A 72,089-nucleotide genomic window follows, 5' to 3' on the forward strand; every position below is an offset into this window, starting at 1 on the left:
GCAGTCCACTGGGTATGGAAAAGAAAGCTAAGTGTAAAACTTAAAGGAAGATTTAGGGAATGGAAGAGTAAGCATCCTTAAATGCAGTAAGAGGACAAGTAATTTTATAAATAAGCCCTTTCTAAAACCAACCAGGAGGTCAATGCTAGGTGGAAAACTGAAGGCTAGGTTGGACTGAGAAAATGTGGTGGGAAATACAGACTGCAGGACTCTATGAAGTCAAAGATCAGGTTAGGGCCAGTGAGCACAGAATTTGGACAGGAAGTTGTAGTTAGAGTAGGTTACCAAAGGTTAAGTTCAAGTAGCTCTGAATTGAAATAGCTAAGTTGTAGCCCTCAGAGTGGTTGAAATAAACTTGATAAAATCAAGAATCATAGGGTTGGAATATTGAGTAAGAGTAGCTACGTACATATGTTAGAAGACACCAACATAGCTGGCACTTTTAGGGTGTAGTTTTGTTTGCAAAAATACACTTGAAATGGCGGAGTGGGGGTAGGGACTTGAGGTAGGTGATCTGTTTCTCATTGGCCTGGGTGCCCGTGTTAAAAGTGGGTAACAAAATCTGTCACTCTGGAAAGGGTGAGGGTAGTTATGGAGGATAAAGAAAAGATGCGAGCAGTCAGCACTGGCACTGAGCAAAGGAAAAGCTTGAGAGAAACTCAGTGGCAGGGTGATTGGAAACAACTTGTAATAGAGGTAGGGACATCTAATTTTGAGCTGTTTGTGGTGGGGCATGCAAGATGACATACCTCCTCTACCTCCCTTGCTTCTTAAAAAAAAAAAAATCACAGCTCAGCTGAGCTTACTATTTTCACAAATGCCTTGTGAGTGAATGTTCAGCTATTATTTATGGCCGTGACTTCTTGCCCACCAAAATGTGATCCTTAGTGATGTGTCATTGTCGGGCACAGGCAAGAGGAGAGATTGATTCGTTCACTTTCCCTTTGCCACGGCAAGGGACAGCATTCCAAATGGTATCTTGGTCCTGCTGGGTCCCAGTGAGATGGGAAGCCAACCCCCCATGCTACCTACAATAGACATGTTGACTAATTAACAAGTTGTCCTAAACCCATTTTGGAGAATGTTCATATTGCAGTATTAATTGTATATACTTCCAATATCCAATCAATGGCTCTCCTGTCAATTTTATTTCAAACATCTTGACTTCCTCTCCAAACTATAGTTGTTTGGCATAACCTTCCTTCCTACCTACATTACCCCAATAATGTCCCAATTCATCAACAAACGTCTTACCTTCCTTTTAATCCATTCTCTAAACTGTAGCTAATTTTTCAAAAATACAAATCCGATTACATGACTGCCAAGCTTTTCAATCTATGGATTTAATTTCAGGGATGATGACAAGCCAAACTATTTACAAGGCCCCATATAATCTGCTCTCCCTAGCCTCTCATTACTCTGTCGTGAACTACAGCCACTCAGTTCTAAATACACCATGACCTCTTGTCTGTATGCTTTCGCCAGTTCTGTTCCCACTGGAGTACACAGCTTTCTTGGCTTAGGCTTGTTCTGAACCCCAGACGAAGAACCTCTCTGGTACAAATCATACAGAACCCTGTATTTCCCCTATTACAACGTTGTTTCATAGTACTTATGCAGTGTGTCTTCCCCAATATCAATCACATAGTACTGAAGAGTAGGAGGTACCAAGGGAAGGAGGAAAAAAAGGTAATCAGCTTTGCCTTGGATCCATTTACAGAAATGGAAGCATGGTAACAGATAAATCTTGGCTGCAGAACATGTGAGCAGGGCTACAGGTCAGCAGCGGGGCCTCTTATCTGGGCAGCGGCACATGGCCGTCTGCTTAAGGCCTGACTGTACTTTTTTTTTTTTTTTTTTTTTTTATTTATTTATTTGAGAGAGAGAATGAGACAGAGAGAGAGCATGAGATGGGGGAGGGTCAGAGGGAGAAGCAGACTCCCCGCCGAGCAGGGAGCCCGATGCGGGACTCGATCCCGGGACTCCAGGATCATGACCTGAGCCGAAGGCAGTCGCTTAACCAACTGAGCCACCCAGGCGCCCCAGGCCTGACTGTACTTTAGAGGGCAATCGATGCTGAAACAAATTTCTCAATCTTTTAAATGTAAATTTTAAGGACTGAATGATTTTCAAGGTTATTTTGGACTTAAACTGTGAGCCAACCAACCTCATTAGTATTTCAATAATCATGTAAAAAGAAAAGAAACTTTTTTTTTTTATGTCTCTGTCAGTTCTCCCAAGTGGTACTGAGATGGTCAAGAAGCTTGACAGACTAGTCGCTCAATGGTCTGCTTTTAGTTTTGTGGTAGTTCTTCTGTCACATGCCTACCATCATCAGTCTTTAAAATCCCATGTGTGGGTATCAAGATTCATACAGAAGCATTTTATTGTCTCCATACATCAACTAATCCTAGAAAAATAGCAAAAATCTGCTATAGTCAGCTTAAGTTTAATAATGGCTTTCAAAGTCCAAATATATAGTTTTGGAATTATACAAAATAGCACTATTTGGCAGGACTTCACATATTATAGCTAAACAGGAAATTACCTGTACTGGGAAACAAGTCAATTGACTACTCTCTTGCAGAGAATATGAGCAATTTTGAAAACCTACATTTTAAGAATTCAAGAAAAATGTACTAGTTGCGCGTGGCTACTGCGCCTCCATCTTTCACACAGTGCGCCGATCCCAAAGCACTCCAACTGCTTCATACTCCCCTGTACAGCAGCAGCCCCTTTGCACTTTTCTGCCAAGTGTGCAGAAAACATTTTATAACCAGAGAAAAACAGTATGTTAAGGGATTTAAGACCATCCATTTCCATCAGAGGAGGTTATACAATAGAAACCTATTTCCACTAAATCATGAGTTGTACTTAATGATTAAGAAAATAGGTTTATTAGAAGTAGTACTTAAGATAAATGGACACAAGAATGTCTGAAGTTTTGTCTGTTGGTTATAGCTGCTAGAAAGAAATCTCTGAAACAGTGGTTCTTAATTGGGGGCAATTTTGCATTAACCTCCTACCACCGACCTCCACTGGGGACATTTGGCAACATCTGAAGACAATTTTGGTTGTTAAAACTGGGGTTGGTGATGGTACTACTGGTAGTATCTAAGTGGAGAGAGGTAAGGGAATATCTTAACATGCACAGGGCAGCCCTCATGACACAGAATTATCTAGTCCAAAATATCAACTGTGCCAAGGGTTAAGAAATCCTGATCTAAAGATGTATTTTTCCACTGAAGTCTGAATTCTGCAGGAAAGCATGGATTTTTATATCTAGAATAAGGAGCCAGGAGTTTTTTCCAGCCCTTTTAGGAAAGCCTTAGTTCATAGACAATAATGATTCCAAACAAAATACACATTTGTGTGTCTTCTAAAAATACACTAGGATTATAGTAAGCTACTACCATCATAGTAAGGTAGCTACCCTTACCTAAGGAAGTTCCTAAGTTGCATTTATACTAAAAGTGAAATGTCTGTGGAACAAGTAAAATACCTTTTCAGAGTAACAGGGTTAGTACAGGCTATTATAAACATGAGGTTATTATGGTACATTACCCAGTTCTGGAGTATAATTCTTTAGATTTATGTGTGTGGGGGAGAGAGAGAGCATTCTAGAAAAAAATCACTCAATGTGCATCAACCATTAGTTACTGATAATGGCTAAATACACACGAATTCCAATATTTCCTAATCTGGAAAATTTTCAGTTCACAGAATGTAAGCTTTTTCTCCAAGACCTAAGTAAAACAATTTGCCAAAATCATCACTGATAATCATTTAAGATCAGAATTAAAAGGTATGAAGAGGTCAGGATATTAAGATTCCCACTACTAAAAATTTTATTCTGAAACCTGACACGCATTGACATCACAGGGTCTAACAAAAGTAAAATTACTTGCAATATTCCCTCCAGTAGTTTTAATTCCCTCCAGCTGGTTTTTATGATATCCAAAGAAAAACAGATCACAATTTGAATTTAGAACTAACTTTCTAAGAGCACAAACACGTTGCTGATAAATCTTGCCCTAACTTGCAGTAGAGGTATTCACAAAAATCGTATTTTTCTAGTAATAGGAAAAGCAGTAATTTCACTGTGTATCTCTTTCTTAAGAAAATGGCCTTATGCCACCAAATACTTGTGTTCCATTTTTACAACCAAAGGTATCAAAGGAGTTTTATATTTAATTAACTGGAAAAGTCAGTTAAAACCAGAATATTCTTTTTCCAAACAGTAATATGAAGTGTTACTATATTGTCCATTTTCCACTCTACAAAGGATTAAATAAGATTTTAAAAAGATATGAATCTGGGGTGGCAGTGATTTGAAAAATAAGATTCAATTTAAGATACAGCTAGAATCCAAAATTTGCTAAAAATTTAAAGCTCCTTAACATCAAAACATTTACTAACCATAATATATGTAGAGAATGGCAGTTAATTCTAACAATTTAAATTTTCGGTAAAATTTAATGTGGGCAGAAAATGTTACTTCAACTTTTTAATTGTGAAGTATTGCCATATACTTGGTCATGTGGCTAAATAAAGTTTACATGGCTTATTAACTGTTTCAATGACCAGGGATTTTGAACATTATTAATGAACTTCGATCATGCCTATGTAATTGTATTATTTGCTGTCCAAGAGTGAGCTATAAAATATCAAAACATCCCTTAGAACTGGTTAAATTAGATATGCCCCTATTATTCACCATTTGGTTAATTATGGTTACATAAATTTTTTGGTAAATATTCAAACATTTGATGAAGTCATCATACTCCTACCTTTTAAGCATTCTAATTCCCAATGGTTAGGAAGCTTTAGACCTCACTAACGTGAAGACCTGACCACACTTTTAAGAATTATCATTCAGTGCTATTGATTTTATATGTAAATTTTTACATTAGGCCTTGCCATACCAAATTTCCTTTCCGCTTTAGTTTCATAAAATAACCTCAAAATGCAACTCCCCATATTGAACTTTAGAACTACCTGGCTTTTTTTTTTTTTTTCTTAATAGTTGATGTGTCCTCAGGAAAATCAGCAAACAGTTTTTCTATGAACTTGTAGCTCTCCTGAGAAACCTACATACGGAGAACTGCTAAGCAGAACTTCCTAATAATATGTAAGACTGGTAAGAGTAGTGTGAGTGGCAGACTATGACTGGACTCCACATCTTGCAACCACCATTCTAGTATTGACCTGACCACTACAAGTACACAGTTAATCAATCAGTAGGACTCAGCGTTTAAAATCTGCGTTTTCTTCTCCGTTACCTAATTTTGTCATGTACATAAATATATATATATGTAAATATATATATATTTTAAAAAGCACTAAAATCATATCTACTACTAGAAAAAAGTGTGATCTATTTTTGTATTAAAAGATAGACTTTCAGCTATGTTAGAAAAATTAGCCATCTTCCAAGACTTAAAAAACCATGCCCTCTTGGAAGTTAAAAAAAAAAAATCCAATACATGAAAAGTATTTGGATTTAACTTTAGACAATTAACTAAGACATTCACACAACATATGCATGTCAGTCTCCTATATGGTCCTAGAGCCTGCAGTATTTTAATTTATTGTGAAACCATGTAACCAAATACTTAAATATATCCACAACATCTATACCACGGTAATGCATAGTACATAATATACTGACATCTCAAAATAAATTTCTATTACAGTTTTATGCAAATTATGGTATAAGATTATCACCTGCCACATTTTTGAAATGGCACCAACTTCATGTAACGTTCTATATTAATGTACTAAAATCCTTACTGGTAATGATGTCTTATGCATTATCATCTGAACATTTGAAATCAAGCTGTTAATCTAATAACCACAGTATGTTATCAATTAAAATCACTGCATATTCAGATGTTAAAGCAGGAAGTTATACAGCAGGAAAAGTATTTCTAATTCACAGTTTCAAAAATAAAGGGTGCAGTTTTCAAATATGATTGCTTAAATTGGTCAATTTAACAACTGCCTCCTTCAATACATGTAAACTATGTTTGCACAGCATTAGGAGATGTCTTTTATTTCAGAAATTAGTTCTTACTGTTACAGGAGCACCACAAATTTGAAGGAAGAGGCTACAGTGTGAAATGAGCTCACTAAAGGGTATGTTAAATAAAATTTTAACTACAATATAAGGTACTGCAAAGCTTTGTTTCCCCCCAGCACAGACCCCTTAATGAGGAAAAGTAGCCAACACTTACCAAATACAATATGTAAATTAGCTCTACAAGAAGGGAGGGGGGAATCTAACCCAACCAAAAGAAAATACTATATTAGCTAACAAACCTGTGATAGTCAGCTTCAGAATTTTCCTAAAAATAAAATTCAAAAGCATACACAGTATTTGTATCCTTCGATAAGGAATGCAGGGATCCAAAGGGAATGAAAGAAACATCTGGTTTTAAAAATTTCTAAGTGGAAACACACACACACAAATGGGTAACTGAGAAAAACTGAGTACTTAAATATTCAAATTTTAAATGTGTAAGAAAATTTATAATAGAAAAAGTGGCAAATTGTTATTGTGACTTGATTTGCTGAAAACATCTGCAAATTCACACTGGCATTAAGAAAACCAAAGTTTCAAAAATTTACTCCTCTCTCTCTCTCTCTCCAGATATGTTTTCTGTGCAAAAATAAATATCTGAAAATTGCACTAATACAATAATACTTATTTTAACTTTTGTTATTATGAATAATCTGCACATGCTGCTTTACAGACAATACATATTTGTAAACTTGCTCATGCAAAATTAGTGTGCGCAACAGGGATATCATTAATCCCCATACTTAAAAAATGATACCTTATCTTTTTAAACTGCCAAACCCTTTGAAATGTAACAAATCTTACACAGATATTGTCTGCCAGCTAAAAATCAATTTATGTTGCTGAAACAAAAAGTTATACAAGAAAAACATGGTTTTCATCTTGCAGAATTTTTGATTTTTAAAAGAAAATTTATAAAAGAAAGAAATTCATGGTCACAAAATTTTAACATTTTAATCCTAAACATTACAGGGCAAATAGATACTGGACCCTATCTCCATAAATCCTCACTTTTAGTTTCCATTTTTTAAATGTTGCCCTAACCACTAAGACATTAGTGGTTTTACAACCTCTGGAGATTGTGGAAATACATGTTTCTGAAAGAAATGCTACAAAAACAACAATGGAAGAAAGCCAAACTGTCTCCGTGAAGGAAAAAAAAAAAAATATGGAACATTTTGAAGCCTTAAATACTTCTCTTTCCATGTTTTCTGATTAACCTGTCAATTCAGTGCATCATATGGTCAATATAATGGTCCCCATGTTGAACAAACACCTAACTAGTGTCCATTGATTCCAAGTTAGTAGATGATGAATCTTTTTGGATACTTTCAAAGATGGCCGCCAGCTCAGGGTTAGAACTGATCTGTGACTGGAATTCACTCATCAGTGGACTCTTCTCTGCTTCTGGAATGGTTAGCAGCGCTGCTACTGCTCTCATGGCAGATCGCTTTAGTTCATCTTGCTTTTCAAACTCCTGCTTTACTGAGTTTGCCTTCACCTGTAACATTGAGTAAATTTATACTGTGTGTTACAAAGACCACTCTTGAACAAAATTTAAGCACGTAGAAATTTCTGGTAAATAAAGCAAAGCTATTGTTTTATACATCCAAAAGGTACATTCTACTCTGAACAGTTATTTTTAAACATTTTAGCAGTAACTGTTCTTCCTTTGAGGAAACATTTTATACCAACCCCCTCATAAAACAGAAAATCTGGAGCCATCATGGTTGAAACAAAGAATGGGACCCAGAGCCTTATCTTACCTGGTCATCAAGTCCTACTCCAGCCCCCAAGAACTACTCCTCTAGCTACCCTGTTTAGTCCTTATTCTTTAAGAACATCATGTACTGACCTCTCTGTGCCTTAATATGTATAATCATTTTTACATGAAAAGTCCTGTTTCACCTTCTGAATCGAAAAATAATTCGGACTTTCATTTTCAAGGTCCATTTTAAAAGTCATCATGCTCATAGAAAGCTTTCTCTGACTCCCTCCCCTACCCACCTCCACCAGAATTCATCATTTCCTCTTTTGTGTTCCTATCACACTTTATCCTGTATCAGCACTTCATCATATGTATCATATTATTATAACATTAAATAAAAGCTTTTAGGAATAGCATTTAACAGTGCTAGTAAGTTTTTTTGTTTTTGTTTTTTGCTAGTAAGTTTTCTAATAGGTTAACTTTTAAAACCAACTGCTACATAGGGTACTAGCATGGTTAAATTTGGAAAACTGGAGTACAGAATCAACTAGGAATCGTGAATATACCAAGTCTGGCCTGAGGTGATGTCAATCACTGATTACCTTAGTTGTACAGGTGGCACGTAACGGCTCAACAAGTCGGTCCAACCTCTGCAGTACTGCACTTGGACAAAGGGTGGAGAGTCTCACCAACATTAAAAATGTTAGCATCTATTAGAAAACAAAAAATTTAGACTTTGCATGATTTTCTAAAGACAGTATTCCAAATTCTGACAAAGTTCTTAAGAGGAATGACTACTTTCAAACCTTAGCTGAGGAATATTAGTTACAAGCATTAGACAGACCTAACCTATAACGTGGTCCTAGAGTACAGAACAGTGGTTCTCAACCTTGGCTGCACATTAGCACTGCAGAGCTTTAGAAATATGCCCAATTCCTCAGCCCCTTTCCCAGAGATTTTTACCTAACCTGTCAGGATAGGGCCATAGATACAGTAAAAAGCTTGTATGCACCAGAATGGAAAATCACTGAACAAGAAAATAACTGAACTAGGAGAAAATCTTCAAAATAAGTTTCTACTGTCTTAGCAGGTATCAAAAAGACTGGTTATTCAGATTAATCCAGTAACCCATAGTCTTTTTTTTCTCTTTAGACTATAAACTGTAGAATGAAACAGGAAGATTCTATTACTTCTTTTGGGGATTTGTTCATTGAATTCTGAGAGGGTCAGGTTACTACCACATACGGAAACAGAAGTTGGGATTCTGATAGTATGCTCAATTACTGTTCAGCTGCCACTTTTGCTCTGCTTGACTAAAGGAAGGCCCCGAAGAGCAGAATAGACACAATGCACTTTTTTTTTTTAAATCACCCTTTTATAGTTCATATTTAAAACAGATGTGAGCAAATAAAACAAAGAGCAATTATGAGTAAAGTTCATGCTCTAAACCTAAAAAGCAGTGTGATTTCTCTCTAGTTGCTTCTACAGATTGCTTTCTATAGAAAACAGTCCTTTTGTGTTATCCTTTAACAAAACTCTTGATATTAAGCCTATAATATCATATTAGAAAGTAAAAATCCCTCATTCCAATACATAAAATGGTTATCATGTAGAACAGCTCTAAAGACAGTCCAAAGAATTAGCTAAGACAATGACGGAAGACTACTATCCAATATTAAGACACGACAAAAATATCATACTCTAAACAGCAAAATCTGTCTGGACTCTTAAGTAAGGGAAAGCTGTAGAAACTATGCACTAAAGCAAGCTGGCACAGGGAATTTCTTAGAATTTTCCATCCATAACGTAGACTTGACTTCCTCCTCCAATGAGGTTTCTGGATTTTTCCTGTATGTCAACTGATGTTACATTGCATCACTATTACTTTTGCATATTATAGTTTATAACACACTTACTAAAATCATGACAAGCAAACCAGTTTTTCTTAATAAGCAAGAGTAAATTACAAGGGTGAAAGTGACTATAGGAAAGTCTTCTTCTAAAACAATCTATAAATAGGCACAAACATCTTACCTTAATATCGTAATGGTCCTTCAAACCATCTTCAACATGATTCAGAAATTCAAAGATATCTAGTCTATCAAGACAACTGTCTAAAAGTGTGTACATACACTCAAAAGCTGCCTTTCTAATATCCAGTCCATCATCAACTGTATGCTTAAATGGACCCATTTCTACCTGTTGAAACAAAACAGAATGTGTGGATATACTTAAAAATAAAAGACAAGCTTAGATAAACAGTAATGTAACTAACTTACCTCTCTTATAAGCTCCTTTCTAACTTTTGTTTCATTATAAAGATGTGGCAGAACAGTATCTAGAAGATCCCTTATTAACGATGGTTTATTATGTGCTGCTGAATTGAATGTGACCAAGGCTACTCTTCTTACATTCAAATCTGGGTCTTCCAATGTTTTTAGGAAATCACCTGAAAATTTTAAGAGAAGCAACATATACTCATGGTAGGCTTAAAATAAAATACATATGTTTTTTCTATATGGGTAAGTTTATTGTTGATATTATTTCTTCAATGCAGGTCACGGAAGAATATGATGATATAATAAGTGAACCTTAGAGCTGCTTTTAGCAACAGGTAAACTACTGATTAAACATAATTACATTCAGACATGATAACTGACTCTTATAAATAAGCATTCTGTAACACAGAGGGCATGGAATGAGAGAGCCCAAAAAGTTCCCTAATTACTTCTACTGATGTATTTTAAAAAGGTAGGTTGCACAGAGAAGTGATGGAGCCAGCAGCTACAAAAATAACATAAATGATTCTACTCAGAGTTCAAAATTAGTATTTTCACTAAAAGCAACAAAAACAGAAAAACACTGAGTTCAAAATAAGATAAATAGGATGAGGACTAGATCCATTACTTGATAAACTGATTACTACTAACAAGTATACAATTTATCAGATGATAAAAGAGAAATAAAACATTTCTATCTTTAATAAGAATATATAAATTGGTAAGAGGGTTAAAAATACAAAAGGAGGTAACTGAAACCTAATATAGGACAAAAAGCAGAAATAAGTCTGGTCTTGCCAATGTGGGGAAGAAATTATAGTGCAAAGATGTTTGGAGTCACACAGATGGTGATCCAAATCACTTCATTTGCCGATTGTATGACTTTTGGCAAGTTACTTTAGGCAAGAGCCTCAGTTTCTCAGTTTACAAAATGAGAATTATAAACCTTTAGGCTACATGAGTAGAATAAATTGCATGTATACTGCTGAATAGTGTCTGGGACATTGCTGGTATTCACATGGAGTTATTGTTCATCATTATGTAATCACAACCTTACAGTCAGCAATGTTTTGGAATACATAAGGGAAAAAAAGAGGTGCTAAGACTTGAATGTATCACAACAGCAATTTGAAAAAAGGGGAAGGAAGTAATACTAATATTTTAGACACCATATACTGGTAAATTCAAGTCTGACCACCCAGGAAATTTCGGATTACAAAAAGCGTTCAGGAGGTACCTTGGAATCAAAAAGAATTTAAATATACCAGACTAAACCTTCTTACCCCTCTGTTTGCTTACAATTACTAACACAGTGAATTAGAATAAAGTATTTGCTTTCAGAAAAGCATCTAAAATACTGCTATTACTATGGACAAATGGTGACATGCACTAGGATTACCTGTCCCCAACTCTTTGGTTTAGTTATTAACAATTTTTAAAAGGCTTCCTAGGTGGTTCTGATGTTCATATAGTCACAAATAATACTAAACTAGATCATAGTTCAATGAGAATGACCATCATCTGCTTTAACTATACCAATGATACACAATGGTTGACTTGTCAACCTGGAAATATGTCTCTAGAGATGTGGCACAGGACTCTTCTCCTTTGTCCTATCTTGTACGACACAAAAAATGTCAAATATATCAAAGCGGGGTGCCTGGGTGGCACAGTCAGTTGGGCAGCCGACTCTCTAGTTTCGGCTTGGGTTGTGATCCTCAGGGCTGTGGGGTTGAGCCCTATGTCGGGCTATGTGCTCAGGGCAGAGTCTGCTTGGGATTCCCTCTCCTTCTGCCCCTCCCGCTCATGCTGGCTTGCTCTCTAAATAAATAAGTCAAACCAAAAACAGATGAGGAGAACAAAAGGCAAGAATCCTCCAATTCAGACCTTATGTCTAGGTCCCAACAATAGCATCCATTTATCCCTATGTCTCTCTTATTCTGAACTGATAATCCATTTTTGTAATTCTTTTAAATTGTTTTTTTTCCTTTCTGGCCTACTGCAGAATGACACAAAACTACAAAGCTTCTTTGTCATATATCCTTCTATCCTCTCTGCAGCTCTGTCTTCAAGAAAACACCAAACTAAGCTCTGAAGGTCTTTAGTATTACCAACTCTAGGAAAACTGATGATGAAAACAACACAGGGAAGTTGTAAAATCAATAAAATAATCCTAAAAGCTAAATCTTGTCCTTGTCGATGTAGAGACAGCCCTAGTCTCGCCTGGCTATCTCTTAGTTCTACTTTTTTTTTTATTCTTAGATTGTCTCCACAGATCTCCTTGGGAGCTGGAGGGCTTATAAGAACAGAAAATTGGGGCTATAACAGATCAAGCAAGATTAATTTATATCTGGTCAGATAGACCAAATATGTAGACAACTCTGAAGCCATCCCAGTGTATTTATTTGCAAAATTATCTGATAACTTCAAACTAAAGGATGATATAAGTATGTAAGGTCACACACTGTCAATTATCTTTTTAATGAAACAATTACCAGACCCTTACAAGCATTTTATTTTAGTTCCTTGGTAATATTTTTAGTTACTGAAATTATTAATCAGTATGTTTATCTGTTTCCACTTACCTATGCAGTTCTTTAACAGGGGATCAATAGGCTGTGGATGATCAGAAATAGTAAACTTCACAGCTGTAACCACTGAGCTTCGGGCATATGATGAGCCTAATTAAAAAGAAATTTTAAGTCTATTGGTATGTAAATTCACTAAAATCCATGGATATCTTTATCATTTTCAAACCACTTCAACTGACACCAGTATCCTCAACTCCTTAAAATTCTCTTTGGTCAGGAGTACCACTCATTGCTCTCAGGGCAGGCAAAGTTTACTCATAAAACATAATCCCATTAGATTTCAAAAGAAATAGTATCTTCTGGGAAGGAGAAGACCTGGGAGAGCAACAGTGGAGAATCTAGCCCTCAGAAAAGGGAAGTGTTTAAACCCATAAATAGTTTACAAGACCTTCAAGTGTTTTCTTAAAAAAGCAGTTTCTAAAGAAAGCAATGGCTATTATTACCCACTACTTGGTCTAAAGGAGTTGACACTGGTAAATGTGAAAACAAAAGTCTTCTAGGATCCTTCATTTGAACTAAGTTCACTAATATTAGTACTGTAATTAGTACTACCAAGTTCCTTAGTATGTATTAATTCAAGAGACATTTGTCTTTTCCACATTTTAAAATAAAAGAGTTAACATTAAAATATAATGAACAATAGGAACTACAATAGATTTAACCATGATCTTATTACTCTATCCTTTTTAAACAACAAAATGTCCTTTGAATATAGCTCCGTATTGCAACACAAGGCAACAGGTTCTACATGTAACACAATACAAAAAGGCTTTAGCTTCTGCATTAGGCATCTTTCAAGGTTACCAACTGCTAATAATTTTTTTTTTTTTTTTTTAAATAAGAAAATCTAGGTACCCACCTGATATCAAATACCCCTTAAGCCGTGGAAGGAGAGTTTCTGGATCAATTAGAGTGAGTTTTCCTAGACATTCAGCAACAACATTTCTGGTTCCTTCTTCTGCACACTCACAGTGCTTTAGCAGTAAGGCCCAGATGTTTTCAACATATGGTTTAAGGCCCACTACTGATGCAGAGCTAATAATTTCCTTCAAGGAATGAAGCAGAAGATACTGCCTTTTGGGTTGACTGGTTATTTCTTGTAAGACAAATGGTAGATACTCAGGAAGGTTGCCCACACTAATGCTGCCTAAAGCATAGGAGGCGGCTGATTTAACTTCTTCACTAGGAGATGAGAAGGCTTCTAATATTACAGATTTTAGTTCCAGCTGCCCACTTAAGTCAATATGATGCCCAACTTCTCCGAGAGAAAGCAGAGCTAAGAGACGAATGGAATCTGTAGACCTTGAGTTCTTGACATCTTGAATAAACTGACCTACTACAGCTGGTCCTTCTTTAGGGCATGCTCGAGTAAGGGCAGCTACACATTTGGCAATAGAATAGTAAGACTGCTTGTGAGTAAGAGCGGTGCTCTGAGAATAAACTGGACCAGTCAGCATGCGCAACAAATCCATGTATCCTAGATTATTTGTTCCAGTGACAACCAGAGCTTGGAAAAAGTCTAGCATGGCGCTAAGAGCTCCCCCCTGTAATAAAGGTGATCTCACAAGTCCAATAAGTTCATTGAGAATGGATCCACTTATCTTTGAAAGGGAGGAGGGATACACTTTTGCCAGTGTGGTAAGGAAACTGATAGCCATCTGTGAAACATGCATATCACTTTCACTGATAAGAGGTGGGAGCTCATCTAGAACTGCATCAATCATGGCAGCTGTCAAGCTGTCACTATAGTTTTTAATTAGAATATCTAGGGCAGAAAGGGTACCCAGTTTCAAAGCTCTCTGGTTTTTCCTGAGAAATGAAGCAAGGATAGGAACCCCTTCTCCCAGGACAGGCCTCAAATCTATCTTCAAAGGCGACCCAGCAATCAGTGTCAACGCCTTCACTGTAGTTAAGCGGGTAATTTCATTCTTTAGTCTCTCCAAGAAAATCTGAAGTGTATTAGGCAAATCAGAACCCAAATTGTCTCCAAGGTTGCAAATAATTTGTCCCATACAAGAAATAGCCCTTTCCTTGACCTCCTGATCAATGTCAGCTGCTTTCAACCTCTTAATGGTACAGGTAAATAGATCTTTGATATAAGGAGTTGCATCAAACGAGGAAGGCTGATCTAAAGGACGAATTACTTTGACAAGCTGCTGGGTAACAAGAAGTGCTTCAGATGTAATCTTGTAAAATGGGTCTCCAACACAAGCCACCACCGGAGGGACCAAAGCCTGAACGTGAGGATGGAAGACTTGAGGAGAGTGGTTACAGAGGATTACATATAGACACGACAAAGCATCAATCTTCAAATTTGATGAGCTTGATTTATCATTCAGTGAGAAAATGATTCCTAAAAAGCCAACAAAAAAAGTCCAATAATTTTTATGTATTTCTAAGAAAGAAAAAATTAAAAACTAATCCCTAAAATTTTATTAAAGTTTCTACTTAATCATACTATATCTCTATAGTAGAAATTCCACAATCTATGATAAATATTAGAGCCAAAAATTTTAAGCTAAGATTTTAACCTTTTTACTTGAAAATTTCTAACTTTAGGTGTTCAAGATGGTTCTATGTGCAAATTAAGTTGTCACAAATTACCTTTTTGAAGGAAACAACTGTTTAAGCTTATCGAAGACTTAATAAAGTCTATAGTAAGTCCCCAAAGTGATTTACTATTTCTTTCATACCTGGCACAAGTACAGGAATGTGTTGCGTTAGGGCCCCAGGTAGTACATTTACCAGTTCAGTTAACATGTTAAAACAACACTGTCGGGTCTTCACACTTTTTTCTTTCATCTGTTTGTGCAGAGCTTTAACAATGTTGGGAACCTGTAATTATCACACACACATTAGCTGGTTCAGCTAGTGGTATTTCCTCAGTACACTTAACACAAATTATCAGGGATGGGAAGAGAGGGAAGAATTTAACAAGATTGTTAGACACAAATTTTGTCGCACTCTATTTGCTTTATACTGATAATAGAGACTATACTTTCAGGGATCATTTCTACAGTTTGTATCATTAGCTTTCTACAGAGCAAGAAAGTCTTCCTTGATTAATTTTAATTATGAAATGCACAAGACTAAATAGAAATCAAACCAAATAAATTTTCAAACAAAATTTTAGGAACATAATTTATAAATGGCTTTTTGAACAAAAATAGCACAGATCTGCATTAAAAGAAAAGGGACAAATTACGGAAAAGAAACCATTAAATGGGTCTTTGACTTTGGGTCTTCTCACAATGAAATAGACCTCACTTCAAAATGTAGCTACAAGCAGCAAGGTTATGATTCAAAGACATCTGCTTCTAAACTTTCTAACGTTTTGTTAGTTGGTAAAACCTAAACAAAGTATTTACTCATCTTACAGATATGAGGATACATACAGACACATGCCATATCGAACAGTGATCTGAATGCTAGAGACAAAAGAAAACCACCTAGTTCATTACATCATCAGAATGTCCCATGTTTTTATCTGACTTCTATACACTTTTTCTCATTTCCTTCTACAATTAATCTTCAGTGTTCACCTTTAAGTTCACCATGATTTTTTTGTTAATTTGTACTACTTAAAAGCAAGACAGATATGTACATCCCCCCTGGGTTATGTGTTCAGTACCTCTCAACATCTGTTTTTGTAATTTATAAAAATGAACAAATATGTATGCCATTGGGCTGCTGTAGGGATTATATATAAGACAGAAAAATGCCTAGCATGCATTAAATATTCAGTAAGTAGGAGCTATATAGTTCTAATCTTTAGAATCTTAGAAAAGATGTCCTGCAGTGAAAAATATCTATGCCAGCTGTTATTAGTAAAATAATATGGACTAGGCACCAGACTGTTTACATAAATCACCTCATTTCTCACTACCGTGGGTAGACCATTCTAAGTAAATAAACTGTTATTACGAATGAGAAAAGTGAGGTTTAATAAAATGACTAACTTGTCCAGGATCACACAGCTAAATGAGGAGTGAAACGAGGTATGAACACAAGTAGTGTGACTCCATAGCTCTAAGATTTCTCTGTTAATATCAAAGATAATTTTACTGAACCTTAAAATTATTTTAATATTATCTAGTAAAATCAAGAATACCTCAAATCAGAATAAACTATTTACAAGTAACATAATATGAATATACATAAACTACTACATAAACATATCCCAGAAGTATGCTTTTCTGAAGATGTTCTGGGACTCAGATTTCCATATAAAAACACAATTTTAAAATTTCATATTTACAAGTATGACTTTCAACCATACTTTTAAACTGACCTGACTCTGAAGCATTGTTAAAGGTGTTTCTCCCTGCTCCATTGCATCAGGGTCACATAGCCAACTTTGTACAGGACGAGTTTGCTTCAAAAGAGAAAGGTATGCATGAAAAACATCTGCCTTTACATTCTCTTCACGCTCTTTAAATCTGGATATCAGTGCAGGAGAGACAGTCTTGTAGAATTCTGGAAGCATTTCATGCCTTGTGCTAACTACAGCATCCAAACACTTAGCAGCTGCACGTCTCACTTTCCAACTCATGTCATCGTCGTCACTGTATTCATCATCGCTCCCTAAAGAGAAGTTTTAATGTTAACAGGCTATTAATCGTAAGAAAAGTTTATCATTTAATACAGAAAGTGAACTGATACTCAAACCCAGTTTTATAACTTTTCACTAACACACAGCAATAGAGAAGTTTTATTTTTTCTTTTTTTAATAGAGAAGATTTAAAAGATTAAGTACTTAGAAAGACTCTATAAATTTACACAAAGATTAACCTCTAAAGAAAATAATCATAACTGTTTTTAACTTGTTAATCATCTTCTCACTTACTATGGGTAATGAACAGCTTATCAATCTTTAATGATTAACACGTGAAACTTCTTTGCAACATAAATATTTGTAAAATCAGCCTTTTAAAACAGTATGAATAGAAGTTCAAAGGACTCATTTGACACTATAGGAAAATCAAACAATCAATCAAGGAGTTAAGATAAACGAGGAAATAAGATTGATGACTATAGATGAGGTGTTAAAAAAAAGCATGGTTACCAATCCCAGGACATGGGGAGAAACAAGAATCCTGACATCAGCTTTCTTTGTGGCTAATAAGGCTTTTTACTAAATTTGTTGATGGGCTATTAGGAAATAATATGTATATTTTCAACCTTTCAACATATTCTCTTAAGGTAGTTTAAAGAAACCATACTTCCTCAATTACAAGAAAATTCTGGTAACAACAAAGCACCATGTAAAAACAGAACACCATCTTCTCCAAATTCCTGTTACACCTTAAAACAATAGTCCAATGCTATTAACTCCATTTCACTTATGTATACTTCATTGACTTTCATGTGTGTGAAATCTCTGAAAATTATTTCCTTCTAACACTATAAGGCTGAATCAGTTGGGTAACGAAGTCAGGAGGATGGCACAAATACTAGCAGTTCTCAGGACAGTCTAAAATTATCTAACAATAATTTTGTTATTCTTAGATAAGATTATAGCCCTGAAATGCTGATTCCTCACTGGGGGAAAAAGATGTCGTCTCTTCATTGGCTTCTACTCCAATTAGCTTAGTGACAGCTAAATGTAGCTAGCTATGCCTTAGAAAATCCTAGGATTATATAATAAAATCTTCCAATCTCCAGAAGGTTTAATTTCATCATAGCACATTATAGGAAAACCCAACAAAATACTACTAAACCCAAGGCATTTGACTTATCATATGTGAATAAAAATTACAAGGTACTGTATCAAAATGGACTATTTAAAAGCAAATAAATAAATGAAGTTTTTCCCACGGCAACCCAACTATGGGAATTATTTTGCAGAAATATACTTTGTTGAAAAAAGGGTTATTAAAACATTTAATACCCTAATCACTGAAATTATGTTGCTTTTATGTTAAATAACACTATGGTAGAAAGGTAGTTATTAGGTATGATCCATGCAAACAGATAAAACAGCTGAAGGACTTGGTTATTCAACGTAAGTACTTAGCACACTAAAAACCAACAATCAAAAACAGGAACATATACTGCTACTGCTTTTTTCAAAGGATACTCTCCTGTTACAATCCCTTCAATACAGCACATTTACTGAGTGTCTTCTGTGTGTCAAGCACTATCCTAGGCACTAGAATAAAGCAGTCAATAAAGAGGATGAAAAATCTCTGTCTTCATGAAACTTACATCCTAGTGGGTGGAAATTATTACAATATGTCAAAAGGGATTAGTTATAATAAAGAAAATAAAAACGTTGAGAAGGAAGACTATAAGTAAGGGGAAAGCCCTGAGATGTGAGACTGAATGAAGAGGGTGTATGAGAGGAAGTAATTAAGTATAACCCCAAAGTTTTTGGCCTGAGAAACTAAGACGAAGGTACCATTCTGAGATAGAAAAGGCTAAATAAACAGGTTAGGTAGGAGATGGGGGAAAGGGAAGGGTAGGGGAGAAGATACTTTAGACACCTAAGCAGTAAATCAATTAAGCAGATGAATATAGAAACTTGAAATTCACAGGAAAAATGTGGAATGCAGAAAAAAATTTGAGTTTTCAGCATATTGTGATATTAAACTCAGGAGACGAGATGAGATTAACAAGAATTAAAGAGTATCACAGAGAAGTCCAAGGCCTAGAATACTCCAAAGTTTAGTGTTCAGGATTTTGAAGAGCAACCAGCATAGAGACTGAGAGGGAGTAATCACAAAAATAGGACTAGTATCAGTAGAGTGTGGTATCCTGGAAATTAAATAAAGAAATGCTGCTGATTTGAGTAACAGGCAAACATCTGAGGTCACTGGTGATCCTGTCCTGAAAGATTGGATTCATGAGAGATAGAGAAAAAGGAACTGGAGAGCATTCTTTTTGAATTCTGTTGTAAGAGAAACTGGCAATAGCTGCCAGAGTGTAGTACCAGGTTAAGAGGGATTTTTTTGTAATTGTTTCTGTTTTCTTTTTAAAAGATAAATGAAATTATAGACTTTGGAGGAATGTAAATTCATTCAAAGAATCAAATTTAAAAGTATGAAAAATATCAGGAAATCCACCAACCCACATACCTTGTAACTTACCCATTTAATTATCTCCATTATGATCTTTTTTTTTTTAAGATTTTATTTATTTGACAGAAAGAGACACAGCGAGAGAGGGAACACAAGCAGGGTGAGTGGGAGAGGGAGAAGCAGGCCTCCCGCCGGGCAGTGAGCCCGACATGGGGCTCGATCCCAGAACTCTGGGATCATGACCCAAGCCGAAGACAGACACTCAACGACTGAGCCACCCAGGCACCCCTCCACTATGTTTCTTTTAATACTAGCAGAAACAACTAAACATGAGCAACCTCTATGTCCTTGAAAGTGCTATTTCTTTCCAAAGTAAATACTACAAATCATAGCACGATCAATCTTAGGAGCCTCAGAAATGTTTAGATGAAGCAAAAATGAACTTTTGGAACTTCATCTAGATAAAAAGCTTCTGCACAGCAAAGGAAACAGTCAACAAAACAGAGGCAACCCACAGAATGGGAGAAGGTATTTGCAAATGACACTACAGATAAAGGGCTGGTATCCAAGATCTATAAAGAACTTCTCAAACTCAACAGCCGAAAAACAAATAATCAAGTCAAAAACTGGGCAGAAGACATGAACAGACACTTCTCCAAAGAAGACATACAAATGGCTAATAGACACATGAAAAAATGTTCATCATCATTAGCCATCAGGGAAATTCAAATCAAAACCACATTGAGATACCACCTTACACCAGTTAGAATGGCAAAAACTGACAAGGCAAGAAACAACAAATGTTGGAGAAGTTGTGGAGAAAGGGGAACCCTCTTACACTGTTGGTGGGAATGCAAGTTGGTACAGCCACTTTGGAAAACAGTGTGGAGGTGCCTCAAAAAAATTAAAAATAGAGCAACCCTATGACCCAGCAATTGCCCTACTGGGTATTTACCCCAAAGACACAGATGCAGTGAAAAGGGCCATATGCACCCCAATGTTCATAGCAACAATGTCCGCAATAGCCATACTGTGGAAAGAGCCGAGATGCCCTTCAAGAGATGAATGGATAAAGAAGATGTGGTCCACACAGACAATGGAATATTACTCAGCCATCAGGAAAGGATGAACACCCAACTTTTACATCAACATGGATGGGACTGGAGGAGATTATGCTAAGTGAAATAAGTCAAGCAGAGAAAGTCAATTATCATACGGTTTCACTTATTTGTGGAACATAAGGAATAGCAAGGAGGACATTAGGACAAGGAAGGGAAAAATGAAGGGGGGGGAAATCGGGAGGGAGAGATGAATCATGAGAGACTATGGACTCTGAGAAACAAACTGAGGGTGGAGGGGAGGGGGGTGGGCGGATGGGTTAGCCTGGTGATGGGTATTAAGGAGGGCATGTACCCATGGAGTGTACCCATGGAGTACTGGGTGTTATACAAAAACAATGAAGTGTGGATCACTACATCAAAAACTAATGATGTATTGTACGGTGACTAACATAATAAAATAAAATTAAAAAAAAATGTTTAGATGATTCATGAAAGTTAAATGGAGCCTCAAACAATATCTAGGATTTTTCATGAAAGTATGTATAAAACCAACCATACTGCTGAATATGTATATCTACCACACAGTTTTAAAATAACATTCATTTCCCTCCTTACAAAAACCCTTTGCAGAAAATCTGAATAAAGAACAAAATTCTCTTGGCTAGTAACTATAAATGTACTAGTAACATTTTTTTTTCTGTGTATTAAAAACAATAAAACTGGGACATAATTTTTGTTACCCACTTTTTCACTCAACTTATTAATAACTGCTTTAATATTTTTCTAGATTCTGAAAGTGTTGCATAGCAGTTCAACACATGAATGCCCCATAATTTATTTAATCAATTTTCTATTGTTGAATATTGAGGTCATTTCCCCTTTCACTAGGTAAGGATCATCTCCATCTATAACACTGGGCCTTTCATGAAAATTTAACAAACTCCTTCTGTTTAATTTGAAATACCTTGGTCATCATCGTCACCACCATCTGCATCCATGGCATTTTCATCTTCATCTTCATCATCATAATTATAATTTGGATCATAGGTAAGATATTTAAGACAAATATTTATAATGGTAGAAACATGAGGATATACTTCCTTAGGACATCTGAAGAAAAAAATAAAAGCTGCCTTGAATAACTGTACTTTTCTCGATTCACTGTCTGACACATTTTATTACCAGATTTTTTTCTTCCCTTTAACATAGCATAGGAAAACTGATCCCCAGCCTTTCAATACCAATGACTCTGCATATTTTAAAATATTTACTTTTCAAATTACACTTAATTTTAAGATGAACTTTTCCCATTTTAACCCCTCTGAAGTCAGGATGATTCTTACAATAACTGATTTATCATGGTTAATGTGGGATAGTATAGAGAGAAATCTGTATATGCTCTAACTTCTCAACATAAGATTAGAAGACCAAGCCCAAGTGAATGTGCTCTTCAGCAACTAGGACTGTCTGTGAAAATGCCAATGCACATACTTCTACGCTTGGTCTTCTAGCTATATGCTGAGAGAGAGAACATAGAAATCCCCCACAAGAAAGGAGTAATTTATGTTTCTCAATTAAAAGAACAGAAACGAATCGCACAACTTCTGATTTTAAGAATTTGGTATGACCATAAAGCTACTTCTTAAAACCATGAGTGGGGCAAGGGATTACTACAGATAACAACCAGTCAAGTCTCAAGACACTATGCTATACCAAACTGGCAATTTTAGCCAAAGGCAAAAAAAAATCTGCTCCTCAGCCAGTTATGGCCTTCTAGTACATAAATGAAGATTTTATTATTAGAACCAAGGTTTCCAAATTGAGACTCACTGCCCTAGCAAAATGGATGTGACAAACTTCAAAAAATGTTAGAAAGATATAAAATTCCCTACATAGTTTTGGCCAGGTAATTGATTTACCCTGCTGCTCTTTAAGACAGTAACTACATTATTAAATTAAACCAAAAGACAACCATAAATACCTTTACAAATTCTTTCAAGTCCTAGCAATGAAAAGGAAACATTTCAAAATAAATCTAAGGACCGTATTTTGAAATATAAGATCACATCCACTTCAAATACTGCACTGATTTATCAGTTACTGTTTAATGAGAATTTAATCAAACACATCCAAAACCAAAATTCATCCTGGCTGTCAGTAAAATAACCCATTTCTCCTCACCCACCTACTCTAGATCTTAATTATTACTCTATTCTTAAGGGAAACTTTTATTTGAATATAGAGATCCTAAAAACTTACCTTCTCACAAATGACTCAAAGGCTTGAATGCAGTACTCTCTTAATTCATCGTCATCTACATTACAAAATTTTACCACCAAAGGAATTATCTTCTCAAGGTATTCACCTAAGAAAAGCATATTGGTTCTTAAACACATTCATTTTTTTTTAATTAAAGAAAATTTTAAAGTATTTAAATATTTCTTACCTATTCTATGACCAGCTTGCCTACTAATTGCAGCAATACATTGTATGTAGGTTCTTGTTGTTGACATGGAATCATTTTTGGATAATTCTGACAACAGATGTTCAATAAGATCTACAAAAACTATATTTCCACAGCTCATAACCAGATGGCCAAGAGCAATAATGGTTCTTTTCCTCACTGCAAGTCTAGGGCTGGTCAACTGGGGGAGCAGACAGGTCAGAATTGAAGGATGGAAATTAACAAGAAGTCCTCCTTGCCTTAAAATAAGAAAGAAAACCATAAATAAATTCAAGATTTCTGAGCACTGAAATCTCTGGCCTCTGACCTCAATGTATTCAAACAGTAAAAATTTAGATGACATTAATCCAAATTCAGAATTAAAGTAAAACTAAATTCTTACTTTCTCTAGCAACCCAACTGAAAAGTTAAGTAAATGCAGTTTTGAAATCTGTATCCCAAAATTCACTTCTAGAATCTAGAACCATATCCCCATCTATAAGATATCCAACCAAGCTTGAGAATACATCAAAAAAACAATGGTCTTGTCACTTTTCCCTTCCAGATCTCTAAAGTGTTTTCCCTATTAATAGCTTTTTCTCTATGATAGCTTTCTGGGGGTTCTTAACACTCAAAATCTCAGAACCTCTTGACTATCCCCTCTCCCTATGGTCTTTCCTCAACATATCTACGTACTAAGTTGCACTGACCCTGTTGGTCCAATCCTCTCTTCCAAATCATTTCACATGTGCAGTTCAGGGAGTCAATAGCAGTTAAACATCTATGTGCCAGGACCCTGCAACTGATCCAGTAACACAGGACAAAAAGTCTAACTGAGTATTTACTATCTACGAAATTAAGTATAAATTCCTCACCCTCTTCAACATGACCACAACCTATGAAAATGATTTCCTACCACTTTTCTATTCATTCCATATATTCTGGAAAATGAGAATACAATGTTTCCCAACTCTAAGACTACTTATGCTGATATAGTCTAAGCCTGGGCACAGGCACCCGTGCCCTACCCATTCTTCAAAACTAAATTCAAATGTCATTCTTTCCATAACAAACTTTCTTGGAATCCTCCATTTTAAACCCCAAAACACACCAACAGTCTCAGTATTTAGTTCCATATTTGTTCTTATCTCCTACAGTAACATATAAGTTCTTGTGTGTGCCAGAATGACAGCTCTTATCTTTTACTCTAACTATGTACCATATGAAGGCACTTGATTATTTTCGAGCTGCAGTGAATCAGGCACAAGTAATACACAAACAATGAAGACATATAATGATTTTGAGAATTAGGGATAAACTGAAACTGACAGGTCTTCTAAGGTATTTTCCCCCTTGGAGTTAATTAGATCTTCCTATCTTCCCAAGTTTGACTTCCAGAGGAAAGCAAACAAAGAACAAATGTATAAAGCCAAGCTCCCTCCTCCCCAAACATGCAGTATAATCATGGTTGCTGAAATTTACGCCATTATTTTAACTGGAAAATTTGCTACTCCTACCAGTATATCTCTTATTTAATAGAGAAATCACTGTAATCAAAATATATGAGTAAAACAAAACATAAAAACTGTGCTGAAATATTCAAATCACAAATTTTATTACTTTTCAAAACTACAAAAAATGCCTGCTATGCAATATTACGTGATAAATATAATTAGCTTATTTCTCCCATTACCCCTACCCACATATTTATAAAACAGCCACAATTTAAACATGGACAATTTTAGACCAAATTATATTTATCAAAAGGTGTTTTTAATAAATGCACATAGTTTTTGTATTACAAATAATACAAATGATAGGCATGTTTACCTGCTCAACATATCAGCCATAATATCCAAGGCTTCTAGCTGAACAGAGACATCTTCCTGCTTCGCTATTGCACTGGTAAGACGTCCAGTAATCTTTTTACATACGTTAGCAGCTAATGCAGAGCCTACATGAATAATAATCCAAGAATAATTTTAAGGCAATTATACTGACTCTACCTTATATCCATGGTGGTTACCAGATATTCAACAACTCTAAACTTGATTATAATTGAGACTGACTTAAGAGATCCATGTCAGAAAAATATTTCAAAACAGGTTGCTTTCCAATAAAATAATTTATTAGATATAAACAAGAATAAGAGTAATAACTGCAGAAGGAGTATATGACACAGGCAAAACCATAATGATTCAACAGTCTGTTGAATGAACTATTTCTACATACTGACGTGACGGCCCACTACGGAGCCAGCGGCAGCTACAGTGTCTGCGCCTCTAGACTAGAAAACAGAAATGAATTTTCTTCTACTTGAATACTCTTTACTAGCAACCTAGACTTTTTAAAATTTCAGTGAATTAAAAACCAAATATATTCTGAGCTCTAACAACATGATTTCTTAAAAGAGAGAGGGAGCTGTAAACCTGTAAGAGCCTTCCTATTCCAATCCAAAGATTCCAAAACTTCATTATGATGAACTAGAAATGCTGTTCCAGAGAACTCATAAATCAAGGTTACTACTATTTTGAAGTATATCTGTCTTATTACTGGCAAATGGGGGATAAAAAAGGAACACGAAACTAATCTAAATGGTTAATAAAATTCTTGTTTGAACCAGAAATTGGCTAAAAACAAACGTGTTTCAATGAAAAGAAATGAGGAAAATATCAATATAATACAATTATAAGAAATATTTTATTGAAATAATTAATAAGACCAAAGTAACATTGGTAAGAAACAGTTGAAAAAGCATCAGCTTTGGATTAAAAAATAATGGAGGACTTGAATCTTCACACAAATAGGTAATCACAATTTTGGGTGCATCAACCTAATCTCTCTGCATTTCAATTCCCTCATCAATAAACTATGAATATTAAGACCTCCCATAGGGCTGACGTTTAGACTAACTGAAATAATACACACGTATCATCTAGCATGATAGCTAGCATAGCAAAAGATTAATACATCTTTATTAAGTAAATGAGTAAAAACTACATACTTAGACTACACTATTACAAGTCTACATCTTTCCATGAAATAGATAATAATTTCACTCTATCTGGAGATAAGACCATCAATAACTTTAGCCTGCTGATTTTAGCAGACAGCTTAGTAGTTAAGATCAATTCTAAAACTTGCATTACCTAAATCCCTGTGTCAGAGACCAAAATCTAATTGACCAATTCACTGTCGTTTTAAATTGTTTAAATTACCAAAGTAGCTATAGAGTCAGCCTTAATAAAGATACTAGTAAACTGAACTATTTCACAACTGTTTTAAAACAGTATTAAGTTTCATACATCATAAATTCTGATGCAAAGCAAAACTAATACTGAAAATAGAGAGCTAATCAGAAATAACTCAAAATGTTAGTTATCTTTTCCCTTAGTGCACAGGTTGGCATTAACTCTATTCTGTAGTCATGGTACATACAACAATAAAAAATCTTGCTATTCCTACAAGATACTTAAATTCAATCAATATAATAATATTCTTTAAAACTGGAAACTGAATTTATTTTTAAGCAAAAATAAGACTCTGGACTTTTTTCCCCTTATTTGTTCTAACAGATGCTTACAAAGATCCTTTGATAGACACTGCTCTCCCTCCCTGGCCAGGAGGAAAAACAAATGGAGGAAAAATAGCTCCATGTAAAAGGGAACTAGGAAGAAAAAAAGTGCTCTTGCTTACCACTGGAAGCTGGAGGAAGTTCTCCAATTACTGTTTTAAGGCCAATACTTGAAATATCTCGAAGTTGTTCCTTATCAGAAAGCATGTTAGTGCAGAGGGTATCTACAATTGTCTCTACTTGGTATTCTTTCACTTTACTCACTAAGGGGCCAAGACTGTAATATAAAATAGAAAAAAAAATTTTAATTTACATTAAATACAAAAACAGAAAAACAGACAAAAGCATCATTTTTTTCTGCCTAGCAACTGACAACACAAAATAAATACACTATGCCTGTTTCATAGATAGTATACGAATATGGGTTTAAAACAAATTTGGATAAGCTCCTTGCAGTTGGTTTCCAGTGTTTCTCCACTGATTTCCACCATGGTATCATGAAACTTAAGATGCTCCCAATCCTTCATATATACAAAACATTTTTTAGTACTAAAAAGGCTAATTAGGGGTCTGCTCCTAACAAGGATCCTATGGTTTACCTGAAATAGCAATTCTACCCAATATATCACTTTGCCAACTCTGACCCTGCCTTCCTTCTATCATCTGTCACCAACACCACCTTGTGAACCGAAAGAACAGGACAGAAGACTGCACTAAGGGACAGATTTTTAGGTACTGGGCTTATGGGATATTGTTAGAAAAGAAGAGCATTTCAAATGGAAAGATCAGAGACCAGAATGAGTGGAATGTGTATTTTAAAAAATGAGGAATGGGAAACAAAAGCAAAAATGAACTACTGGGACTTCATCAAGATAAAAAGCTTTTGCACAACAAAGGAAACAGTCAACAAAACCGAAAGACAACCTCTGGAATGGGAGAAGATATCTGCAAATGACTTACCAGATAAAGGGCTAGTAGCCAAGATCTATAAAGAACTTATCATACTCAACACCCAAACAACCCAAATAATCCAGTCAAGAAATGGGCAGAAGACATGAACAGACATTTCTCCAAAGAAGACATACAAATGGCCAACAGACACATGAAAAAGTGCTCAACATCACTCGGCATCAGGGAAATACAAACCAAAACCACAATGAGATACCACCTCACACCAGTCAGAATGGCTAAAATTAACAAGTCAGGAAACGACAGATGTTGGCGAGGATGCAGAGAAAGGGGAACAGTCCTACACAGTTGGTGGGAATGCAAGCTGGTGCAGCCACTCTGGAAAAGAGTATGGAGGTTCTTCAAGAAGTTAAAAATAGAGCTACACTACGATCTAGCAATTGCACTCCTAGGTATTTACCCAAAGGATATAAACATTGTGATCCGAAGGGGCATCTGCACCCCAATGTTTATAGCAACAATGTCCACAACAGCCAAACTATGGAAAGAGCCCAGATGTCCATCAACAGATGAACGGATAAAGAATATTCCACCCAAAATGGAATATTACTCAGCCATGAAAAAGGATGAAATCTTACCATTAACATCGACGTGGATGGAACTGGAGGGTATTATGCTGAGTGAAATAAGTCAATCAGAGAAAGACAATTATCATATGGGTTTTACGCATATGTGGAATTTAAGAAACAAAAGAGAGGATCATAGGGGAAGGGAGGGAAAAATAAGACAAAATCAGAGAGGGAGACAAACCATAAGATTCTTAACTATAAGAAACAAACAGGGTTGCTGGAGGGAAGCAGGTGGGGGGATGGGGTAACTGGGTGACGGGCATTAAGGAGGATCTGAGAGATAATGAGCACTGGGTGTTATATACAAATGATGAATTACTGAACTCTACATCTGAAACTAATGATACACTATATGTTAAGTAATTTAATTTAAATAAAATAAGATTTAAAAAAAACGAGGAATGAAAAGAACTGTTTGATACAAAAGGCACATAAAAGACAATAGGAAAGGTAGGCCCCTGGGACATTATGGAGAACCTTTAAAGGTAGGCCGGCAAATTTAAATGTGATGTGGTAAAACTGGGAGCCAATGCATTTTGTCAAGCATAAGTGACATGAGAAAAATAGTTTAATTTGATAAATGTCATATCAGCATTTATCAAATACAAATGTTCAATAAATTGCTAACTGCTTGATTGGAGAAGCCATAGGCAGTGCAATTTGGGGAATTAAGAGAAGGAAAAAAAATAAACGGAAAGGTTGGAGAAATCCAAGAACAATCTAATCCAAAATGATGGCAGTGACAAAGAGACATGGCATATGTGTAAAGACCTAACATGAAACAATGAAAAAATGTGGAGTGAAAATAAAAGGGATTCCAAAAATGAATTTAAAGAGTTCTAGCTTCTGGTAATGGCAAAATAGCTTTGTTGGACCAAAAGACTGTAAACTCTCTAAATCTGTATTTTAGAAAAACAACAATCTGAATGCCAGATAATGATGTAACTAAAAACAGAAAGGTCTACCTAGAATTCCAAATCCACTGAAATTATCCCTTAAAAATGAAAATAAAGACAATTTATGATAAAAACTGAAACTGTATCACTACCAAACCTATACTGCAAGAATTGCCAAAGAAAGTTCTTTAGGCTAAAGAAAAATTAAACCAGATGGTTACTCGGATTTACAAAGATCACCAGAAATGTAAATGTGTGTATACATAAAAGGCTGTATTTATCTTAAATACCACATTGGAGTATCTTAATTACTACACTGGGGTACCAGGCTGAATCAACAGTAGAGCATGCAACTCTTGATCTCAGGGTTGTTGAATTGAAGACCCATGTTGGGTTTAGAAATTACTAATAAATAAGTAAATAACTAAAAAAAAAAAAAAATTAAAAGACTATATAGTTTTTCTTCAAACTATAAATAATACTGTATTATGGATACACATACATGCAAATATATAGAAAAACAGTAGCATAAAGATAGGAAGAAAGTAAACAGAAAAATGTTACAAGATTTATATACCTTATATCAAGTGGTACAATATTAACTTTTAATAGATTACCATAAATTTAAAATGCAATTTATAATCCCTAGCCTAGAGTGACAATTCAGAAAACACTAAGAGACATATCTAAAAAGTCAACAGAGTAAATCAAAATTAAATATAAAACAGATTCCCAACCTTTTGGTTTCAGGAACCCTTTTAAACGCTTTAAAAATCAATGAAGACCCCAAAAACTTGTCTTTATGTAGGTTGTGTCTGTCAATACTTACATATTAAAAATTAAAAGTAACAAAAATAAACCTATCACATGTTAACATAAACATTTTTAAAAAATTAACTATATTCTCAAAAAAGTGAGAGAAAAATAGCACTGATTTATATGTTTGCACTTAAAAAAAAAACTGTATTCTCATATCTGATTTTGCATTTGGTCTATTGTGATGATCACATTATGTGGCCTCTGGAAAATTACACTGTGCACTTACAAGAAAACTAGAGTCAAAGGGAAAATAATTATTCACATGATAAATTCTGACACTTTCAGAGGGTCACAGGATGTTCCAGGGTCCCCCCGAATCAAACTTCGAGAACTGTTGCTATAAAAGATTTGCTTAACCCAAAAGAAGGCAGGTGGGGAAAAAAAAACCCAGACCAACAACAACAACAACAAAAGCAAAAAGAAAGTAAGAAGAATGACACACCTAAATCCAACCATAACAAATATTTATAATAAACACCAAGGGACTATATAAGCACTCCTATTTAAGGGCAAAAATTATGAAACTGAATCAAAGCAAGAATTAACTATTTGCTGTCTAGAAGACATCATTTAAAAATAAAAACATTAAACTGAAAAATAAAAAAAGGTACACTATGCAAACACTAATCTTAGAAAAGTTGGGGTGACTTTTCCATAGTAACATAATAGAAAATATATTTGAAGATAAGGTATATTTAAAAAGAAACATCTCATACTCATAAAAAGGTCAAACATCAGGAGGACATATAAATGTGTATGCATTTAGTCATTAGGTTTTAAAATACATGGAGCAAAAACTGACATTGTATCAAAGAGAAAAACAGATAATTTGACAATCATAGTTGAAAATTTTAAACACTTGTCTCTTTGGGGTATTTAATACCAAAAACAAAAACAAAAAAAATCACAAAGAATATAAAATCTAAACTTTATCAACTACCTTGACCTGACATTTCTACAACATTATGCCCATCTACCACAGAATATGCTTTCTTCCAAGTATACATTGGACATTCATTCACCAAGATGCACCATATGCTGAACTATAAAACAAATCCAAGTAGACAAAACAAACATCCTGAAATTTTAAATATGGTTCTCTGACCAAAATGGAATTAAATTAGCAATAAAAATAAACATCTAGGTAACCTCCAAATATTTGAAAACTGCTTCTAAATAGCCCATGGATCAAAGGAAAATCACAATAGAATTAAAAATATTTCAAACTAGGGGCACCTGGCAGGCTCGCTTAGTCGGTGGAGCATGCAACTCCTGATCTTCGGTGAGTTTGAGCCCCCACGTTGGGTGTAGAGATTACCTAAAAATAAAATCTTTAAAGAAGTATTTCAAACTGAATGATACTACCAGAATTTGTAGAATGTAGCTCAAGAAGTAATTAGAGAAAAATACATACCTTTAATTGTTTAAGAATTTGAAAGGAAGAAAGTGAGCATTATAATAAAAGAAGAAATCAATGAAATAAGGCAACAAACAATAGAGAAAATTAACAAACCTAAGTCAGTTCTTTGATAAGTAAAGTTGGTAAATCCCTAATTAGATGAATTGAGGGAAAAAAGAGAGAAAACACAAATTACCAAAATCAGGACTGAAAGAGGGAGCTATTCACTGATGACCCCTATTTGGGCAGAAAATCCCAAGGAATCAACAAAAACTACTGTGACTAGTTAAGTACGTATGAGATACTATGGTTCACTGTTAAAAAACAGTATTGTTAAGATGTTGATTCTCTTCAAAAATCTCTATAGCTTCAACACAATCCCAATCAAAATTTGAGCAAGCTTTTTTTTTTTTAAATTGAAATTGACAAACTGATTCTAAAATTTACAATGGAAATACAAAAAAAAAAAAACCCTAAAAAATCAAAATCCTCTTGGGAAAGGAAGAATGAAGCTAAGAACTTAAACTACCCTACATCAGACTTCCATAGATCTTCTATACCTTTGTTTTCAACAAAGGGCAATTTTTACCCTCCAATAGATAGCTGGCAATGTCTGGAGACATTTTTGGTTGTCACTCCTGGGAAAAGGAATGCTACTAGCAAATAGTAGCTAAAGGCCAAGATGCTGCTTAACATCCTACATACACAGAATACACAGGATAGCTCCTCACAACAAAGACCTGCCCAAAAAGTCAATAGTGGCAAGGTTGTCTAATATACTACATTACACTAATACAACAGTTTTGTACTGGCATAAAAATACACAAAAACACCAATGGAACACAAGAGAGTCAAGAAATAAACCCACACTTTCAGTCAACTGATCTTTGATATGAATGCAATTCAATAGGGAAAAGATGTTTTCAATGAATGGTCCTTCAACAACTAGATGTTCACTTGAAAAAACTGAACTCAATTCCTAATTCAGAAAAATTAATTCAAGACAGATCACAGGACTAAAAGTATAAGCTGAAACTCTAAGGCTTTTAGAAAAAAAACAGAAAATTGTTGCAACATAAGGTAAACAAAGGTTTCTTAGGACATGGAAAGCAATTACCATAAAAGTTGAAATTAACTTATCAAATGAAACTAAATTAAAAAAAAAAACAAACTAAAGTTAAAAACTTAAACTCATCAACTTGGGAGAAAATATTTATAAAATATATGTATCAAAGGGCCTATATATATGAAGAACTCATACGATTTGATAATAAAAAAAACCACCTCAATTTCAAAAATTGGGAAAAGTCCAGGAAAAAAAAAAAAGTCCAACAAACACACAAAATAGCACTGGACTATATTAGTCATCAGGGACATGTAAATTAAAACTACACCTATACACTTACTGGAATGGCTAAAATTAAAGGGTGACAAAACCAAGTGTTGGTGAGAATGTGGAGACAACTGGTACTTTCATGTAAAATGATACAAATACTTGGGGAAACAATTTGGCAGTTTCTTTTCTTTTTTTTTTTTTTTTAAGATTTTATTTATTTGACAGAGAGAGACACAGTGAGAGAGGGAACACAAGCAGGGGGAGTGGGAGAGGGAGAAGCAGGCTTCCCGCCGAGCAGGCAGCCCGATGGCGGGGCTCGATCCCAGGATCCCAAGATCATGACCTGAGCTGAAGGCAGACACTTAACGACTGAGCCACCCAGGCGCCCCAATTTGGCAGTTTCTTAAAAATCTAATTGGAGAACAACAATTCCATTCTTAGGTATTTACCCATAAAAAAGACCCATATCCTAAAAAGAACTCACACAAGAATGTTCATTATATCTCTATTCACAATAGCCAAACTCTACAAAGAAACCAAATGTATAAACAGACTGGTATTTATTACTGGCTACTAATCAGTAATAAAAAGTCAAGAAATACTAATACACCCAACATGGATGAATCTCACAGATATGAGTACGACAGCTAGACACAAAAGAGCACATACTGCATTAACTCTATTTATATGAAGCTTTGAACAGGCAAAACTAATTTAAAGTAAAAACAACCGTGACCTTCAGTAGGGATGTTGTATGTGAGGTAAGGATACAATTTTATCTTTTTCAAATGGTTATCCAGTCCTTAAAAAAAAGGGGGGGGGGGTCCAACTTTCTATCATGTACTTTCTATTTTACTCCATTTGTCCATTAATGCCTCACTACTGCACTGCTTTGATTACAGAAACACAATAGTCTCTTTTCCTATCTAGTAGGGCTAAGCAACAACTCCAACTTCAGCAACTGTTAACACTTTTTCAGAGTTTTCTTGGCTATCTTGAGCAAACAAGTGCCCCCTCTCCCTCCCACCAAAATATACTTTAAAATCAACTTGTCTAGCTTGTGAAATAATTTTTACAATTAAGTTAGCATTAAATTAGCTTGAAGAGAACCAACAACTTTGTTGAGTTATCCTATCCAAGGACACGGAATGTCTTTCCATTTGTTCCAAGTACATTTTTGTTAGGGGTCAAGAATATTTTAAAGTTTTCCTTAAGTTTTGAAAAAGATAAAATTGTAACCATACAATACCCTCACTCAAGGTCACCATTGTTACATTTCTTGTTACATTTAATTCTTAGGCATTTTGTCTTTCTGTTGCTGTAATAAATGGACATTTGATTCCATGAGATCTTCCAATTGGTTGTTTATATGAAAACTACAGATTTTTGTTCATTACTTTCACATCCTGTTACTTCACTGAATTCTTACTATCCACATTAAATTTTTTTCTTGATTGACTTGGATTATTCTCATGTACCTTTTCCAATGCTCATGCATATAATTTTATTCTTCCTTGTCCTACAGTGGCTAATACCTTCAAAAAGAATGTAGTGGAGACAGAAACCCATCTTTTCCTTGTTATCAACATTAGTGTAAAGGTATCTGGTAATTTACTGGCTTTTGGGGTGAGGTACGCGTATGTGTGTATTTCTAACGTTAAAAAAGGTCTTATCTTGGGGCGCCTGGGTGGCTCAGTAGTTAAGCGCCTGCCTTCAGCTCAGGTCATGATCCCAGGGTCCTGGGATCGAGCCCCGCATCAGGCTCCCTGCTCAGCGGGAAGCCTGCTTCTCCCTCTCCCACTCCCCCTTGCTTGTGTTCCCTCTCTCACTGTGTCTCTGTCAAATAAGTAAATAAAATCTTAAAAAAAAATAAAAATAAAAATAAAAAAGGTCTTATCTCTCTCTCATTTAATAAAATGTTTCCCTTGAAACAGTTAGTGAATTCTCCCTAGTGAGATAAAGCATCCCTGACCTGTTCTTCACTCCAGGGACGTTTTAAGTACGATGATGGTCTCTGGAAGGTGTTTCACTCCTCTAATTACACTAAGTAGCCTAAATAAGTGTTGTGCTTTGGTGTTTTGTTTTGTTTTTTTTTTAATCAAGCATCAGGGCGCCTGGGTGGCTCAGTTGGTTGAGCGACTGCCTTCTGCTCAGGTCATGATCCCAAAGTTCTGGGATCAAGTCCCACATCAGGCTCTCACCTCAGCGGGGAGCCTGCTTCCTTCTCATTCTCTCTCTCGCTCTCTCTCAAATAAATTAAAAAAAAAAAAAATCTTCTTTAAATCAAGCATCAATGTTGAATCTTATCAGTGCCTAGACAACTGTTTTTTTTCCCTCTTATCTACTAACATAATGAAATATATTAACAAAGCACATAATATTGAACCGCCCTCATGTTCTTGGGATCAATCTCACTTGGTCATGGTATGTTACACTTACTGTATTGTTGGATTATATTTTGAACATTTAAATGGTCTGTAGTTTTCTTTTTCAGTGTTATTTCAGTCACAATGTATTATCAGTAATTGGTTTAAATAAAAGACTGGGAAGTTTTCATACTTTACGTTCTGAAACAGTACTAGAACTCTCCGTACTGGAGTTATCTGTTCTTTGAGGTTTCAAAGACGTATGTGAAAGATTTCTGAGCCTGAGTTTCTTTTGGGTGATGAGTTCTTTGACAATTTTCCCTATTTCCTGATAAGGCTAGTTAGTAATTTATCTATTGTGATTTTCCCTCCTCCAAGAATCAGTTCTTGGGTTTTATCTCCTACTGTATTACTTTTGTTTATATCTTAATTCCTTTATTTTTTTCTTGAGTATATGCCATTTCTGCCCCCAACCTGTTAAGTTTTAAGAATAAAAGGTCTTCAAAAGACCAAAAGCTCAGGTCCCTAATGAGTAAAGATTCCTATGCAAGTGAATAAGACCTATGTTCCTCTCAACTCTCAATTTCGGACAAAGACTACTTTTTATTACCACTTTTAAAAGCTGGTAAATGTTCATCATATATTTTGAACAATGTTTAATTTTATTAAGCACAGGCCAAAAAAAATAAAAGATGAAAAATAAAGTAAATTATACTCATTGCATTATTCTGCAACTTATCTTTTTAAGACCCATTTTATTTTAAACTTGCAAATGTCCCAAGTTAAAGAAATTGTACTGCATTGTCTAAAAACTCTATGCTGACCAATGATTTCTCACATTTTTGCCTGTTTTTACAGCAGGTATGTAAAAGCTAAGCCTAAAACACAATATTGGGCGCCAGGGTGGCTCAGTCGGTTAAGCATCTGCCTTTGGTTCAGGTCATGATCAGCGTGGAGTCTGCTTCTCCTTCTCCCTCTGCCCTTCTCCCCCACCCCCCTCTTGTGCGCTCTCGCTCTCTCTCTTAAATAAATAAAATCTTTAAAAAAAATTTTTTTAATGCAATAAAGGAATCATAATGAGACAACGCTTTTTTAAATTGATGCCTAATTATTACAGGACATACAAAATGACATAAAATTCCATAGCTTCTTACGTGAAACTAAAGGTTACACTAACTATGTAAATTGTTAAGTTTTCTAGTATTTGATACATATAAATGAAACAATTTGTTAATAGAATTTACTGAGAACTCAAATTCTGCACCCTATTACTAAAAATAGTTAAACTGTCAATAACATGTCTAATAAGATGCTCCTACTACACTGTACACAAAGACAATTGGAATTCCCACAATTTTTAGGAAAAATTCTTCGTAGCTGCTGTATCCATCAGTCTTAATTTGTGTTAACTATGGTTTTAAATGCTGCTGTTCTTTATTATAAAGTCTTATTATTTTTTACTTCCCTTGATCATTGGTTCTTAGATTTTCATAGAGATGAATAGAGGCAAGTAGGCCTTTTAACCTGGCTAAATAAATCAGGTCAAACAAGTGAGAGAATCACTCTTTCTGGAGTTTCCATTACGTATTTCATACAAATCAAAATACCATAAAAGGCTTTAAGAAGTATATGGAGCGCCTGGATGGCTCATATGGTTAAGCATCTGCCTTTAGCTCAGGTCATGATCCCAGGGTCCTGGGACTGAGCACCCATTGGGCCCCCTGCTTGGCAGGGAGCCTGCTTCTCTCTCTCCCTCTACTGTTCCCCCTCCTTGTGTTCTCTCACTCTGTCAAATAAATAAATAAAATCTTTAAAAGAAAAAAAAGAAGAAAAAGAAACTTTAAGAAGTGTATCATATGTACCACATACAAACATTAAACATTCACCACTCACCCACCTGCAAATTCTAAAGAAAATTCCAGAAAGACATAGTACAAGACTAAGATAATTTACCAACTATTACACTGAGTCTTTTAATGGGGCTGATAGGGGTGGGAAGCAAGTAAAAAACACTTACCATTTGACAGCTAAATTCTGTACCTCTCCATTTTTATCTTCCAGTAACTTCAAAATCATTTTCACTACTTTCCTTTCACTGTCATCATCCAACTTGATGGAATCTTTCTGCAGTTCTGTCATCAAATCATTTGTAGCCATAAACCTATCAAAAAATTAAATTTGTTGATTATTTCAATTTTTAAGCACAAAGATCATGTCTTTCAAATATAATGCTATCATCCTTATCTAACTATCTAAGTCCTAACAAACTCTCTTAAATAAGGAACCCATCACTTTAAATTATCTTCCCCAGGTCAGTCCTGTTTTAAGTTACAGATAGGATCTACTGTGAGTGTTCTTTCATTCTAATTAACTGTATCATTGCTTTTAGGAGAAAAGCTCCTCTTTACTTTTTCTTTGCATGTGATTTGAATTTTATCTAGGAAGCCTTTAACTACAAACATTAAGAATACCTTCCTATATAATATTCTGTGTTGGGATCAAGGGGCAGGGGTCACATATTAAAAAATTACTGGGAAATTTCCAAAATACAAATTCTCAGCTCTACCCCAACTCCCATCACAAGGTTATCAGATGTATTTTCAAAATGGTGAAGAGGCTATTCTAGAACGTATTTCCATCTGACATCCAGTCCCCTCCCCTTAAGAACTACTGCCAAAGACAAGTTTAATACTTAATAGTCTTAACAAAAAACCCAGAGTGATCGTCTAATCTCAGCTTTACATGAAAGGGTTGAATAGGAGACAAAAATGAGGTAAACAGACTCTCAGATTTTTTTCTCATATACCTCACCAGACGATTCATTGTTTTAAAAGTATTTTCTCAAGAGCAACATAATCACACTGAAATAAAGCCCCCTGTTTGAAGGCCAAATGAATTCTTCCCCTAATTCTGGCTCTTCTCTACCTACTGAAATAACCTAACTGCAGTAACAACTACTTAAATGCTTTCTTCTTGTATCTGAACCAGATCAAGTTTGAGTAAAAGTGTACTATTTATATATATATATATATATATATACAGAAATGTCAAAATCTGTGTTTAAATCAATTAAAAACCACTAACTATTGGAGCTGAAATGATAAATAGCTATGCAGACAGTCTGGCAATACAGGCGATAAACTATGTGGTAAGGATTGGCAAAACAACTTACTAATTTACGAATTCATTATTTGTTATCTAAGGAGTTGATATGTTCATTTAATGCTAATTTGGCAAAGTTTTAAACTACAATGCAAGCACAATTCTTACCAAGTTTTGTGAAAGAGCTTATAAAGTTGGTGTTCAAATTGGGATTATACAAGGTAAAGCATGTACTTTTTTTAAATGAACATAGTTGTAATTGATAGCCCCTCCCCATTTTATATGACAAATGAAATTAAAACCATACAATATTCTAGAAAATAAAAAACAAAAAACTGAATAATAGCGCACTAATGCAGGAATTCTACACACAAAGCATTAAAATATCTTAACCATTTTACTTCCATAAAATCATGAAATAAAACCATAGTAGTTAGGACTTCTGAAGACCCCTGAAATGCTCATCACCTGGTTGAAGAGAACATGGCCATTAATTTAGGTAAAAAAGCAAATAATCCCAATGCAAAAAGTTGTTTTAGGGTTGTGAAGGGAGTCTACTGGTACACAGATTCTTTCCTTTATTTACCACTTATTTATTCATTGCCTATTATGCTACAAAGGCTGGACTATGAGCAAAGGATAGATAAAAAGTAAATAAACCTTGGCTCCTGACCTCAGAGAAGTCTACTGATTTTCAAAAATCTATGATCAATGCAAAACCACAAGATATTACCTCACACCAGTCAGATAGGCTAGTATCAAAAATACAAGAAGTAACAAGCATTTGCAAGGATGTGGAAAAAAGGGAACCTTCGTTCCCTGTTGGTAGGATGCAAAATGGTGCAGCCACTATGGAAAATGGTATGGACATTCCTCAAAAAATTAAAAATAGAAATACCATATGATCAGTAATTCCACAACTAGGTATCTGCCAAAAACAAAAACAAAACACTAATTAAAAAAGATATATGCACCCCTATGTTCACTGCACCATTATTTACAATAGCCAAGATATGGAAGCAACCTAAGTGTCCTCTGACAAATAAATGGATTAAAGAACAATGGGATATTTTATGGAATAGCCACAAAAAAAGAATGAAATCTTGCCATTCTCAACAACATGCATGGACCTGGAGGGTATTAAAGGGGATTAAGAGGCACAAACTTCCAGTAATAAAATAAATGGCAGGGATTTTGTATGGTGACTGTATTTAGCGTGGTGAGCACTGTGTAATGTACAGAATTAGAATTGTCAAATCACTTTGTTGTACACTTGAAACTAATGTAACATTGTATGTCAACTATACTTCAATAAAAGTTTTTAATTTTAAAAAATCTATGACCAATGGTTAAACTTTTTTAAAGCTGAAATGAGCCCCAGTAAAATTAGCAATAGGTTATTATTTTTAAAAATGAGAAAAAATGGATTGAGACAGTATTAAGTTATACTAAGAGTTACTTTTTAATGGTGACCCCCAAACAGAAAGTTCTAAGAATTTCTTCTGTTAATTTGATATAAAAATTTGCACTATAAAATCATCCTGTAAGAAAAGTTGTTTAACCAGCTAAAAAGCTGTCCATGGCAGATTCAAAAGCCAATTTGTAAAATGTCTCTTAAGCATGTAATGTTCTATGCATGGTGCTAAGACCTAAGATGATAAAACAGACTCAGTCCCTTCCTCCTAACCTTTTCATCTAATATGGCAGACAGACAGGTAAATGGACAAATCTCAATCTTACAGATTTTTAAAAATACTCAAGGACATCTGACACTGATCACACCAAGAACTGACAGTTTGAATCTCAAAGGATTAACAGGGGTGTGCATGGGGAAAGCTGGTTTGGAATTTTAAATTTTTATTTTTGTCTATGTTGGGGTGGGGGCGGTGGCAGCAGCAACAATGCTGAGGGACATAACCCTTTTGAGTGAAGGGCTAAGAAGCAGTTAAGTGTGGCTGGGACATAGGTAGGTAGAAAGAAGCCTAACAGGAAGAAGATGGAAATGTAGGCTGACGTCAAGATAAGAAAGATCTGACTCTGTAGTGAGAACCTAGTATGTATGTATCAGGTACTGTGCTCAACTCTATACAAACAAGAGATGGCAAAAGCAAACAGTTCCTGCTGTCTTGGAGCTTACAATACAATCAAAGAGAGACATATTAGTTTTAAAAACTACATATATGGGTTAATTGTATATGTAATTATGAACAGAGATAAATGCTAGGAAGGGAAGGAAAGGGATAGGGCACAAAGAAAACTCAATGGTGTAATAAAGTAACCCAATGCAGATTGCACTGGGGTTTGAGCATCAGGAAAGACGGAACTCTGAAGCACGGGCAGGAATTTTTGGGGGGCGGGGGGAGAGCAAGTAAGCAAGGGCCAAGAGATTGAAGAGATTTGGGGGTCTTATTGGGATTTTAGTCTTTTTTCTAAGAGCAATGGGAAGTTACTGAAAGGCATCTGGGTCAGAGATGGGCAGTACACCAAAATGATCAAATGTGCATTTCAGAAACGTTACTCCAGCTACACTATGGTCAGAGTGTAGAAAGAACCAATCTTCATTTAGCCAAAATGAATGGAGAAAGTTAGGAGAGTTACTGTTGCAGTCTAAGTGCGAAATGACGGTAGCTACAATTAGGGTTATGACCATCTATGGAGGAAGAAAAATGGACACAGAAGCAATTCTCATTATTATCAAAGTTAATGCCTTCTTGTTTCAACTCACATACTGTAAAAAGTATCCTCTTCTCTATCTAGTGCCACATCATTTGCATGTTTGTGTTTTTTGTTGGTAATGTTGCTGTTAAAATGACCACCAAGCATAGTGTAGTGCTTCTAGTATTCCTACGTACAAGAAAGCTGTGTCTTCCAGAAAAAAATACATACATTAGATAAGCTTTTCTCAGGCATGAAGTGATAGTGCTGTTGGCCATGAGCACAATGTGAACGAATCAACAACATATATTAAATAAGGTTGTCTTTAAACAGAAATAAAAACAAGGTTATGAACCGATCAAATATGAAAATGCTATGACTAGAGGCTCACAGGAACCCAGCACCGTATTTCCCCTATTAGTAACGGCTCAGTATCACTAATTCAATGTTCATGGTACCTTGATAGTACTACCTACTGAGAATAATAAGAACCAACTATTTGAGATTTAAAAGGTTAAAATAAGTCTTTGAAATGGATTAGATATGGGGATGGTAAGGGATGAGTTAGCAAATGGACAAAGCAGTAGGAGGAAAACCACAGGACTTGGGTGTTACAGTCAGGTATGTACCCCTTCCAGAGTCCTACTGTTATTTAGCAGCCATTGTCATATCAGATGGTTCAAACACTCACCTTACAACAGGAGAAAGGATTAATAAACCTGGCTCAACTACAGACTACACAGAATGGCCATTCCTTCTGATCCTAATCAACAAAATCTCAGCAATAGTCAAGATGCTAACACCATAAATCAATGATGCCCTGCAGCCCAATTTCATCTGCCCTTGGTCAAAAGGGAGGACTAAGAAAGGGAAAAAACAAAAACAAAAAATAACAGTAGCCCTGCAGTCCAGGAACTGATCTAGGGCTCATACCTATATCTGAATGTTACTCCAAACTGATCTGATGCTTACAATGAAAGCATATTGTTTTCCTAGACATAAACAACCTCACAGAACATCAATTTCAGACAAGTTCACTTAACACAAAAAACCAAACACACCTTCCACTCTAACTCATTGACTGCTACTTCTTCACCAATTACAGCTTTTCCTCTGCTTTAGCTTTCCCCTCCTCGTATTAATATGTCAAACAATGGAACTGCCCCACTTTCCAACAATCCAGTGTGAAACTCCACTTCCTTAGACCCTTCCCAAAACTACCCAAATGAATAGGTCCTACCACTCTTTAACTGAGACTTCCCATAGTGTGTCTTCTCTCTCCCTCACTATAATGGTAATAAATCCAACTTGTATCAAGGATGCCTATGTAAGAGAATTTCAAGAAGGAAAAAGTAATAAACAGTGCTTGCATATCAAATAGATAAGCAAACAAAATATCCACTGAATTAGTTACATAGAGCTTGTCAGAAATTTGGGGAAGAGTAATTTCAGTGATCCTTACGTGGGCAACAGCTAAGTTTAGAGTTTATCTTGTAGTCAATGGGAATTAGTGGGGAAGGCAATGATCAGCTGTGATATTTAGAAAGAAAATTCTAATGGAAGAGTTACCAAAGACTGGATTAAAAAGAGGCCAGAGACAGGAAGACTAAACTTTAAGAAATACCCATCAGGGAATTAAATGAAAGAGAAAAAGGTAGAAGGGTGACATCAAGGTTTTCCAACTGGGACATCTGGTACATGGTAATGCAATGGGACAAAATAAAAAAGGCTTAAGGTGGGAGAGAGAAAAGTTAAAATGTTAACTTTCAAATTTCTACGGCAGTCCCAGGTGGATATAACCTACTGCCAGTGCCATCTCATGTATTCAATAAATATTTTGGGAGTACCATCATTAGGAGTGTGCCAGGCTCTGCAAACACAGTTATGAACAAGACAGTCATACGACAGAACTTACACACCTGGCTTATTCTACTGGACTGAAAGTTCCTTGAGGGGAGAACTTATTCATCATAAATCCAATTTAGAGATGTGCAGAAACAGTGGTAGAAATAGATACCTTGTATTGCACAATGAGCAGTCTCACAACCCTTCCTCTCATACATAAGCACAATTTTACCCTTGTTACTAACAGACACCTAAGTGATACGGGCCAACTGTACCATCTAACGAGCTAATTATCTTTCAAAAAACTCATACACACACCACCACCATCTCATTTTTTCTCATTTATTCCCTTGGAGTATGAATTTAGGATGGTCTTAATATTGTTCATGTAAATAAAACTAATTTTTAGCCCTCTTTCTTCTTCCCAGTTTCCTCAATGAGGTCCTTCTTCAGTGGTGAGCCTTAATCATTGCTGATCATCAGTGTTAGCAGTACACCTTTATCACGTAAGTGAAATCCAGTAACTTACGGCCATCAACCTGCAAAGTACTTAAAAGGTGCCCAGAAATCACCTTCCTAAGCTCTACAAATCTATCTCCTCTGATTAAACTTACTTTTCTTCAAGCACAAGTAGTACAGAGAACTTCACTAGCATTTACTGTTACATTATTATAAATGCCCATAGAGTACTTTCAGGTATGTTATAGGCTCTCTAAGGTCCCTTCCAGCTCTGAAAGTGCAGAACTCTGATTTTTAGTAGCATTTTAAAGTTTCCAAGAAAAAAGTAACTGCTAATATCCAAAACACATACATACATACATAAATTTGGTAACATAAACTGTTATCAAGCTAGGAAATTCTGCAATGCAGTAAATTATTTTAAGATTGTATCAAATGGTATTTAAAAAAAATAGACTGGTAGATTTTTACAATGGTTTCTGGAAGAAATTTCCCAAAATCCTTACACGCTTTTCTAACTCTGTAATTAAAATCCAACTAAAACTAGCAGCACCTGGGAACCCACAAAGCCAAAACAGTGGAAGATTCAGTTCAGTAAAACAAGGTCCCTACCCTCAAGCAGTTCCCTAAACAATACCCCCAGCTCCAGTCAAGATTATCTACTTGTATAGTGAGCTTTCCCGCTTGCACTGGTTTTCTCTACCTACAAGTTCAAGACCTAGCTCAGGTGACTCCACAAACATGAATCTCCTTGCTTCCATCTTCTCTGCCACTTAAGGCTAACAACTACATATTGCTCTGGGTTCTTCATCTTTTTATAAAAGTGTCTTCACTATTCAACAAGCATGTAAATACTACTGAGGGCAAGCACTAGATCGTGAAGATTCTGTAGTCCCTTCTCAGGGAATTATTACAAGGGTCTTCTAGCACAGAATATTCCATAAGCCTAAGAGGGAACTGAAATTTAAGTTCTTAGTCTTAATGTCCCCTAGTCAAAACCCTGGAGAAGTAACATAACATGGTAGTTAAGAGTTCATGCTCTGCGGTTGGGGTTGGGGGTGGTCTGGAAATCCCAGATCTAATGTCTAACTTACCTTGGGTAAGTACTTAATTACCACCACCACACCTCAGTTTCCTGGACTGGAATACAGATTGTTAGTATCCACTTTATACTAGAGTTATGAGGATAAACAGGATCAAGTATATAAAGTTGACAGTAAGCATTAATGTTAACCACTATGTAGATAAAGATAGAATAGTGGTAAATTTTCTTCAGCTCTTTATTCCTTGGAAGACTAAAGTATTCAGTTGGTGGTGAAGCATATGAAAATAAAAGGAAAACTTCCGTTACCTCAACCCACTCAATTTTCAATGTTAATATTCATAAATAGAGCATTCACCTGGTTCATGCACATTAAAGTTTTCATTCTGGTATCTACAGAATGACCTATCTACTAGTAGTAAACCTTAAAATACCACCTTCAAAGAGTACAGAATACTAAAACATGAAAGAAAAAGGACGTTAGATGTCCCCCCACTAATAAATTGAACCCATGATTTAAATCCTACAAAATGATTTTTTTAAAATGCTGACATCTGAAAAATTTGAAGCCTATACCCATTTCTTTACTTTACTTTATATGAATGGACTATGCAGTTATCCAGAGACCTAAAATTTCAGCCTATAACGGACCTTTTGTAATCACCCATGTACAAGTCTCTCAAAGTAAAAATTTAATCCCAAATTAAGTAGCCTGTCCAAGATCTCACAGACAGTTCACAAGAAAGAATCCTACTAGACTAGAACACATGACTAGAGCCCATATTTTGTGACCAGTAAGTAGGTCATATTCTCTTTGGATTCTACCATGAGAGGAATACTTTTTTTTCCTTTTAAATATATTATTGTTTTCATCTCCCCTTAGCAAGTACAGTGGTTTGCACTATTCTATAATATTAACTCTGTCCTCAAGATCTTTGTTAGTAGGTATTTGAAAACACGTAGCGACAAACTGTGATATTTACACCAAAATAAACAAATTTCAAATGAGAAAGTAGAAGGCATAATTTTAAAATAGAACACATATATTCAAATAAATGCCTACACTGAAATTATACAGAAAAATGTTCAAAATACTTGACTTCAAATACTATTTTAGTTAATGTCTTAAATATCTGTAATTTAATATACACAGTACTTTAGTTCCAAAGACTTGTCTGTTAACTGGATGGCTTCAGCATACTACAAGTCTTACTACAAGTCTTTAAAACATAGTTAATAAAAATATCTTAACAATCCCAGATAGCTGAAAGTCACTGTTTCTACAGTTGTCTTCTTCATCAACTATTAGAAATATATCAATATTACACTTTTGGAAGAACAATCTTCCAAGCAATGTTTTGATTTACTCTAGCTGAAACTGGTAGATAATTCTTACCAAGTTCAACACTGACTACAGCTTAACATCAAAACATTATATCTTTCATATAGTTTATTTAAAAAAGAAAACACAAAATCATGTATATATTATCTTTACAAGAAATTTAAATAGCTTGAGTCAAAAATCACATATGCAGTATTAACACGACTTGATTTGTTTATTCTAAGCATATTACCCATACACAAGTCTACCTAGTTGAACAAAATCATGCTATTATAGTATTATAGCAAACTGCTATCTTTAGTATGAAATTGATAGTACTTTTACAGAATGAACCAAATTGACAGAAATGGGAAGGGGGGGCAATCACACCACACACTCTACATAGCTGAAAGGTTACATATATAACCTTTATATATATGTATATATCCCACTCAAATGTGTATTTAAATTTCAGTGTCTTGCATTGAGAGCAAGCAAAGTTCCCAAAGGGAAGTAAACAGCATTCTAATCCTTAAAAAACATGCACACACACAAAAACAAGAGTAAAACTTTTATTTCCTCCAATAAATCTTGATTTTGATCTACACAAATCTAAAATACCAAAATAACCAAAACAAACATGTCTCTTCCAAAAAGTCACAACACTAAAATCTTTGGTATTAGCAAACTGGATTTTTAAGTTTCAAATGCAATACTCAACAACTCCCTAGGTAGCAAAACTTTGTAAAACTCATTTCTGGCTTTGAAGTCACAGAACCAAAACTGAATTTCACGGACCATTTTAATACACCAGCACATCAATTTTAATGAGGAACACAATCATTACATTTTTCATGCTTCTCCTTTCACAAATAGGAAAATCTCTTCCTAGTAGACGAGGTCTGAACATGTTTTCAGGTGTTAAAGGGTACTGCTCATACATACATAAATAAAACAAAACAAAATAGACTTCAGCCTCAATTTTAATTGAAGATATCTGTTCTTTCCTTTAAAATGCTCACAAAATACAACCACCAAGCCTTAGAGAACAAAAGAAGTATCAAAGAAATAAAAAAGCTTTTTTTAGATTGGGAGCTTATTTATTTGTGATGGGACAGGAGGTGGGAAGGAAGGAATGTAGCCACCACTGTAGTACAAAAAAAGGGGGGGGCGGGGGAAGCAGATAATCCGTGAAAATATAACAATTCTTCAAAATGCATGTTACCAAGGTTTGGAACGGACAGTACAAGTCTCCTGGAACAGAACTGCTATAATAAAGCCTCATATTCACCACCCTCATTTTTGAAAACTTCCATCAGTAAGATCCATTTGCTTCCTTTACTTTTTAGTTTAAGGTTCAGGAATTCACCTTTCTGGCAGTAATTTTGAATATAAGGAAATGAGAATGAAACCCTGAATTTCTGCTTAGTTTTCACCTGACAAGGAAAAATGACAGAGATGCTGGCGGGAAAACCCTGCGAGTCAAGTTTCCTCATCCTGGCTCCCTCCCCACCCCACCCCCTTCTTCCCACCTTCACGAAAGAAATTGTCCAAAGAAAAAGTTTATAACCCAATCCGTGGAAAGCTCAAATAAAGCAAATCATTCAAGCTGAATGCACCTAGGCCCACTCCCATCTGCGGGAAAAGAGGCGGCAGCTGGGGCCCGGAGTGGGCAGCAGCCTCAGCCCTAGCAAGCGGGGCGGCCTAGCGCTTAAGGCGGGCTGGCCGGTAGGCCCGGGCCCCCTGGTCTCCAAGCCTAGAGCAACCCCCTTCCCCACAACGGTGGGTGATTTTGCCCCTTCACACTACCTGGGACACGAAAATCACGTCTCGGGATTGGGGGTGGGGAGCAGGGAATGCAGTGGAGGCGTCTGGGGACGCAGAAGGGGCCTCGGGCCCGCGGCGGGCAACGGCCTAGAGGGAAGAATGGGGGGAGGGGGTTGGAAGGTGGGAGAAAAAGGATCCTGCGGGATCAGGGAACGGAGTGGTGGGCCGGAGAGCTCGGGAAAGCACACAAACCGGCTAAGACCAAAGGGGTGGGGCAAGGCCTGTGTGAGGGCCAGGGCCGCGGATGGGGGACCCCAAGGTGGGTTTACGGTCGGATTTCGGCCTCACCTGAAGTCCTTGTCGCTGGATGTCATTTTTTCCAGCAAATTGGAAATGTGGTACGAGGCGCTCGCCATGTTGACGGCCTCGATCCCGCCCGCTGGCGTTGCTGGCGCTGCTGCCCGCTGCCGCCGCCGCTGTTGCTGGGGCTCCTCCTCTCGCTCGCGGCGGCTCCCGCTTCCAGGGTCGCAGCGCGACGCCGACGCTGACTAGGGAGGTGCCTCGACGGGCTGCCCCCTCCTCGGAAAGGCGTGGGCCTGACCTGGAGGAAGCAGAGACTGCGGGGTCGGCCTAACGACGGCGCTGCTCGCTGGAAAAGGAGCTCATGGGCAGCGAGGAGTACAGCAGGGCCTCTCCGGGGAGCCAGACACCTCCACTCGGGTCGGTCTCGCTCCCACTCCCTCCGCACTCGCTCCCTAGGGCAAGAGGCCAAAACCCGCCTCCTTCACTCCGGGGGCGGGGGCGGCAAACGCGGGACGCCACGGAAAGCCGAGGTCAGGGTTCACGGAGGTCTCCCCACGCACGCGATAGAGACGCTAGGTAAAAGGCAATCGTGTTGGCTGAGGCCTCCGTCAGTCTTCGCGTGAACCGCCTTTCAGGAGGCATGACAACGACCGAAAGGCGCTGTTCTCGCGAGACTTGAAAGCGACGGTTAAAGGACGGGGGGGTGAGGGGGACAAGCGTGCTGTAATCTGAGAATAACTTGCTTTTTTTCCGTATGACAATAAAGGAAAGGTTTACGGTTTTTAAGGAGTAGAAGGCCAGGGAGTAATGCTAGCTAAGGGGTAGCGTGGGGACCAACATAAGAATTATTAGAAGGAGCTTTCATTCGAATAGGACGCGTGGCCTACTTTGCCTTCACCACGGTGAAATAATGTTGCCACGTGAAAACCACAAATCCCAGAATTCAGTCGGGGTGTTTCACTGGGTCAGGATGTGATTGGCTGAAGGAACTTGTAGCGTCTTCATTGGCTCCCGTGCGAGGAGTGAATGCTGGGATTTGTAGTCTAGAGAGTCAGTTGTGGTGGATAAAACCTTTAGCTCCCGGCGCATTTGGTTTATGCCGCGTATTCGGATTTCCTCTTACAGCCGGTTTTGCTGTTGTGGGATGTCTGCAGAGCTAGGCTGCTGCGGTTTGGGCAGGCGCAATGCGGATCAGTTAGTGTTTTTGGCAGAGATGTAGTAGAGACTTCTAGCGCTAATCTTGGAGAGTGATGGTAGCCTCATTCTCAAGGCAGCTGAGTCTCTGCTGGGCACAGTCCCTCCGTGCATTAAAGAGCTCCCTAAAGCAAGGACGGCCACGACTAATGATTGTATTCGGACCTTCTCGTTTTATTCAGAGTAGCTAAAGGACTACCCTCTGCAGTTAGCGCTTGTGGATCTGTTAATCCTGCAGCTGTATTTGATTGTTCCCGGAGACATACACACACAGCCGTGGGGATTCAGATACCAAATCATTTGTTTTAATGCCCACGTTTTTATCTGTTTGATTGGAATTGGAGCTAGCTAATAGGCCTTCCTAAAAGAAGAAAGAGAAAGCCCAGTCAAGAGAGAAGGAAAATTCTGTCCCAATCTGTTACTGCTCCTGTTAAACAAACAAAACACTTAGCTCCTTTCTTCCAAATACTAAATCTGACGTTTCTCTACTGTTCGTTCCTATAGTTCCCAAATGTTACTGAGTGTCTTCTAAAAGCCAGGCACTGTTATAATTAATAACAGTTAAAACAGATGAAATGTGATCCAGCCTCATGATTCATACCTAAATTTCCCCTCATTACCCTTGTTTTGCCCCCATGTATCCTTTTACTTTAATACTGTTTCTCCCCAGTAATACCATACCTCTTCACTCATTTTACTCAAGTCAGCCATCGTTAGGTTCCCAGAGAGCTTCATCCATAATTAACTCCCTTCTGCTCTGAACAACCTTTCCACAATATTTAATATAAAACTATGCACATGCATGTCACACACAAACAAGCTGGTCACTTATCTTGTGTGGACCCCAAGGCTTAAAGTCTTAGTCATCTGGTGATAACCCTTTTTTTTAGAGCCTGAATCCAGTCAGACGCCAAGTCATGTTTTTTTGTTTTTTGTTTTTTTTCCATTTGTGTTAAATCCTTTCATTTATCAGTTTTCAACTGAACTATAGTATCTGTAGTCAGGCAGCTTGAATATAAATCCTGGTTACTGGCACTTATTAGCTGTCTTAGGCAATTCACTTCAAGGTCTCTGAGCTTTGGTTTCTTTATGGATAACACTATGATCATCAGAATACAGTATTACCCCATCTGGCTGTTTTAAGAGTCAAATGAGCTATTGTCTGAATCTGCTAGTGTTGCTATAACTAAATTCCCTTGATTGGGTGGCTCAAACAACAAGAATTTGATTTCTCATAGTCCTGGAGGCTGGAAATCCAAGATCAATATAGCAGCAAGGTGGCCTTTTCATTGTGTCTTCATGTAGTCTTTCCTGTGTGCACCCACACTCCTAGTATCTCTTTTGCTTCTAAGGATACCAGTCCTATTAGATTAGGGCGCCATCCTTTTAACCTCATTCAACCTTAATTGTGTCCTCATTTCACCTTGCATATCTCTTTAGATGCCCTATCTTCAAATATTGTCATATTGGAGGTTAGGGCTTCAACATGTGAATTTTGGGGGAGACACAGTTCAGTCTATAACAATACCCCATATAAAGTGTTCAGCATATTACCTGAAATGTAATAATCTTTATAAATAATATTTCTGGCAGTTGCAAAGGTCATGGAAAGCATCTAACAAAAGTCAGCTATTAGTAGTAGTATATTCTCTCAGTCTTTCATTTGTCCCTATCCCAAACCACTCTGCATAGCCAGTTTAGAGTTTTTTAAAACATTGTTTTTATAGTGCTACTCAGCAATTTAAAAAGTTCAGTGGCTCTCTACCACTGAATGAAGTCCAAATGTTTTGGCAATCAATGGCCCCCTTCATCTGTCCCTAGCCCTTTTTTTCTGACCTTTCTCCCACTATTCTAATATAGGAATTGCTCCATCTGTACTGCCATTTCTCTCCAGTTCTTTTCTCTCCTCAAAAGGGCATAAATCAGTAGATGGCCAACCCAGGGATGAAAAATCTGAAGTTTTGGGGTACCAACGTGAAATTTTTTTCTATTGTTTTGTTTTTTCATCACCACTTTCAAACACAGTCTATCAGATATTTTCCTTCACCCTTAATAACATCTTGGGCAGACCTCAACTCTCTCCAGAACTTTCCCTTCCTGCAGGGATTCCCATTTTTTTCTGTGTGGTGGGGATTTTTTTTATTTGTGTGTCGGTTTTTGTTTGTTTGTTTGTTGGAATGGGAAGGGGAGGAAAGACCCAGCACCCAGCATTTTCTGCCAACTGATAATTCCCACATTTCTCTTAGAATTCTCTCTTCCCATGTCAGTCATCTTATATAGGCCTGGAGGGTGTTGACAGGATGATGGTAACAAAATCACCTCTAAAAGGGGTGACTGGCCCCCCTTAGTGGGTTTCTTTAAAAATAGGACATTTTAGGGGTGCCTGGGTATCTCAGTTGGTTAGCCGTCTGCCTTGGGCTCAGGTCATGATCCCAGGGTCCTGGGATTGAGCCCCGCATCGGGCTCCCTGCTCAGCAGGTGAGTCTGCTTCTCCCTCTCCCTCAGCCCCTCCCTCACCACTAGTGTGCTCTCTCTCTCTGTCTCAAATAAATAAAATCTTTTTAAAAATAAAAATAGGATATTTTATGCCTAATGTTTTCAACTTGGGAGCTTCTAAGACAATAGAAATGTCTCATTTAATATGTATGTGGAGGGAATGTGTGGAAAGCAACTTCTAAGAATGTGGAAGGGCAACAAAGACAAGTTTAAAATGACAATGACTCTTGTACAGGAAAGTGAAAGGTCTGGAGTGACAAAGAATGAAGTTTTCTTTGTCTGTTTTATAGCTATTGAAGCCTACATAAGTAACATACTATTTCCCAGTGATTTGAGAGGAATGCTATTCAGTTCAAGTTATTTTTCCAAAAGATGCTTGAGGGCCTGATCTCAATTTCCATCCTTCTCTCCATTATTACAAGGAGGCTATACCATAATATTTCCCAAACTGTGTACTGGTCCCAAACACTAACAAACACTTTCCATAAGATGTCAATAGAAGCAGATACTATAGGGGTGTGTGTGATGGAGGATAGAGTTTTAGTTTAAAAAACGTTTAGAAACAGTTTCTCTTAACTCCAGAAAATCTCAGGGCTTTTCTTATGCTAATATGCTGTGAATACCCAAGAGGAATATATAGAATCCCTATGGACTGACCAATGTGTTTCATTCCCTCTTTCCCTTACAAGGATAACAGATTCGTATGTTGAAGAGCCAACTTCCAATGGTATGGTATTTGGAGATAGGGCCTTTGGGAAGTATTTTGGTTTAGACGAGGTCACAAGGATGGGGCCCTCATGATGGAATTAGTGCCCTTATAAAAAGAAACCCCAGTGAGTTCTTTCAAATCTCTGGGCCATGTGTTTACACAGAAAGAAGGCAGCCATCTGCAAGCCAGGAAGAGAGCTCTCACCAGCACCCAATCATGCTGGCACCCTAATCTGGGACCTCCTGCCTTCACCATTGGGAAAATAAGTTTCTGTTTTTTTAAGCCACCCCAGTCTATGGCCTTTTCTTATGGCAGCCTGAGCTAACTTATAAAAGGATGCAGGTACTTGACATATTTGAGTGTAGAGTTTTTTAAAGTCCTACCTATTACCATCTCAAGGAATGAGAGTACCATGAGACACTGGAAATCATTGTTCCATGGGTGATTTTTTTTTTCCTGAATTGAATGCTGAATGGGTGATGGGGAGGAAGAGAGTCTTGGCAGAAAATAAGTTCATTTGACATTCATTTTAAAACAGCTTTCTGCCAAGTAAATGTGGATTGTGCTTAATTCATAGATTTTGCTATAAACTGAGTTAAAGGAAATAAAGAGAGCTATATTTATTCAACCAGTTACTAATTTCTGAAATATAATTCTTTGTCGAATGTCAAAGCTGCTATGTTAATAGTGGAGGAAAAGGGCAGCTTGATTTGTGTTTCAGCATAGACAGCTTTGCACACAAATAAACACAAAATGCGCCTCTTATAGATCATTTGTTAATAATGAATTCATCTTAGATGCAAAAGGAAGTAAATGCTGTATAAGATTGATCTTAAGAAGATTTATTTCCAATTGTTTGGAAACAATCCAACAGCTAGAGTTTTTCCTATGATCTACTCTCTTCTAAACAACTGCTAGAAGCTCTTGGTTAATTTTTAGTGGCACTCTAAATCAAACTTAATTGTTATTCCATGAAGGAATTATTCTTTTAGAGTTAGAAATACATTTGCAGCATATTAGAGAAAATTACAAAGATTATTTATATCACAAAGGTGCTTCCTTTGGAACAACTACCATTTCATTCTTTCTTTTGACTTTTATAATAATATTAACCATCCTGTGGCATTTTAGTATAACATCTTCTGATATACATTTTTAGGAGGACTGTCTAGGATTTTCAGACAACTAAAAATATAACTTTATAAATATAAACCTGGTTATCAGTTTTTACAGAAGAATGCAGAAGAAAATGCTAGAATTAAGCAAATGCTGCCTTTTGCTTTAAATAGAGATGCCGTGCCGATGGGGTCTTATCCTATTGCTTAAAAAAGGTATTCTGCTCACTACCAGGTGCAAGTTTTGACTTTTGAGAAATGGTGTGAAAGAGTAATTAAAGGGAAATCATGAGCCCACAGGTTCAGAGATTGAAAAAGAAAGTACAGTAAAATGAAGCTGGAAAATAATAATTTTAATGAAAATAAATTGAATAAAAGAGTCCTGGGATTCTTTCGGCAGTGGATATTTATACAGTGAAATTAGTCCATCATTATTATTTATATTAATAGGTAAAGTGGTAGAAATATCACATTCTAGAAAAAACAACTGCTGATTTTATAAAATACCTGTTTTTTATTTTTTTATATCATTTTGGAAAATACAAACTTTTCTGTATGATCCAAGTAAAAAAATTCAAACTCTCTTTACATTTCATGGAAAATGCCATAAAAAATTTGAATCATTTCCTAACAAGTGTGAGAGTTTTGTTATAATGGATGTAGTAGTTAACACTTAAGATGTGTCACAATCTAGAATTGGTTTAAAGGAAAATGTTTATTGATTGGGGCAAACTTTTTGCTCTTAATAGTGCAACAAAGGCTTAAAACAGGAGAAAATACTTGCAGAAGATGTATTTGACAAGACTTGTATTCAGAACTCATACAACTCAATAAGAAGACAGAAATTCCTATTTAAAAATGGACAAAGATTTGACCAGACTCTTCACAAAAGAAGCTGCAGGGTGACAAACACATGACTATGTGCTCAATATCATTAACATCAAAGAAGGACAAATTAAAGCTACAAAGAGACACTGCTACATAGTTTTTAGAATATTAAAACCAAAGAGGTTGATCATACTCAGTATTGGTAAGGATATGACATGTTCATATACTGCTGTTGGAAATCAATTTGGTTAAACTTCTTTTTTTTTTTTTTTTAAAGATTTTATTTATTTATTTGAGAGAGAGAGAGCTCATGAGAGGGGGGAGGGTCAGAGGGAGAAGCAGACTCCCTGTTGAGCAGGGAGCCCGATATGGGACTCGATCCCGGGACTCCAGGATCATGACCTGAGCCGAAGGCAGTCGCTTAACCAACTGAGCCACCCAGGCTGTTGGAAATCAATTTGGCAGTTTCTCAAAAAGAGAAATTTCATACATCTTCCATACATCCCAGCCACTCCATTCCTAGATATCTACATAAAAGAGAAAGAACATAAATGTTCATATTAGAGTGATTCGTGGTAGTGCCACACTGGAAGCAACCCAAATGTCTGCCAACAGGTCAACAGATAAACAATTTGTAATATATGTATACAATGAAATACTTCTTAGCAATAAAGTGGAATGAACTATTAATAAACACACCAGCATGGAAGAATCTCAAGAGCATCATTGTGAGTGAAAGAAGTCAGAGAAAAAAAGAGTACAGAATCTGAGTCTATTTATATATAATTTTAGAAATTGCAAACTAATCTGTAAAGACACAAAGCAGATCAGGGATGAGGGTGGAGGAGAGATTAAGGCTCCAGGACAGTTTTGGAATTGATGGAAATGTTTGTTATTTTCATTGTGATAACGACTTCACAAGTGTATACTATGTCAAAATTCATTAACCTGTACATTTTAAATGTGTGCTGTTTATTGGATATCAATTATACCTCAGTAAAGATGCCAAAATAATGATAAAAATAGAAGCAAAGTTACCTAAAAATAGACCACTTTCAAAAAATACAAGAGTCAGGATAACTTTAGTTTCTTTCACAGATTTTCCCCCAAAGAGAGCATTTGATCTAAGACATAAGAAATATCAGGACGCCTGGGTGGCTCAGTTGGTTAAGCGCCTGCCTTCAGCTCAGGTCATGATCTCAGGATCTTGGGATCATTCCACATCGGGCTCCTTGCTCAGCGGGGAGCCTGCTTTTCCCTCCACCTGCCACTCCCCCTGCTTGTGAGTGCATGCTCTCTCTGACAAATAAATAAATAAAATCTTTAAAAAAAAAAAAAAGAAGGGCGCCTGGGTGGCTCAGTTGGTTAAACGACTGCCTTCGGCTCAGGTCATGATCCTGGAGTCCTGGGATCGAGTCCCGCATCGGGCTCCCTGCTCAGCGGGGAGTCTGCTTCTCCCTCTGGCCCTCCCCCTTCTCATGCGCTCTCTATTTCATTCTCTCTCTCAAATAAACAAAAAAAAAAAAAATTAAAAAAAAAATAAATAAATAAAATAAAAAAGAAGAAGAAGAACTCAGTATTGTCACCACTGGAGAGCAAGAGATATTTACTACAAAGGATTTGTATTAAAAAAGAGTATATATTGACCATATACATATTTACAGCCTTGATAGGAATTTTTAGAAAGTAGTGATACTATATTTATGACACTTAAAAAGGTTGACGTGCTAATGCTTCATTTGAACTAACTTAGCATATGTGTTTGTAAACTATTAACTACTTAAACAGAAATCCAATCATTTTGCCTGTGCTCTAGTCCCATATGTCCAACTGTTCTGGTCCATTTCTGCTCAGATACTGCACAGCCACCTTAAACCCAATTTGCCATATCATATAGCTGGGTGATTCAGAGTGCAGCCTCTAACTCAGAGACCTGGTTCAAACCCTGGCTATAACCACTTATTCTGGGATCTTGGGCAACTTCTCTAAAATGAGAATACTACTAATAGTACCCAGGGTTGTATGAGGCTTAAATTAGATGAATAGAAAATGTCTGATACAGGTACTTTATAAATATTACCTATTATTATTTAAAAACAAAATTTGTTTTCTCCAAAAATTTAACCCTCTTCCCTATCACCATATTTCTTTTTTTAAATTATTTATTTGAGAGAGAGAGAGAGAGCATGAGTGGGAGGGACAGAGTGAGGGAGAAAGAATCTCAAGAAGTCTCTGCACCAAGCTCAGAGCCCAACATGGGGCTCAATCCCACGACCCTGAGATCGGGACCTGAACTGAAACCAAGAGTCGGATGCTTAAGCAACTGCACCACCCAGGCGCCCCACCATATTTCTTTTCATAGCTCCCACAAATGTTCCATTCTTTTAGACTGAAAATCTTGGGAAAATATTTGAATTTTACATTTCCTTCATTATCTATATTCACTTTAACACCAATTCTTCAAGAAAATATCACTTAGATCTTTCCTTTCTAATAAGCTCCCAGTACAAACTGGTCTCTCCAGGCCTTCCTCAGTTCATCACTGTCTTGTCATTCAGTAAACCCTAGCCACACTAGATATTAGCTGGGTGATTTAGGCAAGTTACTTGGCCTCAGTAAGCTTTGGTGTTCTCCACTACACACTGGGGGTGGTAATATCGACCTCATAGAGTTAATGTAAGGATTAAACTATATAATGTACTAAAAATCCTTTTTACTGTGCCTGATACAAGAGTAAATGCCTGTCAAAGGGGGTTACTTTTACCACTTTCTAAATCTCTGTTCAAATTTACAACTTAAGATCATTTTAGCTTTTTCAACTGCCATATCTCACTGTTGCTTCACCGATCTTGCAGTCCACAAAGCCTCCAAACACTTCCGTACCTGCACTGGGCTCTGGTTATTCCACACACCAGCCTCCTCTACTTGCATAGTATCCCTATTCTCAGCTGGCTCCACTTAGAATCAACTGGAATGCCTCTAAAAAAATACTGATGCTCAGGCCACTCTCAGACCCATTAAATCAAATTCTCCCCAGGTAATTCAAACATGCCACTGGCATTGAGAAGCACAACTTTGTTTTCCTGGTTAAGGTTTGGTTTTGTTGTTCACGTTTTGCTTTGTTTTGTTTGGGATCTGACTGTAGAATTTTGCTTCTGTTTCTGAAGATATTTTTGGGTCTTGATTTTACCATAAGACATGCTAACTACCTCTTGCTGCTTCTGAATTTCTGCAAATTTAGGCATTGTGTCAGCCAGATCCTTAACCAAATCATTTGTAAAGATTAGAGAATAAGACAGTAACATTCTCCTGGAGAATTTGCCATACCTCGGCATCAATTCATTAATCAGCACTCTGGGGAATATCATTAATCAAGTACTCCAATTATGAACCTGCATAACTGCACTGATAATACTTCTTGATCTGCAAACATCATTCCTTCTAAATCTTTTACTTCTAAGGATATTATAAGAGAGCCTGTCAAAGGACTCTCTAAAATCAAGATATATATTATGATCCTATCTAAAAATGATATGAGGTTTATCTGGCCTGATTTTTCTAGTAAACCTGTTCTCTCCCTGATCACAAATTTCCTTTCTCGGTTCTTAATGACTCAACAATTCATCCTAGGGTCTCACTGGAAGTCATAGCAAGCTCTCAATCTGACAGCTTGCAGCATCTTCTATTTTCTTTTTAATTTGAGGCTTTATTTTTCTAACTCTATATTTTAAGCACCTTTTGGTTCTCTCCAAATTCCTGAAGATTATCAATAGCCACTTAGTAATCATCTACAGCTTTTTGATAGATTGAGATGATAGTATCTTTTTAGTATCATGAGATATTGTTCACCCAGGCGTGGAGATGAACTAGACCTGATGGGTATTTCTTTGCTATTTTACTCTCTTGATCTCCCTTTCTTCTTATTACTATTTATTTTGTTCTTTCCAAGTGATGATAAATCTTCACAGGAAAAAAAAACAATAGAAACATACTTAAGGAGTTAGTGAAGACAGTTAAATAACTCAATTTAATTTTTTCTATTCAGTAGCATTGTGCCATTTACCCCAAGTGGTGGCCTTGGGAACATTCTTGTTTCCCTGACAACATCTTTTTTTTTTTTTTTTTTTGCTATTACTAATTTTCACAAGCCTCAGCATCTTGTGAACTTTTAGCCTCACTGACATCATTCCCATATATTCCCTACTACTTCTCCAAATTATTTCTCCTTCTTCCCCCCTCCTCCCTCTACCTCCACCTCTTCTTCCTTCTCCTCCTCCTCTCATTTTTATTGTTGTTGTTGCTGTTCTTCTTCCTGCCTTTCCATCATATTTCTTTTTCATTTTTTCAAGAATCCTTTAAATATGAACTTGCTGGAGATTGCTCCATGCATTCATATCCATCACTTTACATTTCTCCCTTTTCTTCCCCCATCAATGTAGATCAGAGGCAGAAAACTTTTTCTATAAAGAAGCGCAGAGTAAATATTTGAGGCTTTGTTTGCCTGCAATCTGTATTATAGCTGCTCAACTCTGACGTGGAAACACAGTAACAAGTGTGACAGGGATAAAACTCTGTTTATGGACATCTATCTACCTGTGGGTTCTACATATATTTCACATGTTATAAAATATTCTTCTTCTTTTGATTTATTTAAAACCACTTAAAAATGTAAAATCTATTTTTTAGCTGCTAAGCCTTAGAACAGGTAGTTGTGTAGAATTCACATGTAGGCTGGAGTTTGTCAGCTTCCGCCAGAGAGGGGTCAAAACATACAATATACACTACAACCAACAGGGAAAACATGATAATAAAAGTAATCACATAAATAAACCCAACTAGCTCTTAAACCCACATTTCCGTTGGGAACTGCTGTGGGTTGAGTTGTGTCCCCTCAGAAGATTCATTCAAGTACTCATTTCTGGTACTTATGAAATATGACGACTAGACTGAGCGGACAGGGTATTGTAGCATGCACTATGGCACCTTATACAAAATGGGGAATCACAAACATTTGGTAATTTGAATCAATAAATGCAAAACAGCTACTTTGAATATATGCATTCAAATCATATATATTCATGGGGTACCTGGGTGGCTCAGTCAGTTGAGCCTCTGGCTCTTGATCTCAGCTCAGGTCTCGATCCCAGGGTCGTGGGTTTGCGCCCTGCATTGGACTCTGTGCTGGGCATGGAGCCTACTTTAAGAAAATTATATATACTCCTACAATTTAATAAGTCCTTTCATTGGCACTTAAAATTCATATTGTTCTTTAATACATTTGTGTAGTCTTTTGAAGGAAAAGAATATGGAAAGAAATATAGGAAGAATATCAATGGACTACGATAATGTACTGTTCTAAAGAAAAATACTAGAAAACAAGAGAATACAATTTAAGTGGGAAAATACTTGAAAGAAAATAAATTCATTGCTTGAGGGGCACCTGGGCGGCTCAGTCAGTTAAGCGTCGGACTCTTAGTTTTGGCTCAGGTCATGATCTCATGGGTTGTGAGATGGAGCCCTGAATCAGGCGCCAGGCTCCACATTCCGTGGGGAGTCGGCTTGAGATTCTCTCCCTCTGCCCCTCCCCTCATTTAGATAAATAAATCTTAAAAAAAAAGAAAAGAAATTCATGGCTTGAGAAAATGGGCTCGTTCTGTGATGTACATTGAAAACTTTTGTTCTTCTTTGACTTTTCCTAATTCACAGTAGACAGTTAATGATGCACATGAAAAATATAGAAGAGTCCTACAGAGGAAATTCACTGCCACATAGTAGTATTTCCATTCCCTTCTCAAGAAACACCAAGGATTACTGGCAGCACTAGAAGCTAAGAGAATGGCATAGAACAGATCCTCCCCCAGAGCCTTAGAGAGAACATGGTACAACTGACAGCTTGATTTTGAACTTCTAGCCAGAACTATGGGAGAATAAATTATTGTTGTTTTGAGCCACCCAGTTAGTTTTACTTTGTTACAGCAGCCCTAGAAAACTAAAACAGAGGCAGATAAAAATTCACGTTGCAAATGATGGTCTCTCAGCCTCAAGGTTTATAAAGGTCTCTTCTGGATATCTGTTTATCTCCTGAGGGATTCTCTCTCTTCTATCCTCTCCTGCTTCCCAAGATGGCAATGGGGAATTGCCATACTGGCCATACAAGAAACATTTATATGTCATGGCTGCATTGGGGAATGAGGGGCTGGTCTTCTATGACCTATGGTTGATGTCAATCGAGATTTCTCAACCCAACTAAGGTTTCTTAAGGGTCTCTGGATCCTGGTGTCCCAATATCACTGCATTCAGTATGGTGCAGCTTGGTCTTCTCGTTTCTGGGTGTCTTTTCTCGCATTGACTGAGGTATAGTTGGTCCTACCTGGTGTTTTGGAGCATATACCTGCACCGATTGTTGATGAACATGACCTTTCCCCTAACTCTTATTCCTAAGTGCCTATTCCCTATGGCCTGCCCCCACTGAGGCCTGTTTTGTTATCATGGTCTCTTCTCTATTTACACTATCCCCTTGTAGGCTCAGGACCTCTCAGTTACTTTCTCTGTACTAAGCTGGACTGTGCTAGCCCCTGGGAGGGTGCCTTCAGGCCCACAGAGCTAGGCCCCTCCCTCAGCCTTCTACTTGACCTCTAGCCTGATGTGTGTGTTGCTACATTAACCATGGTTTTCCCTTGGAGGCATTAGAAGTGTTTTCAGCCTGCACCTGAGGAAGTCAGTTACAGACTTCAGACCTGGAATTTTCCTAAACATATCTGGGTGTTTCTATAGATGTCTTTTCCTCTGAAATTCACCTCTAGGCTGGGGATGGAGAAAGCCACCCCTCTCCTGGTTCCACCCCTCAGCAGAAGGCAGACCATTTCCTTCACAGGGTGGCAGGAACTTTTCCGCATTACATTCTCATTGTTTCTTCTGTATATTCAAGTTTCAGTCAATCCTTTAAGCTTTGGTTCTGGAATAAAATCTAAGCTTTGACGATGGTGAGAAAATCCTTTTTTCTCTCTCGAAAGTCATATTTCAAGACCATTGTCTCCCTATAAATATTTTAAAAGTCAGATTTGGAACTCATGGCTGATCAATGACTTTTTCTTTTAAAACTCTACTTGTCTCCTTTTCCCAGAGACAGTGTGCCCATGGGCAGGCCAACTCTACCTGGCAGAAGGACTATGGACGGTAAAGATAAATTGTTGAAAAAGGAAAATATCCCAGGTGGTATTTCAAAACAGTTCTACATCAGAGTCATTTATGACTTTATTGTCAGAACTGCATTTTTTTGAGAGCTTCCCTAACCTGTTGAGCTTTGTGTTTTTTAAAGCTAAACAATTGTTTTGTTTTGTTTTTGCTTCTCTTAGACAACCTTGAATTGACTTTACCTGATGAATACAGCTATTTGGGGCTCTGATGAGTTAGCTTTACTCTTTCAGCTTTAGAAGTTTCTCTATAAGACTTTTAGAACAAGTTCTCAAGAGCTACCCTGGGGGCACTCAGAAACCCTTCAGAGGCATTCTCAAAAAAGCCCTTTTCTATCCAAGCTGAAATCCCAAGACCAGACTCATCTTCCGTGACATACTTTCTCCTATCTCTGGAGGGAATTTCTGTCTTCCCGGGCATCTGCTCGCATCCTGCAATCCCCTCCACCGGCATTCCCAAAGGTTGCAACAAAGGAATCTTCATTGTTTCTCCTGGGAAGCTTCAGTCAAAGAGGATTTCGGATGGCTTATTCTGACACCCCAGAATTCTTGAGAAGAGTATGCAAACACTACTGTGTGGTGGTGAATTTCCCTGTAGAATTCTTCCATATTTTCATGTGCATATTAACCATCTACTGTGAATTGGGAAATGTCAAAGAAGAACAAATTTTTTTTAAAAGATTTTATTTATTTATTTGACAGAGAGGGAGACAGAGAGAGCACAAGCAGGGGGAGGAACAGAGGGAGAGGGAGAAGCAGGCTCCCTGCTGAGCAGGGAGCCTGACGTGGGTCTTGATCCCAGGACCCCCTGATCATGACCTGAGTCGAAGGCAGACACTTAACCAACTGAGCCACCCAGGCGCCCCAGAAGAACAAAAATTTTTGATGTACATCACAAAATGAGCCCATTCGTTCAAGCAATGAATTACTTTTCAGTATTTTCCCCCTTAAATTGTAATCTCTTGTTTTCTAGTATTTTTCTTTAGAACTGGACATTATGGTAGTCCACTGATTTTCTTCCCATATTCCTTTCCATATTCTTTTCCTTCAGAAGATAACAAAAATATGCTTAAAGAACAATATGAATTTTAAGTGCCAATGAAAGGACTTATTAAATTATATGTATATGATTTGAATGCATATATTCAGGGTAGCTGTTTTGCATTCATTGCTTCAAATTACCAAACATTCGTGATTCCCCATTTTGTATAACGTTCTGTGTTACATGCTGCAGGACCATACCAGCCCTTTGAGAATCCCAATCTGGTTATTATAATTCATAAGATATGGTATGGCAGAGGGGCATGGATTTGGAAGTCAGATAGACTTGAGCTCCTCTTAGAACTGCCATTTACAAACTGATCTTGGGCAAAATAGCTGTTATTATTATTCAGGCTGCTGATGAAAAGTACCATAATGTTTAATGTGTGAACTGAAGGGAAGTGACTAGTTCTGAGTATAGTAAGGATGGATTTCAAAATACTTGATAAAGAAATGGAATTAGAGGAGAACTTTGAAACATGGGTAGGATTGCAGAGGGTACAATGGGGGCAGGGCCAGAAGAAAAAGAATATTCCTTGGTTTATAAATAAAACACCCCAAGTTTAAAAATAGTTATGTCTTATTATTTGACCCAAACATTAAATTAATATAAATGTTGTTTTATGACTATATGTAAATGTGCCATTTTATTGTTTGTATTTTATGAGATATCCAAGTGAATATGCTGTGAAAATGCTACGATCTGATAAAACCCAAAGTACATACATTTTTTTGACTATTATATATAATTAGTCAAAAGTGATCTTTAAAGTAAATAAATAAGGAATTCTATACATTAGTCCTACTTTTATCCAGTAGGTTCTTTCTACTAACCTTGTATTAAAATCCAGGGACACCTGGGTGGCTCAGTCGGTTAAGTCTCTGCCTTCAGCTCAGGTCATGATCCCAGGGTCCTGGGCTGGAGCCCCGTATGATCGGGCTCCTGGCTCAGCGGGGAGCCTGCTTTTCCCTCTCTCCCTCTGCCCCTCCCCGATGCTCGTGTCCTCTCTCTCTCAAATAAGTAAATAAAATATTTTAAATAAATAAATAAATAATCTTGTACCACTCCAAATCTATTTTCCTGGCTTCTCTCAAACTGGGCTTAACTCTATTTTAAGAAGAATGCTTCACAATATGACAAATAGCTGAGATACTAGGGAAATTCCTTTTCACTGTTGCACACAATCTCTCTAGAAATGTTGTTCCTAATTAAGTGTGGTCTTTTTTTTTTTCAAATGTTCCTTAATCTTGTTCCTAAAAATTAAATACATTAAGATAATTGCTAATCAGGGGACTTGTAGATTCAAAAGGAAGGATGGGCCAGACTGTACTTGTCTAGTCCAGACCAGCCGTGTGCTAAGTGGGAGGAGGAGGGAGGGCATGTACACTTCAGGGATTGCTCAAAACCACCCACTGAGCTACAGCTGGAAAATATGAGAACTTGTGTTTACATACATATTTTAAAAATTCTACTTGTATAAGTTTTATCATATGCATACTTTGTTAACATAAGAATATATATGTATACAATTTGTAAATAAAAACATTTACCTATGTTGGGGGAATCTGCTCAGTTATTTTTAAGTATTAGGGATATACAACGGAAAAACTGAAGCACTGCACAAGAATTAGTGCCCTTTGAATCTTTTGCTCTGGGGACTATGCCAGGGTTCGTCACACAGCAGAAATAACCCAAGCCTACAGTGTCATTTAGTGTATCTTCTGTTAGAGACTAGATGAGCTAGATGTGGACTTTCATACTTGTTTCACCGTTGTTAGTGGGTTTTTTCCTTAAACAACAACAGCAAAAAAAGCAAAAGTGCTCCATATCCCTTGGCCCTAGTTTTAGTAAATATCATTGTACTGTTTTGATTGATCAGCTTGAGATTGGCAATAGCAAATAATTAATAGTAACTTCATAATTACTGCAGTTCTATCATTTATTGAATAATTTTAGACGTCACAGAAAACATAATGGATAATGGTGACTGGCTTCTTTTACCTGTCTTGGCTCCAGAAGAGGAGGACTTTAATCTCAAACACAGAAATTATTTGTTAACTTTTCTTATGGGAAGCCCACCCCCCCATCCCCTTACTTCCCTACCAAAAAAAAAAAAAAAAGGCTGTCAATGAGAGATACTCTCAGTTAGGGGAATGAAGGATGCTCTAATCAATCTTTCGTTCCTTGAATAAATTTTTGATTAATATAAAAAGTGATTTTTAACCAACACTCATATTAAAAATGACTTCAGAATGTTATAGTATACTTCATTACAGCAAAACTGACTAAATCTGTCTTTTTTTTCTGATAAAGCATTTTGTAAGGACCAAGGATTGCCATTCCTTATACCAACTTTCAACCTCTAGAAATATAGCATTAGGATAATAAATGTGTATATGGATGTCAAAAACCATTAGACATTTAGGGACTGTTTTCCCAAAATACTTATGTTGATATCCTGTTCTTACCATCTACCCTTTTCTCTGAAAATGTCACTGTCAGACTATTTTTTGGTTAAATTGAGGACTCTGGTCCATTGCGGGGTGGGGCGGGGCAGGGGGGGGAGGTGGCAGAGAGGGGTGGTCCTATGAAGTCTAGTCTTACTTTGCGTAATCCTTTGAGTGACCAGTGCTTTAAAAAATAAATCTTGAGGGAATCAATCATTTAGCTGAATGAAACATTTGACACTCTTTTTGATTCTGTTTTCTTTTTTTTTTTTAAGATTTTATTTTTAAGTAATTTCTACACCCAATGTGGGGCTCAAACTCACAACCCCTAGATCAAGACTCACAGTCTCCACGGACTGAGTCAGCCAGATGCCCCTATGGTCCTGTGTTCTGACTTTTTCTGTGAAAATTTAGCACTGAGGACTTTGAGACTATTTTACATATTCTTTTCACCAGAAAGGGTAGGAATTCTCTGGGATAAAAAAATAGAGAAAGTTCTTATAACCACAAACATTTGGAAATCCTAGGTATAAAGGAAGCTAATTTTCTTCTTGGTTTTCATTTTCTACCAACACACACTATCAAGTTTGTTTTACATAATGCACCCCCTGCCTGAGTACACATAATCTGAGATGAGAGGGTTTATCATCCACTCTATAAGAGAGAAGACACACCATATTTATTTATGTTGGGCCCTCAGTAGTGGTGAGCCATGACACATGCTTCCATCTTTTCAGAAAGAGGCATTTGTGCCTTAAAAGGTGAACTCAAAGAATGTAATTTCCATCCTGGTTATGGTATTGTTTGAGGTTGTCTAATACTAGTCTCTCCTAAAATCATTTCTAGAAGAGTAAGCCAAACTTCAGCGTGAAAAACATCACCTAATAGTACTTTTTTTCCAAGGGTGGGCACTAGTACCACAGATTGTTAGAATACAAGGTGCTTAATAAAATTTTTGAGTGATAATATAAAATATTGCACTTATTCGTTCCAGTTTATAAATAATAGCTATTGTGTACAAGATGGCCTTTGAACAACTACATAATTATATATGAGCATTGTATGGTTTTTTAGCTATAAATATCATCTTACCTTTAAGTTACTTGAAGTTCCTCAATATGTATTTATTTAGTTATTTACTTACTTATTTATTTATTTTGTAGCAAGAACATCTGAAGGCATAGAAGTAAAATGCTGTCAAATTGTAGCCGATGGCAGTGGTAAGGCTCTGGAGCTGGACAGAAATTCATGAGTTAGAAAACAGAATCTGGAGCTTAATCAGCCTTATTTTATTTATTTATTTATTTATTTATTTATTTATTTATTTATTTTAAGATTTTATTTATTTGACAGAGAGAGACACAGCGAGAGAGGGAACACAAACAGGGGGAGTGGGAGAGGGAGAAGCAGGCTTCCTGCCGAGCAGGGAGCCCGATGCGGGGCTCGATCCCAGGACCCTGGGATCATGACCTGAGCCGAAGGCAGGCCCTTAACGACTGAGCCACCCAGGCGCCCCAATCAGCCTTATTTTATATGAGAATAACAAGCTCTAGTCCAGGGTGTGTTGTGAAGACCAAATGGAAACATGCAAGTTTAAGGCTTCACCCAGTTTCTGGCACATCACATGGGCAAGTCCTCTCCTATTAATAGGGCTATTAATTGTGGTGCTGTGCTAATTTGTAGGAGGTCTTAAAACAACTGTACATTCCTCCCAGAGAGTGAGAGAAAGATTGTGAGAAATTAGCAATAGTGTTTGTGTCTTGGAACACGGCAGTTCATCTCCCTTCAAATGTTTACTGTCTTCATCAGCAGTATCCAGCCTATCATTCAGAAATGGAGCAAACTATTCTCAGAAGTTAAAACGCTTTATTAATGTCATTCCCATAGAAACTTCTGCAGGAAAGAAGTCATGCTGATCAAGGGTAATTGATTATGTTAGAATCAGATACAAAATTCAGCTCTCACTGCTTTTTAATCTATGCCTGCCCCTTTACACCCATTTGGGATTCAGCCAGGCCATTACTTGACCTGGCAGGACTAAAGAAATTAGGAAGATACCTAGCCTATTATGTTCACAAACAGAAAATCTTTATTCCTCTTTATCTCTACCAAATCATTTCACAAATCTTCTTCATAACACGCACACATGCTTTCGCACTTGTAAAAATTTGGGCCAGTAGACAAGCAGTTCTTACCACAAATGTAATAGTGAGTACAGTTTTGTCTTTATTTTCAGCAATCACAATAAAAGAAAATTGAAATGTATCAAATGGATAGCTTAGGGAGTGATTTATATCAGAATTTCTTTATCATTAGCTCCTTGAAGAAAACAAAAGGCTGGTAGAGAAGCATGAAGCAAAAATGTTAGGGGCTCTTGAGCAATGAAGCAATGAAAAAATAATCAATTTACCAAACTTTTATTTATATATAGACTGCTAGGGAAGATTTACCTCTGGATACTCTTGGCTCTATTTGTTTATTTGTTTTAATAATATTAGCTTTTAAAATATACCCCAAATAATTCAATATATAAATAAGATCATTACGCCAAAAAGAGAAATACAATTCTGAGTTGAGATACCTTTATAATCTCTTTCTTTTTTTTTTTTTTTTAAAGATTTTATTTATTTATTTGACAGACAGAGAGAAACAGCGAGAGAGGGAACACAAGCAGGGGGAGTGGAAGAGGGAGAAGCAGGCTTCCCGCTGAGCAGGGAGCCTGATGCGGGGCTCGATCCCAGGACCCTGGGATCATGACCTGAGCCAAAGGCAGATGCTTAACAACTGAGCCACCCAGGTGCCCCTATAATCTCTTTCATGTATGAAAAGAAACTAACCCCTATCCTATTAGGGACAAAGATAAGCATAAATCACTAAAATAAATAGAGTTGTTGTTAATAAGGAAAAATATTTAAAAGACATGATGAGGTTTCTGCTTCTTCAATAGGCTTTTCAATAGACATCTGTAACTGAAGGTCAGTAAGCTAAGTGGTTCTAGAGTCGTGGTAATTAGGACGGGTTAGAGGATTAGTCTTCAGTGTGCCTTGGCCCAGATCTTGTACTCAGCTGTGTTTTCCTTTGTTGCCTTTGGACAAAATTATAATAATAGTGCAGAATAGTTGTTCCTTTCTTGAGCTTAATGACATCACAGAATTTTCTAGCTCATGCTGGTCAGCTAGCTCTCCATTTGCTCCTGGGCCGCTATCAAGTTCCTGATTCAGATGAATTAGGTACTGTGATCTGTGCTATGACACACTATTGACCCCAATAGTTCTTTTTTTTTTTAATCTGAATTATCACAAAAGTGAACACATAACTGTAGGCCTTTAACATAAATCTTAGAGAGTATAGAAGAAAAATATCATCTAAAGCAGGGGTTTTCAGACATAGTTTTACCATGACACTCATTAAGAAAAACATTTTTTTTTTTATTTTTAAAGTTTTATTTATTTATTGGGGGAGAGATAGCAAGAGAGAGCCTGAATGGGGTGGGGGGGGCAGGCAGAGAGAGGGAGAAGCGGCCTCCCTGCTGAGCAGGAAGCAGGACACCGAGCTCCATTCCAGGACCCTGAGATTATGACCTGAGCCAAAGACAGAGGCTTAACCAACTGAGCCACCCAGGCACCCCATATCACAACTCAATACATGCAAATTTATAGATATATATACACACACATGCATATGTGATATTTTGATCTATAATAAATATATATATGATCTTCATCCCTTTCTGGCACAGAGCTCCCTAAACTCTTAGAAATTCCTAAGTGATGAGAGTGATAAAGGTATCTTTTGTTATTCTGATGAGGTGACTTTTGGAGCACTCCTAAGGATAGGGGCTGGTGGCCAGTGGAACCAACCAAGTGATTAGACGGTTGGAACTTTCAGTCCCACTACCCCACCCCCCAAACCCTCGCCCCCACAGCTCAACCTCTAGGAAGAGGAGAGGGACTAGAGGTTGAATCAATACCAGTAGCCAACGAGTTAATCATTCATGCCTGTATAATAAAACCTCCATAAAAACCCAAAAGAAGTTCTGGTCCAAGATGACAACATAGGAAGACCTTGAATTCACCCCTTCCACAAAGCATACCAAATTACACCTGAAGAAGAATTGAGAACAACTGAACAGTTTCTGCAACATAAAAGACAGAGAGAATGGCCAAAGAGAATAGTGAGAGAGCCCAAAACATGGTAACAAAGGGAATGCCTACCCCCTCATTCCCCCTAACACCCTTTCCCCCCACACTCTGTTGCAAACTGCTGTGGGAAGGGCTAGTGCTGAGGGATCAGGAACAGATGCCTTGATCTTTGGGCACAGAAAACAAAGCCACAGTTAAAAATGCAACTAGCATAGAAAAGAGACAGCACCAGAACTTCGCCAAATGGCAGCAGAGGTGCTACAAGAATGCTCTCTGTGTCAGACGGACTGGAGAAGGATATGGTTTACATTCCCACTTCACCTTAGAAGCCTACACTGGTGGAGCAGGGTCAGGACCCCATCATTTGGTGGATCTGGTCTATGCAGGGAGCCAGGTGCCTCAGCAAGCGCCAGGTCCGCAAGCCCACACCAGCCCTGGTTGCTCTGGGGCACAGAATTTAAACCATGAACATTTTGTTTTGTTTTGTTTGTTAATTCCTTTTCTTCTATTTTCTTTATTTGCTTTGTTTATTCTCTTTTTTTTTCTTTAAAAAGCCATGGTTTGAAAGAGCAACTAGCATATAAAAGAGCCAGCCCTAGAACTCTGCCAAGAGGTGTGTGTGTGTGTGGGGGGGGGTGTTACCGGAATGATCCCTGGGTGGGAGGGGCTGACAGACAGAATATGTGAAACTCTCCACCTTGAAAGCACAGACCAGTGTACCGTCTGGGTGCTATAACTGGCCTGCCGCCTCAGTGAACCCTGGGCTCCTAGCCCACACTAGCCCAAGCTTACCAAGGTGGCCATAGGGCAGCACACACCAGGACTCCCCTGGTTAGGGCTCACTACAGCCCCAGGCTTTGTGTCAAGGTGACACAGGCACAAAACACCCCAGAACACTCCAGGCTTAGCTTCAGATGGCTTGTGAAAAGCACCCCTGGTGCAGAGCACTCTGGAATCTCTCAGCTGACATCTGCTTCAGATCCCGCCACCCTGCCAGGGTACCCTCTGTATGGAGAGCCCTGGAACACTCCCGCCCAGGATGGTCTAGGCTCCAGACACCTGGCCAGGGCACCCCCTGGGCTGCACACCTTGTGACACCTTGGCTTGCACCCAATTCAGCTTCAGCTATCATGCCAGATTATCCTCAGTTTGGAGAGCCCCAGGATGACCCAGCTTACAACCCCTTCAACTTTGGCTGTTCAGGGCGCATTTTGCAGGGAGAGCCCAAGGACCACACCAGTCTATGTCCATTTTAGCTTTAGCTGTCCTTCCAGGATGCTCCCTGCACAGAGTGCCCCAGGACCTCCCAACCTGTTCTCTGCCTTGGCTCCAGCCTCCCCTTCATGTTACTATCTGTGCAGAGAGTCCTGGAACACCCAGGTTTACATACACTTCAACTTCAGCTCTGTGTGTAGAGCTCTGGGTCCCCCTGGTTTGCACCTACTTTAGTTTCAGCTATCCTGCCAGGGCACCCTCTGATTAGAGAACTCAGGGACCTCCTGGTCCACCCACCACCTCAGCTCTAGGTCCCCCACCAAGACACCCTGCACAGAGCATTCCAGGACACCCCAGGCTTGCACCCATTTCAGCTTCAGCTGTCCAGCTAGGGTGCCCTCAACATATAGAACCTCAGGACACTTGGCCTGCATTCCCTTCGGCTTTAGCTGACCTGACAGGGTGCTTACCATGTGAAAAACCCCAAGACTCCCAGCCCAAGTCAGCCACAGCTTTAGTCAGTCAGTGAAAGTCACCAAACACACACAGTATACATAGGAGATGACCACATACAAGACTATTCCTTCAGGTTTAGGAGAAGTAGCTGTTCAGCCTACTCCATAGAAACAAAGAGAAAGTCAAACAAAATGGTGGTGGTGGGGAGTGGGGGAGAACAAAGGAATATGCTCCAAAAAAGAATAAGAAAAAAACTCAGAAAAAGAACTAAATGAAAAAGAGATAAGTAATATACCTGATAGAGACATTAAAGTAGTGATCGTGAAGATATTCACCAGGCTGGAGAGAAGAGTGGAAGAACTCAGTAAGAACTTCAATAAAGAGGTAGAAAATGTTAAAAAGAACCAATCAGAGTTGAAGAATACAATAACTGAAAAAAAAAACACACTGAGGGAATCAACAGTTGATTAAAGGATGCAGGACATATCAGTGATCTGAAAGATGGGTTAATGGAAAACACATAAGCCAAACAGCAAAAAAGAGAAAAGAATTTTTAAAAATGAGAATAGGTTGAGGGATCTCTTGGACAACATCAAATGAACAAACATTCACATTATAGGGGTTCCAGAAGAAGAGAGAGAGAAAAGGGCAGAACATTTGTTTGGTGAAATAATAGCTGAAAACTTTCCTAACCTGGGGAAGGAACTAGACATCCAGGTCCAAGAAGTACAGGGTTCCAAACAAAATGAACCCAAGGAGGTCCACATCATGATACCTACTAAAAATAATGTCAAAGTTTAAAGATAAAGAGAGAAATTTAAAAGCAGCAAGAGAGAAGCAAAAAGTTACCTACAAGGTAAAATCTATATACTTATCAGCTGATTTTTCAGCAGAAATTTTGCAGGCCAGATAGAAGCGGCATGATATATTCAAAGTACTGAAAAAAAACAACCAAAAAACAAGTAACAAAATGACAATAAGCACATACTTATCAGTAATTACTTTAAGTAGTTTAATCAAAAGACATAGGGTGGCAGAATGGATCAAAAAAAATCAAGACCCATCTATATGTTCCCTACAAGAGACTCACCTCAGATCTAAGGATACATAGCAACTGAAAGTGAAGACATGGAAAAACATTTACCACGCAAATGGAAGTGAAAAAAAAAAGTTGGGTTAGTAATACTTATATCAGAAAAAATAGCCTTTAAAGACTGTAACAAGACACAAAGGAGAGCATTACGTAATGATAAAGGGATCAATCCAACAAGAGAATATAGCCATTGTAAATATCTCTGCACCCTTAGCTGGACTAAGCAAGAACAAAAGAGAAGAAACCCAAATAAATAAAATCAGAAACAAAAGAGAAGTAACAACTGACATCACGAAAATACGAAGGATTATGAGAATATTAAAAAAATTATATGCCCACAAATTGGACAAGTTAGAAGAAATGCATAAATTCCTAGAAATATGCAATCTTCCAAAACTGAATAAGGAAGAAATAGAATATCTGAACAGACTGATCACAAGTAATGAAATTGAATTGGTAATCAAAAAAGTACTAAAAAATAGAAGTCCAGGACCAGACTGAATCACAGGTGAATTCTACCAAACATTTAAAGAAGAGTTAATACCTATACTCCA

The 72,089-nt window shown here is 37.0% G+C and overlaps 1 protein-coding gene and 1 pseudogene across 1 annotated transcript; one reads left to right on the forward strand and one right to left on the reverse strand.

Moving 5' to 3' along the window:
- Nucleotides 1–2,433: 2,433 nt before the first annotated feature.
- CAND1 (cullin associated and neddylation dissociated 1) lies at nt 2,434–48,157 on the reverse strand. The gene is made up of 15 exons (XM_032420434.1): nt 47,651–48,157; nt 37,129–37,272; nt 26,880–27,034; nt 25,014–25,137; nt 23,187–23,443; nt 23,000–23,105; nt 21,705–21,850; nt 16,952–17,244; nt 15,354–15,495; nt 13,520–15,013; nt 12,655–12,750; nt 10,070–10,239; nt 9,825–9,989; nt 8,393–8,500; nt 2,434–7,583 (listed from the first exon to the last, which is right to left on the reverse strand). The coding sequence occupies exons 1-15, from the start codon at nt 47,716–47,718 to the stop codon at nt 7,359–7,361; spliced, it is 3,693 nt and encodes a 1,230-aa protein (XP_032276325.1). The 5' UTR covers nt 47,719–48,157; the 3' UTR covers nt 2,434–7,358.
- On the forward strand, nt 15,649–15,761 carry LOC116642663 (annotated as a pseudogene).
- Nucleotides 48,158–72,089: the final 23,932 nt, after the last annotated feature.

The sequence above is a fragment of the Phoca vitulina genome, unplaced genomic scaffold (genome assembly GCF_004348235.1).
Source record: "Phoca vitulina isolate PV1807 unplaced genomic scaffold, GSC_HSeal_1.0 scaffold23, whole genome shotgun sequence".
Taxonomy (NCBI): domain Eukaryota; kingdom Metazoa; phylum Chordata; class Mammalia; order Carnivora; family Phocidae; genus Phoca; species Phoca vitulina.

What these genes read in the sequence shown, in the direction of transcription:
- CAND1 (XM_032420434.1), bottom strand. Translation starts at nt 47,718, where the DNA reads ATGGCGAGCGCCTCGTACCACATTTCCAATTTGCTGGAAAAAATGACA. An exon ending in TCCAGCGACAAGGACTTCAG is followed by an intron (nt 37,273 to 47,650) that starts GTGAGGCCGAAA and finishes ATTTTTTGATAG; the next exon opens with GTTTATGGCTACAAATGATT. An exon ending in GTGCCACCTGTACAACTAAG is followed by an intron (nt 7,584 to 8,392) that starts GTAATCAGTGAT and finishes TCAATGTTACAG; the next exon opens with GTGAAGGCAAACTCAGTAAA.